This window comes from Trachemys scripta, chromosome 4 (assembly GCF_013100865.1).
Source record: "Trachemys scripta elegans isolate TJP31775 chromosome 4, CAS_Tse_1.0, whole genome shotgun sequence".
Lineage (NCBI taxonomy): Eukaryota > Metazoa > Chordata > Testudines > Emydidae > Trachemys > Trachemys scripta.
Genome location: NC_048301.1, coordinates 133,896,934 through 133,967,016, shown reverse-complemented (window position 1 = coordinate 133,967,016; position 70,083 = coordinate 133,896,934). Strand labels below are relative to the sequence as shown.

The 70,083-nt window shown below is 50.7% G+C and overlaps 2 protein-coding genes across 2 annotated transcripts; both read left to right on the top strand.

Moving 5' to 3' along the window:
• The first annotated feature begins 18,844 nt into the window (after nt 1–18,844).
• Nucleotides 18,845–46,662, top strand: LOC117876551 (zona pellucida sperm-binding protein 1-like). Its single transcript, XM_034768810.1, has 23 exons — nt 18,845–19,112; nt 22,196–22,317; nt 22,607–22,931; nt 25,464–25,607; nt 26,271–26,455; nt 26,543–26,640; nt 27,579–27,706; nt 27,799–27,988; nt 28,076–28,226; nt 28,984–29,068; nt 29,596–29,706; nt 37,104–37,400; nt 38,089–38,210; nt 39,051–39,363; nt 40,691–40,834; nt 41,664–41,848; nt 41,931–42,028; nt 44,471–44,598; nt 44,690–44,879; nt 44,965–45,115; nt 45,318–45,402; nt 45,891–46,016; nt 46,646–46,662. The coding sequence occupies exons 1-23, from the start codon at nt 18,920–18,922 to the stop codon at nt 46,660–46,662; spliced, it is 3,588 nt and encodes a 1,195-aa protein (XP_034624701.1). The 5' UTR covers nt 18,845–18,919.
• A 9,035-nt stretch (nt 46,663–55,697) lies between these two features.
• ZP1 (zona pellucida glycoprotein 1) lies at nt 55,698–63,436 on the top strand. Its single transcript, XM_034767678.1, has 12 exons — nt 55,698–56,296; nt 57,006–57,127; nt 57,305–57,533; nt 57,977–58,120; nt 58,693–58,877; nt 58,965–59,062; nt 59,689–59,816; nt 59,912–60,101; nt 60,183–60,324; nt 61,430–61,514; nt 62,052–62,177; nt 63,273–63,436. The coding sequence occupies exons 1-12, from the start codon at nt 56,104–56,106 to the stop codon at nt 63,392–63,394; spliced, it is 1,764 nt and encodes a 587-aa protein (XP_034623569.1). The 5' UTR covers nt 55,698–56,103; the 3' UTR covers nt 63,395–63,436.
• The last annotated feature ends 6,647 nt before the right edge of the window (nt 63,437–70,083 follow it).

Below are 70,083 nucleotides of genomic sequence, written 5' to 3'. Positions count from 1 at the left end.
AGAGCTGCTCGAGGTAAATGGCGCTGGGCCGGAGCCCACACCCCAAACCCCTCCTGCACCCCGCACCCCCACCCCCCTCCCAGAGCCCCCTGCCACACCCCTCCTGCACCCCAACCTTCTGCCCTGAACCCCCTGTCACACTCCGTGCCCCTCCTGTACCCCAACCCCCTGCCCTGAGCCCCCAACCCCCTGACTTGAGCTTCCTGCCGCACCCCTCCTGCACCCCAACACCCTGCCCTGAGCCCCCTCCTGCAGCCCACACTCCTCCTGCACCCCAAACCCTTGTCCTGAGCCCCTTCCTGCACACTGCACCTCTTCTCACAGCCCGCACTCCCTCCCACACCCCAACCCCCTGCCCCAGCCCTGCATTCATGGCCCTGCATACAATTTCCCCACCCAAATGTGGCCCTTGGGCCAAAAAGTTTGCCCACCCCAACCTAGATCCATCCTCTTTGGAACCCCCCTTCAGATAGTTGAAGGCTGCTATCAAATCCCCCCACACACTCTTCTTTTCTGCAGACTAAATAAGCCCAGTTCCCTCAGCTTCTCCTCATAAGTCATGTGCCCCAGCACACTAATCATTTTTGTTGCCCTCCACTGGACTCTCTCCAATTTGTCCACATCCTTTCTGTAGTGGGGGCCCCAAAACTGGACTCAATACTCCGGATCTTACAAACAGAGGCGGATTTACAGTAAAACACAGGATGCCCTGGCACGGGGCCCTCCAACGACAGGGGGCCCCAGGGCAGGGGGCCCCAGGCAGCTGTGGGGGCAGAAGCTTGGTCCTGCCGGCTCCTGGAGCTCATGCTGCAGGCTCTGCACCCACCGACAGCCAAGCTCCCCGCTCCCCCGCCTCTTCCCCCGCGTGTGCCACGTTCCCGCCCCTCCCTCTCCCTCCCAGCACTTCCCCTGCCACCAAACAGCTGTTTGCCAATGCTCAGGTCGCTCCGGGAGGGAGGGGTAGGCCCAGTGCCGCAGCATGTTCAGGGTAGGAGGCAGGGACTTGGGGAAGGGGGTGGAATCAGGGCAGGGCGAAGCAAAGGCGGGGCCCCCACTCTCCTTGCCATGAGCTGCTCAGGGCAGGGGGCTGGGGGCACCCCCATGACCCCAGCCCACACCCCCAACCCCCTGCCCTGACTCCTGCACCTCCTCACATTCCCACCTGCACTACTCGCACCAAATGGGAGCTGCCCAGGTAAGCGCTCTACACCCCAGCCCCCTTCTCCAGCCCTGAGCCCCCTCCCACACCCTAACTCCTGGCCAGACCCCGCACCCCAATGCTTTTTCACATTTTTTTTTATAAAGCAAAAACAATTACTTCCTATTACTTATAGGAGGAGGAGGAAGAAAAAAAGAATGAAAAACAGGGTCAGGGGGAGATAAGAGAGAATGTTCTTTTTCTTGGCTGGGTCCCAAGGAGGGCCCCCAAAAATGAAGGTGAGCACAGGGCCCCATTAACTCTAAATCCGTCACTGCTTACAAATCAACCCATTTACGGGAAGCCCAGAGCTTTTTATAATGAGCAGACGTGCCTGGCAGTTATTGATGGCTTTTAGTAATCGCTTGCAATCTCTGGGCTGCCAATCTGCCTAGTAACAGGTGACGGATGCCTGCACGTCGCTTCCTGAGCCCTTGGCCATGCACCAAACCTGGCTTGCAGAGACAGGGTTGAATGAAGCAAGCCAAATTAACACAGCAAAGGACTGAGTTGGCTTTGAGCCTCCGAGCTCCATTATCCTAAGTTTCCCATCATCTAGATGTGCATTAACCCATATTACAGGCAGTGCTTCCATGGCACCAAAGGCACCCCTGGAGAAACTCCACTGCTGTCAGGGTGAATTGGGCCCTGTGTCTTCACAGCACTTTAAACCATGAATGAATAAGCAGTGGCTTCGTCTTCCCAGCTTTGCAGCTCATTGCCCTGGCTGGGATGATTTAGCTTGGGATTGGTCCTGCTTTGAGCAGGGGGTTGGACTAGATGACCTCCTGAGGTCCCTTCCAACCCTGATAGTCTATGATTCACAGAGACTAAAGGACTGGAGGCAGGGTATAGGGCTATGTTCAGAAACAAGCTCAACCCTCAGCACACTGATCCAGATTTACATGCAGATTTCAAGCTTCCCAGAGGTTGTGGGGTGGGGATCTAAGGCCCCAGTTCTCATACATGGGAAGTGATTTCCCTTTGACTCCAGTGGGAGTTACACACATCTTCCAGCATGGAAATGGGGCCTCCTTGGGTTGCTCTGGCCCATTATGAAGATGGGGCCATTGGTGACATGGAGCTGGGTTTGGCTTTCCAACAGCCTCAACGGGCTGTTTGGATCTGGGGGTTGTTGACTTATTTTTTCAGTTGGGAACTTTCCCAGGGGAGTTTCAAAGGCTGGATGAGGTACACTCTGACCAAGTCTCTTGTAAATAGCGATGGTACCTGCTCTTGCTTTCAGTTTCTAGAGGGACTTTCCAGCAGCCCCTCTCTATAAACATCTGTAAGAACCGCCCTGGGCTGAGAGTCCCGAGACAGATCGACCAAGTGCTGCCAGGATCCGAGGAGGCACAAGGAGAAATCATGACTACGACTGTGCAGCCACTGCCAAAGGTAAGCAAGTGTGAGTGAGTCAGCTAAAGAAAGAAAGAACAATGTATCTTTGCTTTTATTTCAGTTTTACAAGCCTGCCACCATCACAACTTTTCTTTCTTTCACTGAGATGATCTCTGCGTTTATAACTGGTTCTGATCTGCCATATCCAAACACAAGGTTCTAAATAGGGCCTGGAATTCTCACTTTAGCCATTTTTCTTTGAAATAAATACTCATAGATTGCTCTTGACGCATAGAATGCTGTCTTTCCTCATGACAATCTTAGGTTATAAATCTAAAAACCTCTTGCTGGTCCATGATCAGCTGTTCACTCATAAATTCCTTCATTCTAACCCTTCTTCCCCTTAGTTGTTGTTTTAAACACAGACGATCGTAATTCTAATTTACACCAAAGCCCTTTTACACCATTCTTGCAATGTAACAGAGCCTTCAGCTATGTCTTCCCTGCAAGAAGGGATGTTTTTACACTGCGATAGCCGCCTTGATGTAAAAACACACCAGTTTTTGGCAGCGAAGACATAGCCTTAAAGTGGGAGCACTTTATATTTACAACTACTTTGTCACCTTTATAATGACTGGAGCAATGTAAACTGGCCTTAGTATAAATAAGAATCAAGCTCAGATGTTTCTTTACATTCCAGTGATTCAACTATTGAAATTATAGAGTCTGTGTAAGGGGCTAATTGGCATTCCCTTGAGCTAGTTTTTTTTAGTTGAAAAATGGGTTTTTGTAAAAATGAAATTGTTCATTTTTCTACTACTAATTGGAATGACAAATTTTTGGGAGGGGGGGGGAGTTGAAGTTTTACAAATTCCATCTCTATTTTTTTTAAATATTCCCCTCCTTTTTCACCATTGGAAAAAGGGGGGAATGTGTAACTATGTTAAGAGAAAATGAAAAAAAACCACACTCTTTTCTCTCACTTAATAGAGTAGGAAAAATTAAGTTAGAGGAAGTGGAGAAAAAACATTTCTCACATCTGACCTTTTCCCACTGGAAACGTGTGAAGAGAGAGAGAGCTGTTTCCCTCACTTTTTTTCACACTTTTAAAAGAATTCACACTTTTCCAGTGGAAGAAAATAAACATTGGCAGAGAAAGGCAAGGAAAAAAACAAATATTCTACATGAAATTTTTCAAAACAAAATAAAAATTAAAATAGTTTAGGATGTAAATTTTTTGCAAAAAATTGCCAACCAAATCTCAACCAGCTGTAATAAAAGCTTGCCTCCCCTTCTCCTCCCTGACGTGGTATGGATCTTGATACAGAAATAATTGCCCTTTGGTGAACTGGGAGGAACAAGTCTCTGAGACTGTATGTACAGTGGCATCATGTTGCAGGGTTGGATGTGTTATCTCTCTGGCCTAGAGCCTACACTGCAATAAAAAACCTGTGCCACCAAGTCTCAGAGCTGGGGTCAGTTGACTCAGGCTTGCAGGTCTTGGGCTGTGGGGCTAAAAATTGCTGAATAGGCATTCAGGCTTGGTCTGGAGCCTGGGCTCTGAGACCCTCCCCATTCACAGCCACCAGACCCAGGTCTGCGGGACCCAGGTTTGTGGACTCATAGAATATCAGGGTTGGAAGGGACCTCAGGAGGTCATCTAGTCCAACCCCCTGGTCAAAGCAGGACCAATCCCCAGACAGATTTTTGCCCCAAACCCCTAAATGGTCCCCTAAAGGATTGAACTCACAACCCTAGGTTTAGCAGGCCAATGCTCAAACCACTGAGCTATCCCTCCATGTTTCCAAGCCCACACTGCATTGTAAACCTGGGCTTACAACGGCTAGACCGGGTCTCACAGCCATGCTAATGTCTCCATGCTGCACGACGCAGACCTCCTGACTCAGATCTCTGGCTTGAGCTATATCCACACGGCACAATGACAGGGTTTGGACCTAAGTCATAGGGCTTAGGTCCTGAGTGCTTCCCAGGTCAGACTGATTTGTGTGTGGATGGAAGGGAAGCTCAGGCTCAAACCTGAGTCAGTGCCCAGGTTTAGTGTCCAGAGTAGACAGACCCTAAGGGGTTTAGGTCTTTCTTTCCAAGGCAGCACTGGTGGACTGTGCGTTGAATACTGAGCTCAGTTCTGGCAGGGGTTGACAAGCTGGAGAGGATTCAGGGAGAACTAAACAAACCAATGGAGGGGCTGGAGGGACAGAGCAAGAGATCTCAATGGGCCTTGGGGAGGAAGGAACAGGGCCAGTTCTAACATCATGCAGTTCCTGTCCATAGGGACCAGAATCAGGCCAAGGAGAAACTCTGAGGCACAACCTTGATGGCTCTGTTAAATCTCCCCCTCTCTTTCCACCATCAAGGCTAGGTTTGGGGCTTTGAGGGGCGATTAGAACTAGCAGAACTAGAGGTGTCTTGGTGCCTGGGGATGCCTGTCAGAGGAGGAGAGGAATGGGGCACCGAGGCTGATACAACAGCGGGGATGGGGGAGATGAGAGAGAACACCAAGCCCAAGGCATAGGCAAGAGCTGTGCGATGCATGCCCTCAGAGGCAGGGCCTGGGAGATTGAACTCAGTGGGCGGCACAACTGAGAGCCAGTGACGTGACCCAGCTGGCGCAGGGGTGATATTTTAAAGCATTGAACAAGAGAGCTGATCTTGGCGGTGGTGGCGGTGTCAGCAGCAGGGCTGGGCTGGAGTTAGGGGTGGTGTGAGGGTGAAGTCCAAAGGAAAACAGAGTAGTGAAAGACACCAAGGGTTGGAATAGGGGCAAATCCCCAGTATAGACAAAGGAGTTTTATGAGGCAGGGTCTGTGTCTTGTTTCATGGAAGTCCACAGCACACTTTTGGGGGCTAAATGAAATGAGACTGGCTGGTTTAGGTAGAGATGGTGGGTGCAGGAGTTGGAATGTGTGGACATGAAGGGTATGGTAGATGGGCACAATAACCTAATAGGCCTCTTTTGTCTGTAATGTCTCTGCTTCTTCTGTTCCTCACCTGTCATGTTAGGTAATTCAGAAGCCTGGCTGCTCAGCAGTGCTGCAGAATTCTCCCACCAGTGTCTGGAAGGCTCTCTTGGAGAAAGCCACCCACCTACAAACCCTCGTCATCGGCCCAGAAACTGACACCAACGTAACCCTGAACATCATCAGTGGCCAGAAATCACTTTGCCTGGAAGCCGATCTCCACAACACGGTTGATCAGATCAAGAAGTGGATCATGCTGGAGGGGAAGTTTGGTGACTCAGGGTCTATCCGCCTGCTGTATGGGAACCAGGAACTGCAGGGCCCAAAGACCTTGGGTCAGCACAGAGTGACGAGCCCAGCCACCCTGTTCATCGTCCACAAATGCACAGGGGGATAAGCCACCACAGCATGTTAAAGGCAACATGGGAGAGCACAGTTGATTAAATTAATGCAAATTGCTTGTTTCCTTAAATTAATCTCTGTTTTCTGATCTTTATGCCAATGATTGTGCTTAGTTTTAGAAGTTGAGCAGCTGTGTTAGTCCTGCGCATTAAAAGACAAAGAATAAAAGGTTTTTCAAGGGGCTGGATTTCTTTTTTTCCATTCACACTCTGGCTTTCAGTTCCTTGTCCCTACCCCTCGGAGTGGCTTTTCAGCTGCTGGTTGAAAGACTGGCAGTGTGACCTGAGCGCAGCACAAGGAGTCACAATTCCCGGCGTTCTAATCTCAGGTCTGACGCTAACCTTTTCTGGGCTTGTCCAGTCCTGGGCCCCACATGGTTCTGTTGATTGACCTCTACCCACCCCTGCTGCTATTACAGTCTTACGCCCCTACATAACTCTGCCATTGGACCTCAGTCCTGACCTGCCACCCCCCTCACTGTTATCACCCTGGGCCCACTGTACCACTGCATTTCTATTTTAAATTATACACAAGCACTTATATTTATAAAAGAAACAAAGTGGAGCAAAAGCCTGGTCTGTGATGATGCAGAATTCTCGCCATTTCTTGCCAACAATGCTGGTGAGAGGGTGATATTTATTGTATACCAAATAGAACTGCATTAAAGGAACAGTAAGGGTGTCAGATCAGGCACTCCAAAATTGGGAAGTGCCAGAATTTAATTCTGCCCCCCTCCCATATGATACAGTCTTTGATTACATGATCACATATTTTTTCCTCTGGGACCCCTGCCTCATTCAATGCAGCAAATGGACAACACTCACTGAATGAAGCAGCTGATCGAGATTTCTGTTCATCTTGCCCTGTTTAGCATGTGGCCTCATGTCTACCAGCCAAACCCTGCGCTAAATTTCCTCCAAGCCTAGCGCCTGAGTGCTCCATCAGCATTAATGGGTTTCTCTTCACAACACCTATGCGAGGCAGGGAAGTATTCTTTAGAGCTGGTCGGAACTCATCAAGAAAACACTTTTCCACTGATAAATGCTGATTGGTCGAAATGGAAACTTTTTTGTGGGAAAGCATTTTGTGCTTTTGAAAAAAACATTGGACTTTTTTTTTTTTAAAGCCTTGAAATAGTGGAAATGTCCTGTTGTGACATTTTTGCAACAGATTGTTCCAATTTTGCGGGTTGAAATTACTTTCATTTCAAAATTTGTTTTTTTTTTTTTATTTTAAAGCATTGAAATGGAAAAAAATGGTTTTGAAATTATCAAAACAAAACGCTTTAATTGACCCAAACCACTTTTTTGGATTTTCAGTTCACAAACATTCTCAAGACTTCGACTTTTCATCCCAGTTTGGGATGGGACCATTTTTTCGAAATCTTGAAAATGTTCCCAGGATAGGCAAACCATTCCCCACCCCGGTGTAATACTGCTACCCCCACAGGTTTTCTAGGTCTTAGTGCAGTGCCTTAACCATAAAACTATCCTTTCTCTTTGGGTACACCTCCACCTTATTCACCATACACCTTCCACCTTCAGCTGGAAATGAGGCAAGGGGCCTACGGAGAATGCCCTCATCACTACACAGCCCTGCTTCTTTCACTTTCCATCCTGTGCACCGAATGAGACGGGGGCCTGTTGAAAAAATAGCACGTGATCACGTAACAAAAGACTGGATCACGATGCACATGCACAAGGGGGCAGAGTTCAGTGCTGTGGCTTACTACTCCCCCAAATCTGGGTTGATTTTTTTCAGAGGGACAGCAAAAGGTACCTGCTTGACCCCAGGGCTAACCTGCTGCCAAATGTCTAGTTCCTGATCAAAACCCCAAAGGTGCTTGTAAAAAACAATTGGAAAACTGGATTACAAGTGGCAAAGCCACTTTTTGTCTCAGCTCATGTTCTCCAAAATGGCAGGTAAATGTTTCCAAACCAGTTTAGCCTGAGGCAGCAGAGATGACCAATCCCTGCAGATAGTGGGGGGGGGAGGGGGCAGAGGGCAGCCAGCTTCAGCAGGGTTAAAGCCCAGGCCCAGGACAAGCCAAGCGCAAAGGGGGGGGGGGGGGATGTGACCCTGTATGCTCCCCTTCCCCCCACCATGCAGCCCATATGCGAGGCCAGGAACAAGCATGGAATATTTTATCCCAAAGAGTTAAAATTTGGCAAAGTTATAAACCACTGAAAACAAATGAAGTGCTAGGCAACCGATAGGGCCGCACGCTAGATTCGACTTTCAGCCCATTTATGGGAAACCCGCAGCTTAGAGTAATGCTGTTGGCAAGTGATCAAAGGTGACAATGTGAATCATCTGAAATCCCCAAAGCTCCAATGTCCGTGGTGATGCCTGCAGTTGGCCACAGAGCAGGTGAGAGGGAAACAATACAAACAGTGAAGGCAGTGATAAGTTAGCTTTGGCTTTCAAATGAGAGCTCGGGTCTCTGGGGTTCTTTCTTTTGATCAGTCCCACAGTCTGCCCGGCAGCACTTGTGTGTCAAATGTAGGGTTACTATTCGTCCGGATTCCCCCGGACATGTCCGGCTTTTTTGAGTTAAAAATAGCGTCCGGGGGGAATTTGTAAATGTCCGGATTTCCCCCCCATGCAGAGCGTGCACAGCTTACAGGGCAGCCGGCCCGATCGTGCCACTCGCACGGGCCTCCGGCAGCCTGAGCCCTTCCTCCACTTCCCCCTCCTCTCCCCTGCAACTTGAGACCACTCCCCTCCTCTCTCTCCCTCCCTCCCCCCCCCCGCCCTGCATTCGCAGATCGCCGGCCAGCCGTTCGCCTCGGGCTTCCGGCAGTCTGGAGCTCCGACCCTGCTCCCCTCCTCCGCTGCCGAGCGAGCCGCTCTGCAGCACAGTAAGGGGGTCAGGGGGTCAGAGAAGCGGCAGGGAGGTTCTGGAGGGGGGTAGTCAAGAGACAGGGAGCAGGGGGAGGGTTGGATGGGTCAGGAGTTCGGGGGGGGCTGTCTGGGGGTTGGGGGTGTAAGGTTTTGGGCAGTCAGAGTACAGGTGGGGGGGTCTCAGGAGGGGGCAGTTAGGGGACAAGGCACAGGGAGGCTTAGGTAGGGGGTGGGGTTCTGGAGGGCAGTTAGGAGCAAGGGTCCCAGGAGGGGGCAGTCAGGGGACAGGGAGCAGAGGGGTTTAGATGGGTCAGGAGTTCTGGGGGGGGGGAGGGGCTGTCAGGGGATGTGGGTGTGGATAAGGGTTTGGGCAGTCAGGGGACAGGTAGGGGGTAGGATCCTAGGGGGCCAGTTAGGATGTGGGGAAGGTCTCAGGAGGAGGCAGTCAGGGGACAAGAGGCAGGGAGGCTTAGGGAAGGGGTGGAGTCCTGGGAGGCAGTCAGGGGACAAGGAGTGGGGGGGAGGGTTGGGGATTCTGAGGGGGCAGGAAGTGGGAGGGAGTGGAAGGGGCAGGGGCGGGGCTAGGACAGGACGGGGGCGGGGCTAGGATAGGGGCGGGGCTCCTCCCGTCCTCTTTTTTGATTGTTGAAATATGGTAACCCTAAGCAAGTGTGAAAAATCGGGACGGGGGTGGGGGGTAATAGGAGATTATATAAGAAAAAGACCCCAAAATCGGGACTGTCCCTATAAAATCGGGACATCTGGTCACCCTAACACATCAGGGATAGATTTGGCTGTATGTCTCTAGAGCGCTTTACAAGCACTAGCTAATAAGATGTAGCCTCATCTTCCTGGCTCTGCAGAGCATTGCAAGGGAGTGTCATGGACACTGAATAGCTCCAGGCAGGATCCCGCGCGATGTTCAGAAACGGGCTCAAGCTGCAAAGCCCCAGTCCAACACCACATCCAGATTTCTGACCTCTCAGAGGCGGGGGTGCGGCAATCCAAGGACCCAATGCTTTACAGAGAAGCAGTGATGCCTTTTGACTTCATTGGGAGTTATTTGTACAGTGCAGGGGGGAAACTGGGCCTCCTGGGTTGGTCCAGGCTATTATGGAGCCAGGGGCCACTGGTGAAATGCAGATCCAGAAATGGGTTCCGATTTCAGACACCCTCGAAGTTTGAATCTGGGTGTCTGGGGCAGGCCTGTCTCTAGTGCTGTTTGATCCTGGGCAGCAGAAAGCACTCCAGTCACCTCCCCCATCTCCCCTTCCTGTCCTCTTCCCCCGGGTTTGATCTCAGGGCTTTCCCAGGCCTGGCTGCAGGGCAAACAGTTTCCTTTTTGGTCTTGCAGGGGTTTTTGACTGCTAGGGTGAGCAGACAGGCAGGTCAGAGCAGCGCTGGGTGGGACACTGACAGCTACAGAGAGAAACCGCGTGCAAATGGATAGAAAAAGAGGAAGATAGAGAGAGGAACTCTCTCATCACCCTCCTCCATTTCTCTCTTGATCTCCCTCTCTCACTGTTCCTCTCCCTTTGTTCTAGCGCTTGATTTCTATGCTGGCAGCAAGGAGCACCCTTGAAGGAGGCACAAAGTCTGCGTGGGAAGGAAAGGAGGGAGGTTGGAGGTTGGCCTCCCTGTCAGGGGAGAGGTGACCCTGCAGAACATGCTGGTGGACACTGTGTGACACAGGGCCTCAAAGGCAAGGACCAGACGCTTGGCTTGGCCGCGCAGCACGACTGGAAGCCAGAGACTCCAGTGAGGTGAACGTGAGATTTCTGAAGCAACAAGCCAGGTCACTGATTTTAACAGCAGCATTTTGGATGGATTGGGGCGGGAGAGTGGGGGCAAGTATCACCCCAAAAATATGTTAGTGAAACAATGTGCTAAAAGCAGCACTAAAGGAGCTAATGAGACAACTCAGCAGACAAACAATCCACACACACACAATACAATACATAATGCAAGCACATGCAGGTGTACTCCCAGCCCTGTCCATTACACTAGGAAGAGAGGATACAAGAGAATCACCCCACTTGGGGTTCAACCAATGATATGTGTGCAGCTAGCAGAGGGCAGAGTCTGGCAAAATGCATCATGGCCATATAAAGGTAGGGGGTGGTCAATGGAACTGCCACCAATGGAGGGAAAAACACAGCCCAGAGGAGAAACATAGGAAAATATCCCGGCTACCCAGCCCAGAAAGGGCTGAAAGGCCTCAGGCCAGGGAATGGGAAGAAGGAACGACAGCAGCAAAGCAGCAATGGGCGGGACAGGACTCTCAGAAGCACGGCCTGGGATCAGTGGGGATAGTGGAAATCTCAGTGGTGGGATCCAATGAAGCCAGGGGTCTGAGCAGACATCTCCATGCAGTATGGAAATCTGTCTAGACCTGCCTGATCTCAGGGTCTTTGTTAACTACCAGTGGTTTCCTTGAGCTCAGAGTAAGGAGGGAAGTAGCATAACAAACCCATGGCCCCTTAGGACTCCTGAATGTCTGATCTCCTCGGGATCTCACACTGACAGCGAGGACAGAATAGGGGGTCCTCCTGCTCCAGAAGATCAGTCCAGTGGGTGTGGACAGGATGTGATCATGATAACTTAAGAAGTCCCATCTGGCTGTAATGTCTCAGATTCTTTTGCTTCTCTACCTGGCACATTAGGTTAATCTGAAGGGTGGCTGCTCACCTAGGCAGCTGACTTGTCCCACCCGTGGATATGATGCTCCATAGCAAGAGGCCACCTAGTTGCATCCCCTGGTCATCAGGCTGGACCCTCCGACTTGGACCAGATTGCCCGTGATCATATCCCACAGCCAAGGAGTCCTGTGCCTGCAAGTCAGCTTTCATGACACTGTCAGATCAGAGCAAGGAGCAGATCATGCAGCAGAGGAGTTTGGTGGCTCAGACTCCTGCTCTATGGGAGTCAGGCACTGATTCTTTTTCCTTCACGGCATAACTACCATGCTTGCTTTAGTTATTGCACAAGTTATTGAGCTTGATACAGGGGTAACAGGGTGACATTCTCTGGTACGCAGGAAATCAGACACAATGATCAAATGGTCCCTTTTCTGGCCTTAAAATCTACATATCAGAGCAGCTCTATGGTGGTTGGATACCTTCCCATCATTAATTGGTGGGTGCAGAAGTAACTGGTAGATGAGAGGTAGGGCCCGTGTTGTACGAAGTCTATGGAATTAGGTGTTCCATGTTTTGTGGGGGGTAGAACATACTGCTTTGGCCAGGGAAGGATGAGGGGGTGGGGGAAAGATTTAAATTGGATTAGTGAGAAATTGCCTCTTCCATCCCCCGCCCCTTTAATTGCTCCCACCTAAATTCCACTCTCCCATCAAATCCATTCCCTAGCCAGACTCGCCACATTTTTTACCCAGCCTGTTTTCTCTCCTCCATTTTACAGTAGGAAGGGGGAGAAAATCACAAGGACAAGGGGGAACGGAGGGACAGAGCACCCCCAACCAGAGCACTGAGCTACTCCCACCCTCACCCCGGAGGGGCTGAGCTAGAACGAGGGCAACCCTTCCATCATCCCAATGGGCAAGGAGCTACCAGGCACTCTCCACCCCACTGGGGCCACGTAACCCTGTTACTAATAAATACACACATGCCCAGGCTGAACAAACACAGTGAGTGTTACAAGAGGGTATTGCCCAATTCCTATACTCTGCACAGGGAGGGGAGCTGGAAATCCCCAGGCCAGCAGCAAATGTTTTCAATTTCAAACACACACTGGACATGAGGATTTGGTTAGGACCCATCTCAGTGATGTTTTTTTTTAAGCATAGTAAATGGATCAAGTCCCCTCTCCCTGCATTCCTGTTTGTCACTTGCAGACGTTATGAAGTCCTGGCTGCTGTACCCTGAGACAACATCTTTTGCTTTCAGTTTCTGCAGGCGGGGGCATTTTTGTCTGAATTCCAGGGGTTTTCCATGGTGATAACCCAAACATCCCCGAGGGAATGCCCTAGGACCAACAGAGCTGCACAGCAGAACTGCCAGGCTAGTAGGGTGACCAGATGTCCCGATTTTATAGGGACAGTCCCAATTTTGGGGGCTTTTTCTTATATAGGCACCTATTACCCACCCCCACCCCCATCCCGATTTTTTACGTTTGCTGTCTGGTCACCCTACAGGCTAGAGCCATCGAAATAATAAACTGTGGATATGGGTCAGCTGCTACCTAAGAGAAGTGGGTGAGGTGGTTCTGCTGGTTAACAAGGACAGCCTAAAAGAAAGGGGTGAAAGAGGAACAAGGACAACAGTGCAAAAGAAAGGATAAAATAAAGTTGAGTTTATTTAATTTTGCAAACTTGCCACCCAAACAATCCAGCTTTTCTCTTTCTTTATCAGTCTTTGTTTTTCCTCTCCTTTCTCCCTTTTCACATTCTCACCATTTCACCCTCTTTTTCTCTTATCCCTGACCCTGTTTTTTATCAGTCATTGGGATGATCTGTGTGCCTCTGTGCCTTTGGGTTGCCAAAAATAAGGTAAAAGGAGCCACTTGATTTTCAATCAGGTCTAAAATCCTCACCTTGCAAATGTTTAGGATTCTTCCCCCCACCCCAGTAAGATTTGTTTGAATTGCTAACATACTCCTTTTCTATATAGAAGGGGGCATCTTTTACATCTAAAAGGACTTATGAACCTGTGTCGTTCTCCTGTGATTGTTCTCTCAAAACTCATCACACTTTTGATTCCATACTTTTATCCCTGCAGCCCTTTAATCCTTCCCAGCATTGCCAGATGAAAACTTTCAAAAATTGTGTGTGTGTGTGTGTGCGCGTGCACACACGCACCTTATCACCAAAAGACACTGACCAACAGGAGGGAATTTAGAAAAGAACAAAATAAAACGCAGTATTGAAAACCCTCATGACTTTATTATAAGTCTCATGATATTGGGTGTTTTTCTGCCCCAATTCCTGGAAGCACATGATTAAGAGAATCTCAGGTTTTAGTAAGGAAAAAAATTTTTTTCTAGCTTTCAGGGGTACAGAGAAAAACCTGAAAATATAGACCTTAAAGGCTCCAAATCAAGAAGGCAATTAAAAACAACCCCAAATGTATTATTTTTTTAAATCTCATGACTTCAAACATCCCCCCCCCCCCCCAGCAACGCACAGATCATATTGGCTTGTTCTCTCCCATAGGCAGTTGTTTCTGTAATGTTATTTCTGGATTCAAATCCTCAAGGTCAGTATTGTCTCAGTGATAGGACAAGTGAGGTGAGACTTTGGGTATGTCTTACTTGGGTTTGAGTCCAAGCCCCACTCCTGTCCACACACAAATCAGTCTGACTCAGGTCAGCAAGCACTTAGGACCCGGGTCCTAGGACCCTGCTAGCAGGGCCGGATTAACTTTTTGTGGGCCCGGCTCCAAACATATTTGTGGGCCCCCCAGGAATGATTGTAAAAGGGGCCGGGGGCAAAAGCACAGTGGGGCAGGAGCTAAGGTTGGTCCCTGGAGCAAGGGAGGGGCCAGGGGTAAACTGCAAGCACAGCAGGGCTGGAGAGGGGGTAAACAGGATCCCCCCCGCCCCTACCCACATAGAGCGGGTACCTACCTTCTCCCTGGTTCTAGACCATTCTCTTCGTCTCTCTCTGCACTGAGCTGCCCCTCCTCCAGTGTGACAAAGTGGGAATGTTCTTAATGTTTTCTCTGAATACTGTGTGGGTGCCGCAGTTTCCCCTATGCATTTCTTAAGTATCTAGGTGGTGGGATAAGGCTGTGTGATTGTTGCAGAGCCCTAGAGGGCAGGTGTGATCTGTCTGCACAGAGAACCGCTGACACACTGTCTTGTGGCAACTGATGGCCTGGGCCCCTCCCCTGCAAGTTGCCAACTGAAGGTATTGGAGAACAAAGAGATCAGGTGGCCTCCTGGCCCAGGGAAAGAGACAAAGGACAGAGGAGGGGCTGGAGGGGGTTGCAGTTTGGAGCTGGCTGGGGAAATGGAGGGAGGCCCAGCACTGGTCTCTGGGCTCCCTACCCCACAAGACGAACCTGACTGTGGGGTCCTGTTTTCCATACCTACAAGCTCTGCTTTGACTATGTTCCTGTCGTCTAATAAACCTTCTGTTTTACTGGCTGGCTGAGAGTCACGGTGAATCGCAGGAAGTGGGGTGTGCAGGACCCTGACTCCCCCACAGTCCGTGACATCCAGCAGCAGCTGCACAGGTTCTCTTCCAGCCCTCTGGGGTGGGTGTTGGGAGTGGGAGGAGTGGAGAGTAATGTGGTTACTCCTATAACCGGACTTTTAGTTTCCAGTCAGCACTGCTAACCGGACACCCAGGTCCCATTTTCTACTGGAGTTTCCAGTCTAAAACTGGATACCTGGCAACAGGGGTGCCAGAAAAGCCTGGGGGAGAGGAGGGGGGGAAAGGGGCAAGCAATCATTTTTAAAAGTGAAAGGGCTAAGCCTTAAGCAGTGGGAAGCAAGGGATGGGTGGGCTAGGGAGTGGAGAGGAGCTAGTGGGCAGGGCCATGTCTGCTGTACTGACCAGGTAGGTTGGAGACTGTGGGGATCAGCTGATACAGTATCCCCAGCCCAGGTGACGTGACAGCCAGTGGTGGATTTAGAGTTAGTGGGCCCCCCGGCCCTGTGCTCAGCTTCATTTTTGGGGCCCCTCCTTGGGACCCAGCCAAGAAAAAGAACATTCTCTCTTATCTCCCCCTGCCCCCGTTTTTTCATTCTTTTTTTCTTCATCCTCCTCCTATAACTAATAGCAAGTAAATGAAAATAAAGTGAGGTACCTTGATTGTTCTTGTAGCCTAACTTATTTTTCCACAGACCCCTTGAAAATTGCGGAGGGTCTCAATGGACCACTTAATGATCTTTCCAAATATTGTAAAAAAACACTGGGGTGTGAGGTCTGGCCAGGAGCTAGGGTGAGGGAGGGGGCTCAGGGTTGGGGCAGGAGGTTGGGGTGTGGTGCGCTTACCTGGGGCAGCTCCTGTTTGGTCCAAGGGGTGCAGGTGGGAATGCAGGGGGGGTGCAGGAGCTCACGTTTGATGCTCAGGATGGGGGTGGGGATGTGGGGGGGTTCAGGAGTCAGGGCATGGGATGTGGGGGGCTGGGGATGTGTGAGGGGTGCAGGAGTCAGGGCAGGGGGCTGGGGATGTGTGAGGGGAGTGCAGGGGTCAGGACAGGGGGCTGGGTGTGTGTGAGGGGGTGCAGGGGTCAGAGCAGGGGGTTGGGAGTGTGTGAGGGGAGTGCAGGGATCAGGGTGGGCAGAGGGCTGTAGGTGTGGGCTGGGGTCATGGGGGTGCTCACAGCAGGGGGCTGGAGGGGGTATGCCCCGATTCCAGCCCCTTCCCCAAAGCCCCACCCCTGCCTCTTCTCCGCCTCCTTCCCGGAGCAGCGAGAGTGCTGAGGCTCCGCTCCTCCTCCTCCCTCCTGCCGGCAAGCAGCTGATCAGCAGCAGGGAACCTAGCACCCTGGGGAAAGAGGCGGGGGAGGAGCTTGGCTGCAGGCAGAGCCTGCCCTGCTACAGCAGGAGTCGGCAGCACTAAGCTTCTGCCCCCACTGGGGTAGGGCAGAGAAGAGCGGGCTGGGCCGGGGCCCCTTTGGACCATGGGCCCAGTGCCATGGTAAATCCGGTACTGCCTGCTAGGGAGGTGGGTCAGAGCCCAAGTCCTACTGCAACTCAGGTCCAAGTCCTGTCATTTTGCAGTGTAGACACAGCTCAAGCCGCAGGCCCAAGTAAGAAGGTCTGTGTAGTGTGGTATGGATGTGTTAGCGTGGCTGAGAAACCCGGGTCCAGCAATTATAAACCCAGGTTTACAGTGCAGTATGGATGCTCAAGTGCAGGTTTGGAAACACTGGATCCCACAGACCCAGGCTTAGTGTGCAGTGGAGACATACCCTACACGGATCCATGCTGAGAAATGCTTCAAGTCTGTCAAAAGGAAAACATGGTAGTGAAAGACACAAATGGTTGGAACCAAGAGAAATCCCTAGTGTAGACAAGGGCTAGGATCAGTAGCTGCTTGGGGCAAGGTCTGTGTTTGTACTTGTTTCAGGGAAGTGCAAAACACACTTTTGGGCGCTACAAAATAGTAAGTAATGATAATGGCTGGGTTAGGGACACACAATGGGTTCAGTAGATGGAATGTGTGGGGGTAGCAGGTGAACATGATGGGTGCAGTAGTTGGGCACAACACCCTAATAGGCATTTTCTGGTGATAATAGACCTGCGGGTGGCTATCTTACAAAAGAAAAGCTTCAAAAACAGACTCCAATGAGAGACTGCTGAGCTGGAATTGATATGCAAACTAGGTACAATCAATTTAGGATTGAATAAGGACTGGGAATGGCTGAGCCATTACAAACATTGAATCTATCTCCCCTTGTAAGTATTCTCATACTTCTTATCAAACTGTCTGTACTGGGCTATCTTGATTATCACTTCAAAAGTTTTTTTTCACTTACTTAATTGGCCTCTCAGAGTTGGTAAGACAACTCCCACCTGTTCATGCTCTCTGTATGTGTGTATATATATCTCCTCAATATATGTTCCATTCTATGCATCCGAAGAAGTTGGCTGTAGCCCACGAAAGCTTATGCTCTAATAAATTTGTTAGTCTCTAAGGTGCCACAAGTACTCCTGTTCTTTTTCCAATTCTTCTGTTCCTCACCTGTCATGTTAGGTTAATCAGAAGGATGGCTGCTCAGCAGTGCTGCAGGACTGTCCCACCTGTGTTTGCAAGGCTCCCTTGGAAAAGGCTGCCCACCCACAATCCTTCACCATCAGCCCAGAACCATCAACCAACACCTGAGCGACCCTCGATGAACATCGTCTTCATCGACCAGAGAACACTGTGCCTGGAAGCTGATCTCTGTGACACAGTTAATCAGCTCAAGAAGCAGATCATGCAGAAGACGAAGTTTGGTGACTTGGGGTCCATTGCTCTGCTGTACGAAGGCTGGGAACTGAAGGGCCTAGACAAAATGGAGCAGCAGGAAGTGAAGAACCAGGCCAACCTGGTCATGTTGTTCAGATGTGCGGGAGGAGAAGGAAGCAGGAAAAGGATGGGGAGAGGTCCCTTATCATTAGAGCAGAAGATTGTTTGCATTTGAAGAAACTGCATGTATTTTTCCCAGGCACTTCTAGGGCACGAATCAACATCACATCTAGGCACTGGTTGCTGTGTCCAGCTTTTCATACTACGTAGGTTTGAAAAGTGTCATTTAAAAGACTGTGTCTCAATGTTTTTTTCAAAATACAATCCTTGGGTGGAAAATGGAAATAAACTAAGAAGAATATTAGCAAGCCAGCTGAGTTTCTTTTCTCCTGTGTCTTCTGTTCACCTTTTTGTTTTCAATTCTGGTCATGCTCCCCTCAGAGGAGGTTTTCAGACTTTCATGTTGAAAGAGGGGCAGCATGAACTCCTGGTCTGTGCACAGCATATGCAGTCAGGACCCCTGAGTTCTAATCTCAAGCCTGACACTAATCCCCTGCTGTGACCTTGGGCATGTCGCTGTGCTGCCCTGTGCCTCAGTTTTCCCATCTGTATAATGGGGATAATGATACTTATTTCTCTCACCAGAGGTGTAGTGAAGCTCAATGAATGTGTACTAAGAACTCTGAGCAGCTTGGAGGGATGAGGATGTGGAGGAGGGAAAGAGAATAAATGTAGACAAGGGAGGGAAATACATGACTGGAAAGGAAACTGTGGGACATCAAGTGCAGCCCCTTGCTATCGCAGGCAACCCCATCAAACATGCTGCCTCCTCACCAGGCGATCAACCCCCAGTTTCTTGCATGGCAGGCAGAGATCTGCACCACTACATGAAAGAGGAACACAGAGAAATAGAGGGGAAAAGAAGATCATGTGGAGAGGGAAGCTTCAATTGCCATCACAATATCAAAACAAGAACTGGGAGGAGGGCAGGAAGCTGGGGTTGCATTTGAAGATGGGGGTAGGAGCTTTGCTGACATTTCCCTTTCACCCTGAGCTTTGCGCTTGTGACCCGGCCCCTCAGCAGCAGCAGGGAGCTCCCCAGATGCAACCTCTCTGCTCTCATGGTTCACACCCTGCCCCTTCCCACACTGATCCTATAAAGCCCCAGTCCCATAGCTTCCTCTTTCTTGTATGAGAAGTGGCTGCTGGGCAGGGTTTTGCTAGCAGCTCCTGAAACCATGGGGCTGGGCTGTAGGTATTTTGTGAGCTTAGTGCTGCTCTGGTCCCTGGGGACAGCCCTTGGGCAGGGGGACTTCCTTGGGATCAGTTTCTCTGTCTTGCAGCGTGGGTATGAGTATGACTGTGGAGACTATGGGATGCAGCTGTTGGTCTTTCCCAGCCCAGGCCGCACTGTCCGCTTCAAAGTTGTGGGTAAGTGGCTGCCTGTTGGGGTCCTATGCCTTTCCATCTGCTAATAGTGTTAACTGGGAACTTCTGACTTAATTACTTCTGTTGGGCAGGCTGGAGAAGGGATGTGATCTCTTAACCTTCAGTTGTGAGGTGACCTCCTTCCTTTTGCCATGATCTCAGCTGGCCTGCCTGTTAACCTTTGGATCGTGAACTCCTGGGCTAGTCTGACTGAAGGGGTAATTTCCTGCATGTCCTTGGGAGCCCTTGTTGTTGAATTAAATATAAGTATCCATTGTCCTAATGACTGATCTAGAGCTAACTTGTGCTCCCCTCTATGGGGGAGTGATGACTGCAGCTCCTCCAGGAACTAAAAACAGTGAATGGCCATTAGGCAATCTGGCTGTTTTGCCTTAACTCCTGGAGAGGTACCACCTCCTGGAGGGTTCCCATACACTAGTCCAAACTGGGCTCTCTGAGAACCAACAGACCAAGAAAGGACTCCTGGAAAATGAGCCTGAGCTTAAACTGATGCAGCAAAGGGACAGACCTGTCTCACCAAGGGTTGGGGGGGCAATGCTTGGGGGAAAGGTTGGAAGGAGTAACACCTACCAGAGTTTGAGTTGGCCATTGTGGTGCCCTCTGGTCAGCTTCTTAGCATGCATGTAGAATCTTCTTTTTTTAACATCTCCTCTGTTTTAAGAATAAATGTGCTTGCTTAGAAGATGCTGAGTGGTAACTTACAGCAGCTGGCAATACACTGGTCATACCTAGGTTCCTACCAAATTCATAGTCACAGGATTTAAAGTGTAAATTTCATGATTTCAGCTATTTAACTCTGAAATTGTAGGGGTCCTGACCCAAAAACGAGGCAGGGGGGAATTGCAGTACTGCTACTCTTACTTCTGTGCTGCTGGTGGGGTGCTGGGCACCTCAAAGAGGTTGGATCTAGACTGTTCTCAGTGGTACCAGATGACAGAACAAGGAGTAATGGTCTCAAGTTGCAGTGGGGGAGGTTTAGGTTGGATATTAGGAAAAACTTTCACTAGGAGGGTGGTAAAGCACTGGAATGGGTTCCCTAGGGAGGTGGTGGAATCTCCTTCCTTTAAGGCCAGGCTTGACAAAGCACTGGCTGGGATGATTTAGTTAGGGATTGGTCCTGCTTGAGGGCCCTCCCAACCCTGATATTCTATTATAACAGCTGCTGCTTTCTGGCTGCCCAGCTCTAAAGGCAGTGCAGAACTAAGGGTGGCAATACCATGACCCCCCCTAAAATAACCTTGTGACCCCCTGCAACTTCCTTTTGGGTCAGGACCTCCAATTTGAGACATGCTAGTATCCCCCATGAAATCTACATAGTATAGGGTAAAAGCACACAAGACCAGATTTCATAGTTGGTGACTCATTTTTCATGGCTGTGGATTTGGTAGGGCCCTACCTATTGGAGAGAAAGCAAAGTGCAGGTGCTGGCCATTTAGGCAGTCTGGCTTGCTGGGGATACTGCAGTGTAGGCAGGGAACACACTGGTCAGGAGGTAAAGAGGTGCAGGCATCTGCCCAAGAGAGGTGATGGCCAAGGAACTGAGGGCCTAGAGTAGATGTCCTCAAGGGACCACAAGGAGGGAATACAGGTCCAGTTACTCTGAACTGACACTATCCTTTATGCCTCACAGCACATCCTGTGAGTCACTGCTCCTAGCAGGGCCGGCCTTAGCAAGAGCGGGGCTCAATTCCTGGGGGCGGGGCTTGCTGGCGGCAAGCCCCGCCCCCAGGAATCGGGCCCCGCTTGGGCTGGGGTCGCGGGGTTTGGGTCCGGGCCGGAGCCGCTGGGGCCGGGGCCAGGCCGGAGTCGCTCGGCCTGGGGCCGAGCCGGCACGCCGGGGCCCGAGCCAGAGCCGCTGGGGCCCGAGGGGCTCAGGCCAGCGCCCCGGGGCCCGAGTCGGGCCGGGGGTGCTCGGCCGGGGCCACTTGGCTGGGGCCAGGGCCTGAGCCAGAGCCGCCGGGGCCTGAGCCAGAGGTGTTCGGGGCCGGGCCGGCACCCCGGGGCCCGAGCCGGGGCCGGGGGTGCTTGGCTGGAGCCGTGGGGCCGTGCTGGGGGTGCTCGGCCGAAACTGGGGCTGCTGTCCCGGGGCTCGTGCCGGGCTGGAGCCAGAGCCACCAGGGCCGGACTGGGCCGCGCCGCGCCTCCCAGGAGCCCTCCTCGCGCCCCCCCCCCTTACCTGTTGCTGCTGCCGCCGCCTGCCCCTTTTCAGACTTCCTGCGAACATCTGATTCGCGGGAAGCAGGGGATGGGGAGGAACAGGGGGCGGAGCATTCAGGGGAGGGGAGGAGGGGGAAGTGAGCTGGGGGCGGAGTGGACAGCTGCGGGGCCCTCTTAGGCGCGGGGCCCAATTCAGCTGAATCGGCTTAAAGCCGGCCCTGGCTCCTAGGATGTATCTGGATGGCCTAAACAGGCTGGTGCCAAACCTAACTCTCTTCCTTCTAGCTTATGTTATTGCACATGTTCCTGCTCCAAAATAAGCCTGTCAGTTGCAAGTCCTGGACAGAAGGCAGAGGACACGAGCCTTCTTAGCTCAGTGGTTTGAGCATTGGCCTGCTAAACCCAGGGTTGTAAATTCTAATCCTTGAGGGGGCCACTTAGGGATTTGGGGCAAAAAAAAATCAGTAGTTGGTCCTGCTAGTGAAGGCAGGGGGCTGGACTTGATGACTTTACAAGGTCCCTTCCAGTTCTAGGAGATAGGATATCTCCATTAAGTTAAAATTCTTGTAACCTCCCAAAGGATTGGCTTTGAGTTCTCAGCTGCTTATGCGGCATAGGCTTGTCTTATGGGATAACTTTACGTTGGAGTCACTGCAGTGTTGTAATAGGGCTATGTCCCAAAACCTCACTTTGGAATCAGCTGATCCCTTATAAATGGGGAATCTTCCTATTTTAGGATCAGGCCTATCTGAGCTGCACTGAAACTTCACAGTGTAGTGGACATCTGTCCCTGCTCCAAATAGGAGTACTTAAGAGACATGGGTCTTCTGCACTACTGGGGTGGGGGGAGGGTGCTGAAGGAACTCTCATGTCAAATTTCTCCTGCCACCTCCATGCTATCTCCACAGATGAGTTTGGGACAGCCTTTGAGGTTACTAACTGCTCCATCTGCCTCCACTGGGTCACATCTCCCCAGGAAGGGGCGGTGATCTTCTCAGCAGGCTACAATGGCTGTCATGTGCTGAAGAAGGTGAGTTTCTGCACCTCTGACCTCCATGGCATCCTCTGTGCTCCTGTTACGAAGACCTGTGCCTGCATCCCAGCAAAGCACAGTCCTTGACTGTGGTGCAGAAAGTGTCACTGAGCATCACAACAATGAAGTTTACTGTGGGCTGTCCAACTAACCTTATTGACCTCTCCCATAACCCCCAGCAGAGAGGTAAAGTTGTTGGCTCCCTACTAGTTTCCCTGCACCTATTTCTATTAATGCCTCAGGGTTGATTGACACACCTAACACTTGCACTTTCTTTTTTGTACAGGATGGCCGTAATCACCTGCGGGTCCGTGTAGAAGAACTGCTGAGCACCAGGGCTGTTGCTGCCACCCGTGATGTGAACATGACCTGCCCCAAGCCCACTGAACATGACTTAACTCCAGAGGAGACCATGCGCTACGTGCCTCAGCCGCAGCCGGGCCTGGTGCGCCCGGTGCCTCAGCCGCAGCCGGGCCTGGTGCGCCCGGTGCCTCAGCCGCAGCCGGGCCTGGTGCGCCTGGTGCCTCAGCCGCAGCCGGGCCTGGTGCGCCCGGTGCCTCAGCCGCAGCCGGGCCTGGTGCCGTACATCTATCCTCCACTAAGTAATATAGGTACATTCTCCTGTGTCTCCACTGCTGGGATTCTGGGAAGCTGTCTTTGCACTTCACTAGGGTTACCATGTCTGAACTTTCAAAAAAGAGGATATTCCATTGGGGGGAAGGGGGGAGTGCTACCCCCTCCCCCTAGCCACTCCTTCCCACACCCTGACTGCCCCCCACAGAACCCCCAACCCATCCAACCCCACCAGATCCCCGGGACTCCCACACCTATCCAACCGCTGCCTGACCTCTGACCCATCTAACCCCCTTTGCTCCCTGTCCCTGACTGTCCCAATCCCTCTCCACATCCCTGCCCCCTGACCAGGGCTGGCTCTGGCTTTTTTGCTGCCCTAGGCAGAAAAGCCCCCTCCCCCGCCTGAGCACCGGGGGGAGGGCGGCGAGCCCGGCCGGGGCTCTCCCCGGCCAGCCGGAGCGCCGCCCGCCTCCAGGCGCCGCCCAAGCACATGCTTGGTGGGCTGGTGCCTGGAACCGGCCCTGCCCCTGACAGCCCCCCTGAATTCCCAACCCCCTTGCTCCTTGTCCCCTGACTGCCCCCCTTCTCCAACTCCCCAGCCCCCTACTGTGCTGCTCGCCTTAGAGCTGGTGTCTGGCTTAGGGTTACCATTCACCCAGATTCTGCCGGACATGTCCGGCTTTTTTGAATTAAAAATAGCGTCGGGGGGAATTTGTAAATGTCCGGATTTTCCCCCCCTGCAGAGCGCGCATGGCTGACAGGGCATCCGGTCGGATCGTGCCACTCGCACGGGGCTCCTGCAGCCTGAGCCCTTCCTCCACTTCCCCCTCCTCTCCCCTGCAACTTGAGATCACTCCCCTCCTCTCCCTCCCTCCCTTCCCCTCCCTGCATTCGCAGATCGCCGGCCAGCCGTTCGCCTCGGGCCTCCGGCAGTCTGGAGCTCCTCCCCTGCTGCCCAGCCAGCTGCTCTGCAGCACTCTGTTCTGAGCGGCACGGTAAGGGAACCGGGGGTCAGAGAAGCGGCAGGGAGGTTCTGGGGGAGGGGGGGTAGTAAAGAGACAGGGAGCAGGGGGGAGGGTTGGATGGGTCAGGAGTTTGGGGGGGGGGCTGTCTGGGGGTGGGGAGTGGTTGGATGGGGCGTGGGAGTCCCTGGTGTCTGTCTGGGGGTGGGGGTGTGGATAAGGGTTGGGGCAGTCAGGGGACAGGTAGGGGGTAGGGTCCTAGGGGGGCAGTTAGGATGGGGGGGGAAGGTCTCAGGAGGGGGCAGTCAGGGGACAAGGAGTGGGGGGGATGGTTGGGAGTTCTGAGGGGGCGGGAAGTGGGAGGGAGTGGAAGGGGCAGGGCTAGGGCAGGACTGGGTGGGGCTAGGGCGGGGCTCCTCCTGTCCTTTTTTTTTTTTTTTTTTTTTATTGTTGAAATATGGTAACCCTAGTCTGGCTGAGCACCCTGCCCGAGTGGTGTGCTGAGCCTGTGGATGAGGGGGGAAGCAGGGGAGGGGCTCTGGCCGCCGCGTTCCCTCACAGGCGCACAGCCCCACCCCCAGCGCTGCTGGGCGGCATGCTAAGGCTGCAGGGGATGGGGGGAGCCGAGAAGGGGCTTTGGCTGCCGAGGCCCCAGTGCGAGCGGCGCTCGGCCGCCCTGTCAGCCACTTCTCGGGCAATAAATAGCCGACGGGGGGGAAATCCTGGACATTTTTAGAAATCCCCCCCCCCCCCCCGCCCAGATGGCTATTTAAAGAGCGAAAAGCTGGACATGTCCGGGGAAGCCCGGACGTATGGTAGCCCTACTCTTCACCCTTGCCCAGGACACTGCAGAACACCTTCAAATTCAGAACTTAGCCCATCCTGACTCTGAGGCCTCTACCAAGAACTATCATGGCTTGTGTCAGCAACTGGGGCTTGATGATAAAAACAGAACTATGACCTTTCTTGTACTAATGTGCTTTGGGAGTGTGGATCTGAGCATGTGGTGTCTGGTCCATGGGTATTGTGTAACACCTGTGTAGGTGGGATCTGTTGTGGTGATTGGGTCTGCACATTTACTCTAATTGTGAGATTCACTGTAAAATGTGGAAGTTCATAAAAATGTCACGAAATGGTGATGGTGGGCAGGGATGCAGGGGAGGTATAAAGGAGACAGACTGAATTAGTCTAAATGAAAAGGCCTACTGATATAACTCAAGGACCAAGTTGAAACCATAATCAGTAAAAACAGATGTGGAACCAGAAACAAGTGAACACTTGTTTACCAATGAGGCCTAATAATAAGGGGGTGGGCTAGTCTATCCATCGTTTTCTTGTGGGTCCTTAAAGACTGTAGTTGTGGGGGAAGACCGAACAAATGAAGGCTACTAGAGCAAGCTTCACCATTATCGCTACCACCCCACTGTCTCCTGGGGCCCTGGACTTTCTTTGCCCTAATCCTGAGGCATATCCTAACCAGGCCAGAGGGATCCAGATGACCTCTCCACACCATCAGTGGTACCCAAAAGTGTATTGGAGTAGCAAAGTGGCCATGTACTGTGCTCCAATCATCTTCTGTGCTCAGTGGTCTGTAACCTAATCTTCCAGGTGCCCGCCTGACACCAGAGCAGTGCCAAGTGGTGGCTGGGAAGATCCCCTGTGCAAATGCCCTTGACCAAGCTGCCTGCTTCCAGGCTGGCTGCTGCTATGATGGGACTGACCCAACTACTCCTTGCTACTATGGAAACACAGGTAAAGGACCAGCTGAAGGAGTTCTGTCCCATAGAGCTCAGGGCATGTTCACATGTTAACACTCAGTTGGAGGAGGAGCTAAGCCCTGAGCCAGCAACTGCTGCTGTCTTGTTCCATCTCCACTGGGCAGGGAGAAGAAGCAGGGGATGGAAACTGTCCCCAGATCACATATTCAGGGCCCAGAGTTGATGTAAACTGAGTACATCCATAGATGTTCACACCCAGGTTTGTGGTCCTTCCCACTTAAAGCATGGGAGCTCTCCACAATGATTCCCATTGCACCAACCATAAAGGTGGAGAGGAAATGGCTCAAGAATGCAAGCCTGAACTCTCAACACCTGAGAAACCTCAATCAGTCTATGAAGGGCCTATGCAGAGTGTGCAAGGTAAGTAGAAAGAATCCATCTGATCTCTAGGGGGTTTCATTGAGGGAATACCATGGCCCAAGCCCTCCTTTCCATAGCCTTCTCCCTTTCTGAAGGAGAAATGGGCGGGGGCATACTAGCCTGTGTTCTGAGACACAGTGAATATTGGCCTCTTCCCTCAGCATGTCTGTGCCCAAACCTAACTCTGGCTTGTAATAAAGGGTTGGGGTTCCTGCCCCACATGTTCAGCATCATTAGGCTGCAATTGCCGTGCTTACCCTACTCCTTTGTGTTGCAGTCACTCTTCAGTGCCTCATGGATGGTCACTTTATTCTGGTGGTCTCCAGGGACATGTCTGACCACCCCATCATCCTGGACAATGTACGGCTAGCCTATGCCCAGGCAGGGTGCAATCCCATCAGCATGACAGAAGCTTTTGTGCTCTTCCGCTTCCCCGTCACACAATGTGGCACCACAGTACAGGTGACAATACATCCCCTGACATGTAGCACAGATTCTTCTGCTTCTCAAGAAGGGACTAAACACCTCCTGTTTCCCATTCCCTTCCAGGTGATTGGGGACAAACTGATCTATGAGAATCAGCTGATCTCTGGCATTGACATACAGACTGGGCCACAGGGCTCCATCACTCGGGACAGCACCTTCATGTAAGTTGGTCAACTTCTGTTCTGCATAGACAAGAGTCTTTCAGTGTGAGACCAATCCTCTCTGAGGAATCTAACAGATAACCTGTCAACTCCCTTAGTTGCTAGTTTTTTCAGGACAGAAGAATCTCAAAATGCTACGAGTCAGTCTTAATTCTGCCCTCTCTATGGTAGATAGCTGACTTTCCAGTACCACCAAGCAAGACTACCTTGCAGTTCAGGACTGCTAACAAATACTAGATCTTGACAACTCTACACTTCAGTAGGAGGGAGAGCTGACTTTCTGGGGAAAACAGAAATCAAAATTTTGGATTCTAGTCTGTTGGAATTTGTCATAAAAGATTAACTTTGATTAAAATCTTCTAAAATATCCTGTGGAAAACTGACACTTTTTGATGCATGTCCCAGTCCAATGACGAGGAAGAATAAAACAAGACTGAAATGTGGCTGGGATGCTAGGGGGATGGCTTCTACTGTAGCAAACCACCATGCAATTAATGGCAAGTTACTAGAGCCTCTTTCTGAATCTCTTAAGTAATGACTGCCCACCTCTCCCTATACTAGGGCACTAACTTGGTGCTGACTCAAAAGAACAAGTGTCAATGACTGAATTGTCAACTGTCCATTGGAGACTTCCCTTGGATCTCTTCCATTCAAGTACTGACTTAAATCTGCCAACATGGTTCAGTCTGACTAGATCACAGCTTGAGGCAGTAGGCCAAAAACCTGAGATTAGCTTGGGAATGAGCAATTGTGTAGGATCTTATACACTCAGCGAGTGGCACTTGGATCTTGCCACGTTGAGCAGTGGTGGGCATTTAAACTAATGGGTACAAATAGCCACAGGGGAGCATGAAGATGCACAAAATGTGACTCTAAAACACCTTAGCTTGGCTAACAAACCTCAGCCCAATCTCCACCCTCTACTCTCTCCTGTGCAGCCTCCATGCTCGTTGCATCTACAATGCTAGTGACTTCCTGCCAGTCCAGGTCAAGGTCTTCTTGCCCCCTATACCTGCACCAGTCACCCAGGCAGGACCCCTCCGGTTTGAGCTGCGCATCGCCACAGGTAGGTGACGCCTCAGTCCAGGGCAGCAAACTCATTCCCTGAAGGACCACAGGCATCTCAGATCTGCTCTCCTCCTGCCCTCTCCCCCACAGACCTGAGCTACACATCCTATCTCACAGAGAGAGACTATCCTGTGGTGAAGGTGCTCAGGGACCCAGTCTATGTGGAGGTTCGCATCCTGCAGAGAACAGACCCATCCCTGGTTCTGGTTCTGCACCAGTGCTGGGCCACCCCAAGTGCTAACCCCCTGCAGCAGCCACAGTGGCCCATCCTGGTGGACGGGTGAGTGGCTGGGGGCAAAGGGATTACTGTGTCTCAAGCAATGGTAATCCTGGGAACCTGCTTAAATCTACCCCTCCTTGTTCCTAGGTGCCCATTCCTAGGAGACAACTACAGAACCCAGCTTGTGCCCATGGGCCCTGCCTCATCTGAGCTGCCCTTCCCAACCCATTACCAGCGCTTTGTCCTCTCCACCTTTGCCTTTGTGGACTCTACTTCCCAGATGGTGCTCGAGGGACTGGTAAGGGTTGGGGGGGAGGGGGCTGAATGCCTGTCCTTGGTAGCCATTCCTACTACAGCCAGGGAGTGACCCCTGAGCAGCCTCTTCCTCTTAAAGAGGAACTTTGCCCATCCAACTGGAGGGTGTTGCAAGCTGCAGTCCCTGTGAGGAGTTATTCTGAATCCTGGTAGCTTGGTCACATTGAGCCAACTGGACCCACTCACCTACCACAATGTTCTGCAGCCCCACTTCTCTTCAGGAGCAGTGCTCCTCTATCATAAGAACCTGGTCTTGTGCCTTATGACCACTGAACTGCATGGTTCTGATCACTACTGACCTGGGTACAAGCCTGACCTTGGGTGGAAGCAGCTCTAGCATATAACCTGCATCTTTGCCTTCCACCAATTAGAAAATAGCATGAAGCTTTGGCTGCTGGAGTAGGGCCTCCTTGGGGTGGACAAATCCCACCCCAGTTCTCAATCCAAGAATAGCAAACTCATAGGTTTTGCCTGCTCAAGAAATTAGCTGAGGAAATCCTCCAGTGACTTGTACACACTGGCACCTCCTTGGCTGGTGATGTACCAGGGTGTATTGCCCTCTGCTGAACACCATAACTAAACTTCCCCAATGAAGATGCAAGCCTAGTATTACTAATCTGACCTCAAAGGTTAAAAGGGCCAGTCCTTTTTGGAGAAGCATGTTTGAGGCTGTGCACTTGCTGAGTTGCATGACTGGCCAGTGCATTATGTAACTTGGGTTCCTGCCATGTCTGGTTTAGGTGTACATCTTCTGTAGTGCTGCTGCCTGTTCACCATCCCAGCTGGAGTCCTGCAAGACCATATGCCCATCAGGGGTAACTGCAAGTAAGTCTGGCCTCTCTGTTCTAGGCATGGGTGTGGCATGCTGCTGCTGGTTCCAGACCCACACTGGCTGCAGCCCAGCCAGAGCTCTCAACTGTCCAATTAGCTATGTTCTGCAGCATAGAAACAGTTGGTAAGGAGTGTGAACTCCCACTCAGATCAGTGGATCAACTGCATGAGTAAGGTACTCCTCAACCTCTAAGAGCATCACGTAGCTGTACTGAGTTACTTCATGCCAATGCATCTGACGCAGACCACTAGGTCAGATCCCCTGCCCATCCTTGTGGCAGCCATGATGTAACAATGGCTTGACTGTCTCCTGTAGCTGTGTAGGAACCAATAAACACTCCTTGTCCTCCAGGACAGTCCTGATTCTGGAGGTGTGAGCAGAGATCACCCCCTTGTCAGGCCAGCAGCTGGTTCTGAGTGAACTCTGCTTCAGCTTGTTGACTGCATCCTACTGGCAGCCCCGAAGAGCCTCCAGATTCTCTAATTCTCCCTCTTTCTCTCTTTTCTCCCCCGCCTCCCAGGAGGCCGTCGGTTCCTGACTATCCAAAATGAGACAGAGCCTGTCAATGTGGTGAGCTCTCGTGGGCCTGTGACTTTCCAGAACAGCCCAGAGGCATTCAAAGAGCCAGTCTAGGGAATGAAGGTAACTATCCTCTCAGATCTCACACACCCCACTCAGTGGTGTCAGACACCACAGCCAGGCACATGGCAACTTCAGCCCTGTCTCATTAGGAGGCACTGTCTCCTGCCAATGTGTAAAGAGGTGAGGTAGGGACTGAATCAATGACCTGCCTTGTAGGAGGGAGCTGGTAACAGAAGCTTGCTAGTAGCAGAGGATGCATGGACTCCCATCTGGCCTGGCTCTTACTCATGCCTCTGTTTGGGGAGTGGGGAACACAGGACTGAGACAAAAGTAAGTGAGGATGTCCTATTCAAAAGCACGTAGCTGGGATTTAAGTTGCTGGATAGCAGTATCCCCTAAGGGGCAGGGAGTAATGCAAAGAACCAGGTGCCTGCTTCCAGTTTAGAATTAGTGAGTAGGGATGGAGTCAGTCTTATCCCATCCCTGGTGGGGTAGATGAATCTAGGTATCCTTCATCTCCTCTGGCCACCTATCTAAGCCATAATCTCCTTTTCCCACAGACCCTGTCTCTAGACTGGACTTGTCCCCTGTGCTCCTGGCTGGGCTCTTGCTGGTGGTTGTGGGCTCCATCCTCATTGCTGTGATCATGCTTTGGAAGAGAAAAGGCTGGATGACCAGGTTCCAAAACCCTCATGAAGGAACATTGTAACAAAAAACAATAAAACTGGTTGTATTCTACTGGTGACCCCTATTCTCTTGGGGTGGGCCAGGACATGCAGTACTCAAACAGCAGTTAAATTGTATTACTTTCTGTAAACCAAAGGTGGTATCCTTCCCCCACTGTCCCAGGTGTAGCCTTCTAAGGTACTAGGGCCCCACAAGTTCTCATAGACTTCATGAATGCACCAGTCCCTCCAAGCAAATATTAACTGTATCAAGGCTGCCTCAACCAGCACAAGTTTCCATAGCTCAATTTGCTAAGGAGAGCAAGAAGCAAGCCTTACATATCTGCAACTATGGTAAGTGTATGCTCAGCACAGAGTTCAGCACAGGTTTTTCCTGCATCTCAACACCCTGTTGCAAGTGTCTCCTTCAAGCATCCATGAGAAGAGGTACTCCCCTCTACACCACCAAAGTAGAGGAGTTCTCTAGGAGAATTCCATTACTACTCCTCTCCTCCTCCCCCCCCCACCCCCCACAGGGCCTCTACATAATATTCCAAGAGTGGGGCACCATGCAGGGCCGGCTCTGGCTTTTTTGCCACCCTAGGCAGAAAAGCCACCTGCCACCCCCTCCTCCCCCCCGAGCGCCGGGAGGAGGGCGGAGAGCCCAGCCGGGGCTCTCCGCTCTCCCTGGCGGCCAGAGCGCCGGGAGCAGGGCAGAGAGCCCGTCGCGGCTCTCTGCTCTCCCCGACCGGCCGGAGCGCCGGAGGGGAGGGTGGTGCCGCACCGCGCCCCTCCAGGCGCCGCCCCAAGCATATGCTTGGTGGGCTGGTGCCTGGAGCCGGCCCTGGCACCATGTACTAGATCTACCCACAAGACTTGTCCTCTGAGAATGGAGGGTGAAAGTAACTTATGTATCCAGATGGCACAAGCATTCAGATCCTCCAAAGCAGAGGTCAAAAATGCAGGGCAGTAGATTCTAGGTGTGCAACAGCCTAGAGCTGACACTCTAAAGTCTTGTCTAGAACTGAGAGCCCGGGTGTTTCACATACACTGCTGGATTGGGAGAGCCTGTAGCAACAATATGCTATACCAGTGCCTACACCACCAATGTATCTCCAGTGGTTAAGTACCACTATAAGGGGAGATTTTGACAGCCCAGCAAAATGCCTAGGCTACTGCTAGTATTGGAATGTATTATGTTTATTGACAAAAGCAGCTGATGGCCTTTGTAGCAGCCTTAGCATAACTAGTCAGGAAGGGGTTGACCATGAGATGTGAGCATGACCCTGCTGCCTTCCTTGGTCAGCAATTTCAAAACAGCTTAAGTCTGCCTCTGGTTGTTTGTGGGTTGTTTTTTTTTGTTTTTTGTTTTTTGTTTTTTAAAACAGGAAGTCAAACTAATCTTTAGACTGTGGTGCAGGAATAGTCCTGCAGCTGTAACAGATTAAAAATGCTTGCTTTAATGTGTTGATGTAATTGCAGCAGTTACTAATATAAAGGTGCTAGAAAGGTCTGAGGAATTTTGGATTTAACCTTCTGGACATCTCTTGGAATCCCTAGTGATGGGTGGATAGCTGGCCACTTGAGGGCCTCCCTCCAGACCATGGGTAACTCTTGTTTGGGGTGCTCTAACCCTTTAGCATATCTGTAAGTCCTTGACCTCAAAGTTTTGTTTTTTATTAAAGCAATTTGGGTTTGTGCCAATCTTTAATCTGACAGATGTTATGTTCCCCCTTTGACTTCTTCCTTTCAAAGAGTACAATTACCCCAAGCTTTGGGTTGAGAGATTCCCTGGGTAAAATGACTGGACCAACTGAAGCAAGTTCAGACCACTGAACAACTAACCTATTGGCAGGCACAGCCAATTCTGCTGTGCAATCCTCCTACCAAAAGGTTGGTGTACTCTCCAGGGCACAGGGAAGTGGCCTTATTACTAAAGTCCTACCAACTTCACAGCCATGAAAAATGCATCCTGGACCATGAAATCTGGTCTTTTGTTTTTACATTATACTATACAATTTCATGGGGAAGAATAACATTTCTCAAATTGGGGGTCCTGACCTAAGTTCCCTGTAAGCTGTGCAGCAGCCTATTTACTGTCAGGCCAGCACTCAGGGAACCAGTCCAGATGGGACCTGCTTGGGGGGCCCTTCCCCAGGGCCGGCTTTAGGAAGTGCGGGGCCCAATTCAAACATTTTCGGCGGGGCCCCGGCAGGGATGACTAACAAAAACAAACAAAAAAACATGTAAAAAAAAAAAAGCCTTTCATTTCTTCCATGTATTATTTAATTTCCATAATTATATAAATAATAAAATTATATATTATGTACATTGTGTCATATATGCTGTTGATCGGTTATTAATGAGCTCTGTTTCACATGTGTGGGCCCCTGCCACTCCCTGGGGGTGTGTGCACATGTGTGGGTCCCAGCTGCTCCCTGGCCCCCTCATTGAAGCAGGTGTGCAGGGTTATTGCCCTGGGAACTGCAGGGCACCAGTGGACATGGGGCTGGCTGGAGGCAGGGCAGGGACTGACTGGAGGTAGGGTCTGGCTGCAGGCAGGCAAGGGATGCGGGGCTGGCTGGAGACAGGGGTGTGTGGGGTGGGCTGGCTGGCTTCAGGCAGGGTCGCAGGGGTGTGTGGCAGGGGTTGGCAGGGCTGGAGACAGAGGAGTGTGGGATTGGCTGGCTTCAGGCAGGGGGGTGCGGCAGGGTTTGGCTGGAGACAGGGCAGGGGGTGCAGGGCTGGCTGCAGGCAGGGCAGGGGGGCAGGACTGGTGCGGGCAGGGCAGGGGGTGTGGGGCTGGCTGGTTTCGGGCAGGGCTGCAGGGGGTGCAGCAAGGGTTGGCTGGAGACAGGGCAGAGGTTGCGGCAAGGGTTGGCTGCGGGTAGGGGGTGCGGCAGGGGCTGGCTGCAGGCAGGGCTGGTGCGGGCAGAACAGGGGATGCAGGGCTGGTGCGGGCAGGATGGGGGGCAGGGCAGGGGGTGCAGCAGCATCTGACTGCGGGCAGGGGGTGCAGCAGAGGCAGCTGGAGCCCCGGCCCTTTAAATAGCCCCCAAGCCCCCCCATCCCAGGCTCTGGGGGCTATTTAAAGGGCCCAAGGCTCCCCTGCTTCTACTGCCCCGGCCCTTTAAATAGCCGCGGGAGCCCTGGGGAAGCGGCAGGGCTCCAGCAGCTATTTAAAGGGCCGGGGTGGTAGAAGCAGCGGGAGCCCTGGACTTTTTAAATAGCCCCCAGAGCCCTACCCCAGGGCACTGGGTGGCAATTTAAAGGGCCTGGGCTCCAGACCCTGCTGGGAGCCCCAGGCCCTTTAAATTGCCTCCTGGGGAAGCCGGGCCACACTGGTATGCCGTACCGGGGCTTGGGCGCGGGGCCCTGTTAGGCGCGGGGCCCGATTCAGGGGAATTGGTTGAATTGGCCTAAAGCCGGCCCTGCCCTTCCCCAGCCCCAACCTGCCAGGGGAGAGGGGCCCATAGCTAGGGGGTGCTCAATCCCCCTTCCCCTAAGAAAATGAGCTCTATCTACTGCAAAGAGAGGTGGATAGAATGGGGGAACTTGAGGGCTGCATGTAATGTGGGAAGCCAGCTCTGTATTTACATAAAGACCTTAATCGTCAGCTGAGGTACTGAAGTGGTCCCATGCCTATCAGAGGCTGTCAAGGATGTCCATGGTCTCTGACCTGTGATTTCACCATCATCAGACTAAATGACTCATCCAAGATCACACTGGAAATTGGTTGCAGTGCCAGAAATTGGATGCAGAACCCAGGCCAACCTTCCTCTGCAGGCAGTAGAGAGGAAATAACACTTAAGTTGTCAATCTAATAGTCATTTTGCCATGTGTGACCAGACACATAGTAAAATGACTATTTGAGTGACAACTTAAGTGACACTTAACTAATGCACTAGATCTCTGCTGGAGAGTTTTCTTTATTTTTCTTTATTTTCTTCTTGCTGTTTGCTTACTACAAATAAAAATAAAAAGCCCCCAGCCTTTCTGGGCACTTCCCATTCTCCAGCCAGACTACAGCTTGTGATGCTATGCTATTGTGATGCTTGCTGGGGTACCCAGGGTTGTGAGAGACCTTGCTACCACCTGCCCTTAGCATGAGCCAGCCATGTCTGTGCCTGCAGTAGGTTAGCTCCCCAATGTCAACAGCTTCTGGCAAAATGAGCACTGCCTTTCAGGCCTCTGCAGGTCCCCTTCTCTCTGTACAGATTAACAGGCACACTCCAACCTCTGCGCATCCAGCCCCAGCTCCATTGGATGCTCACAGAATTCAGAGCCGGTACTCCCAAAGAAGTACACCCTAGCCTACTAGTTCCACCTCTGCTCACTGCTCTGCTTAACACACAGCACTTGGATACGTTTATAGTAAAAACAAGAAGAAATTTATTTAACAAAGATCAGAAATTCATGATGAAACAAGTAGAATTAATGGAAACCACTGGTTACAAACAGTGGTTTGCTGTTCCCCCACCGGTCTGATCCTCTCACCCTACCCCCATGCTGCTTTAATCCTACCCCCTCATTTCAGGGGGAGGGGCCATAGTGGTTTAGTGGTACTGGAGCCAGAATCGTGTGCCTGACCCACCACACCTTTCATATAAAACAAAATCATAGCATGCTGGCTAGAGCCTAAACTTAACTGACAAGACATTCCTCTGTCTTATAAAGATTAGCACAGCCAAAGTTTGTCTCCCAGCATCAGCCAGCTGTGATCTTCTGTTCATAACAAGCCAGCTGGCAGCTTGTCCCCTTGTGAAAGATAACTGGGTGTATCGCTGCACCCCCAGATAAAGTACCAATGAGCCATTGTCTTCACTTGCAGACAGGATAGCCTCCTGCTTGTTTATTTCTTCCAGTAAACTCCCTTTCTTGAAGACATCATACTTCCTTCACTAGTATTAGGCTTAGACTGTAGCTGGGCATCCATTGTGATTTTAATGTACATGTGGTCAAACTGATAGATAAGCATCTCTTGTCTGAAAGAAACTTTTTATCACCTTCTGGTGACCAGCCCCAAGTCACAGACCTGAAGAACATAATTTTCAGTATATATTCATATTTCCTTACACATTATCCATACATATATTTTGCAATGAATATGAGGACACAGGCTTTCAGGAAAGACCTTCCATAACACCCTTTGGTGAACTAGTATGTTGACACCAGAGCCAGCGATCTCTGTAACCCTTTACACCCCTTTGCCCTCTGCCAGTTGGCTCCAATAGGTCCCCGGGTCCCAATCTCCCATGGTGCAATGTGGTACCTCAGCAGAGAGAAGACTGTGGTGTATCATGGGAAATGTAGTCCTTCTGGACAGCACAGCCCATAGAGGAGAATGGGAGCACGAGGCACCTGAACTACACCTTCCACGAGACACCATGACAGCATTTCCCGATCAAAATGTTTTCAGTTGAAAATTAGGGGCCAGAAATGTTTGTTTTTCACCAACATTTTTTCAGTTTTAGTCTGAAAATTTGGGGTTTTTTGATTTTTCACCAAATAGTCAAAAGTTTCTACAAGGGAAAAAAACATTTGCAGAGCAGCTCTAACCCTTACTTACGCTGAGCAGTAACTTGCTCTGGGAACAGTCCCATTTAAATCAACATGAGGATGGGATGCAGACTCTGGCCCTTCGACCATAATGTCTTTGGGGCAGGAACTGCTTCTTACTAGGCGTATGTTCAGGACCCAGTACAATGGGGCCTTGATCTCGATTGGAGCGTCTGGGTGCCACTGTAATACAAATAATAATGGCAAAGAGTCCTGTGGCACCTTATAGACTGACAGACATATAGGAGCATGAGCTTTCGTGGGTGAATGCCCACTTCTTCGGATGCATGTAGTGGAAATTTCCAGGGGGAGGTATCTGCATCCGAAGAAGTGGGCATTCACCCACGAAAGCTCATGCTCCTATACGTCTGTTAGTCTATAAGGTGCCACAGGACTCTTTGCTGCTTTTACAGATCCAGACTAACACGGCTACCCCTTTGATACAAATAATAATAACAGTCAAGTGACTTGCCCAAGGGCATGGAAAATCTGTGGCAGAGCCACATTCAAAGTCAGACCATAACAGCAAAGCCCTGGCTGGGATGATTTAGTTGGGGATTGGTCCTGCTTTGTACAGGGGGTTGGACTAGATGATCTCCTGAAGTCCCTTCCAACCCTGATATTCTATGATTCTGTGATTCTATGACCCACAGCCTTGGGTCCACCCAGATCAACCTGCCCCCAGAAGTCACTGTACTAAGCTGGGGCTAGTGTGCTGCACCATTCCTATATATACTGCAGAATTGGTCACAGGCCAGGAATGGCTGTTATGGTGATACAAGGGAGGTTACAGGTCAGGATAGATGAGGACTGGAAGTGGTGGACACAAGGCCAAGCTTGGGGCAGGACTCCAATTATTCCCTACGAATAGCTGTTTCTTCTAGCTCCTCCTCACCCACTGGGAAAAGAGTGAATCTTGGAAGGAGATCCCCTTCCCTCCCACTGACACCCCACAGTGTGAGAGAGAGAAAAGGGGGAGAGTGAAAGTCACAGGCAAGGAAAGGGAGAGAAAGACAGGGCAAGAGAGGGGGACAGAGAGGGGACATCCCAAAAGCCAGAGTAATAGTAGTATTCACTGTGAGGGGGGGTTGTTTATTTGTTTTTGGTTGGGGGATTCAATGGTTACGTTTCCTTTCATCCTGAGCTTTGCACTTTTTACCCAGCCCCTCAACAGCAGCAGACAGCTCCCCAGGTGCTGCCTCTCTGCTCACCTGGTTCACAGACCAGTCCCACCCCTCCGCTCACCTTACAAAGCCCCAGTCCCACAGATTCCCTAACTATGAGAAGTGGCTGTGGGGCAGGGCTTCTTCCTTAACACCTTCAACCATGGGGCTGGGCTGTAGGTATTTTGTGGGCTTAGTACTCCTCTGGTCCCTGGGGACAGCCCTTGGGCAGGGGGACTTCCGCAGGGTCAGTTTTTCTGTCTTGCAGCGTGGATATGAGTATGATTGCGGAGACTATGGGATGCAACTGCTGGTCCTTCCCAGCCAGGACCGCACTGTCCGCTTCAAAGTTGTGGGTAAGTAGCTGTGGAGTATGCTTAATAAGCAGCTAAGGACACCCCCATCTATGCTTGGGTTCCCTTTTAAATGAACATGCTAGAGGGTTTCTTAAAGGCTATTGATATTTTCCCTGTCTCCCATGGGTAACTCTGTCCTTTCATGTAGACTACCTTCCTCTGTTAATTGTACACCTTTCAGTGTCTACTATAACTCTTTCTAGCTTAATTGCTGTCCTTAGCCCTAGGAGGTGTTTCTGACTGAGGAAGCCAGTAGGTGTTATCTGGCTGATTTCAACAGTGCCTCTTCTGACTGTAAGACAAGGGCCTGACTAAGATAATGCTCTGAAGGGATGCCTCCCAATGCAGAAAGGCCTCCCAAACTCTGGCTTGGCCCCTGAAACTTCTCCACTCTAGGACTCACACCTGATTGTGCAATAGATGCTAATATTGCTGTTGCCATGTGTTGCTGCAAGACAGCCCTTCTACTATCAGGATTTGGGGCCTTTCTGCTCTCCTTGGTGGATCTAAGAGAAACTTGCCAAATAATGGCTGGTAACCCAAATCCAGCTAAACAAAGATACTACTGATGGAATAAGACATGGTCCCTGCTTCATATGTTGCAGCCTTCCTATGTCTCTGAACTAGAGTGCCTTAACTTAACCTTACCCATGGGTGAAGGTTTGTCTGAGTGTGACACTCTCAACAGATGAGTTTGGGACTCCCTTTGAAGTTACAAACTGCTCCATCTGCCTTCACTGGATCGCATCTGGCGAGAAAGGGGAGGTGATCTTCTCAGCTGGCTACAATGGCTGCCATGTGCTCAAGCAGGTGAGTAAGTTGGCACAAGAGGCTCCAGTGTCCCCATCCCTGCCGCTACATTGAACACCTGCCTCTAAATCCCTACGCACAGAGCCGGCTTTAGGAAGTGCGGGGCCCGATTTGAACAGTTTTGACGGGGCCCCGGCAGAGATGACTGAAGGGGGTGGGGAGGGGGGGGAACACATAAAAAAACATGTGGGGCTTGTTCTCACCGGGCGGCACTCGTAGTCTTCGGCGGTTTGCCCTTCACTCGCTCCGGGTCTTCGGCAGCAGGTCCTTCAGTGCCACCAAAGTGCTGCCAAAGACCCAGAGCGAGTGAAGGACCCGCCGCTGAAGTGCCGCCGAAGACCCGGAGCGCTGCCGGGTGAGTAAAAATTAAAAAGGAGCCTCTAGTCAGGGAAGGGATTCTCGGCCGCTTGCCCCCACCCCGGCGGCCCTGCCACTGGGCGCGGGGCCCTCTTAGGCACGGGGCCCGATTCGGGGGAATTGGTGGAATTGGCCTAAAGCCGGCCCTGCCTACGCATAATCATGGCCTACTATGTAGGACGCTTGACTGTCCCATTATTGACGAGATCCAGCTAGTGTACTCAGGCTGCTGCAGTACTGTAGATTCTTCCCTACCTACTGGCACACTGCCTGTGCTAAGATTGCCAACCCTCCTGGATTGTCCTAGAGTCTACAGGAATTGACTATTAATCTTTTTAATTAAAGATAGTCATGCGACACAACCTCCAGGGATATGTCCAACCAAAATTGGCAACCCTAGCCTGTGCAGGGGGGGTCTAGGCTGAGCAGCCACAGACACTCCATTGCACCACAATCTTGGTAATCATTCTGCATTCATTGCAGGATGGCCGTAACCACCTGAGGGTCCGAGTGGAGGAACTACTGAGCACCGGGGCCATCGCTGCCACCCGTGACGTGACCATGACCTGCCCCAAGCCCACTGAACATGACTTATCCCCAGAGGAGACCATGCGCTACGTGCCCCAGCCGCAGCCGGGCCTGGTGCGCCCGGTGCCCCAGCCGCAGCCGCAGCCGGGCCTGGTGCGCCCGGTGCCCCAGCCGCAGCCGCAGCCGGGCCTGGTGCGCCCGGTGCCCCAGCCGCAGCCGGGCCTGGTGCGCCCGGTGCCCCACATCTATCCTCCACCAAGCAGCATAGGTGTGTGACCTCTAACTGGTTTGAGTGCATGTGGGTCCCCTCTAATGGAAGGTTTCATGCTCCACTTCTGACTCCTGTGTTAGTCTTCAGGGGAGCTACACCTTGTCTTTTGCTTGTGGCTGCCATCTTAGAGCTGGGGTTGACAGTGTTGTAATCCATCTCAAAAATGAGATTAGTTTAGAAATCCAGTTCCTTCAAATAAACTCGGGGGAGGAGGGGTGGCTATTTGCCTTTTGGTTTTTCAAAGCTGCTTCCAAAGTGAGTTTCTTTGGGGAAAAATCCAATCACATGCACCAATGTGTCCTTGTGATTGGCTGCTCAGAGGGGTCTCCCCTGTTCCTCCAGTATCCCAGGGTTTGGGATCTGATGTTGTTGTATTGGTTCAGACCATAACAGCAAAGCCCTGGCTGGGATGATTTAGTTGGGGATTGGTCCTGCTTTGAGCAGGGGGTTGGACTAGATCTCCTGAGGTCCCTTCCAACCCTGATAGTCTGTGATTCTATGACCCACAGCCTTGGGTCCACCCAGATCAACCTGCCCCCAGAAGTCACTTGCAATTGGTCTCCTGCTCCCCTCATTCTCCCCAGGCATCTCGCACAGGCTCTCCACAGCTCATAGTCCCTCTGCACTAATAGTGTCCTGTCTAGCCCTCCCCCCTAAACCAGAGTGGCAGCCACTTTACCTGTAGGTACAGCTTTGGTCTCATTGAAGAAAGTGAAAATTAGCAGCCACGTTTGAGGGGCACTTCCTCTGATAGCCACCATTTCCCCAGAGCCTATCCTGCTAGCTTGTACCCCATTAGCAGTAATGGGAGATGGTGACTTTATGAATTTTTCCTTTAATAGAGTAGGAGTCTGCTCACCATTTCATGAGGGATAGAAAAACCCATTCCTGAACTGCTAACTGATAAGTTGAAGTTGACAACACTGGCTGTGTTGAGGGGGATGTGGGGTGGGAGTGGGGGCTCTCCTCTGACACAGCAGTTCAGGAGCCTGGATTTCCATGTGACATTTTAAGGCTGGTATCTGGCTTAATGCTAAGAAGGGCAACATGCTACATCTGGAGGCCTGGGGTGGGGCTCTGAGCACAATGCTGTCTGAGATGGTATGTGGTTTGAGGCTATGGAGGAGGGGGGTGTAGGGTGAGCTGGGATGGAGGACCACTGTGGGAGCTCTTGCAGCCCTTTGGGGAGGAGGGTTGGACTGGTGTTGAGGTCAGCCAGTTGTCCAGAGGTTGCTACAGATTTTCAAAAGTCTCTGGGGAAGGGTCTCTTGTGATCCCTTCAGAAGATCTCCAGCTCTCCTTAATCCACACCCTGCTGTTCTAGGTGCCCATCTCACACAGGAGCAGTGCCATGTGGTGGCTGGGAAGATCCCCTGTGCAGATGCCCCAGGCCGAGCTGCTTGCTTCCAGGCTGGTTGTTGTTATGATGAGACTGACCCAACTACCCTCTGCTACTATGGCAACACAGGTAGGAGACCTGCCCTCATGTCAGCTTATGGAGCCTTTTGCCATCTCTATCCTGGGAAGCTTGGTGAGACACCATCCTTCTCAGATGAGTTTGGTCACCACCTACTAGCATGCTGAACTAGACTTGAATACAACTTCTTTGTATCTCTTACTCTGGGCTGCAGTTGGCACTAGTTGTGTGCAAAGGGATTCCTTCCTACATGACAGTCTTTCTCCTCAGTTGCCCAATGCCTGGCAGATCTTGAGAGCAAACACCAAATGGCAGAGGAAGAACCATCAGACAGTACAGGCTGGTGCTCCACCATCAGATCAATGGATAACTGTCAGCTTGTCTCATTCCTGCACAACATGAGCTGCAACCATGCTGTGTCAGACAAACCCACTTACCCCCATGAGGTTTCATTTGATAGATTCCAAAGCCAGAAGGGACCACTGATGATTAGTCTGACTTCCTGTATAACACAAGCTATAGAACTTCCCTGAAAATTCCTAGAGCAGATCTGTTAGCAAACATCCTGTTTTGGATTCTCCATCACTGACCCTGAGCAAACCATTGTAATGGTTAACTACCCTCACTGTCAAAACTACACCTTAATTAAATATTTGTTCCCTGTGTAGATACTTGGACTGTAATCAAGTCACCCCTTAACCTTCTTTCAGTCTAAAGCGACAGAATTTGGTCACTACAAGGCATGTTCTCTCTCTCTCATGGCTCTTCTCCAAACCCTCTCCAACCTATCATTTTTATTATAGGTTAGTGTGGCATGGACCTCTTGCCTAACTCCTATACCAGGAGCATCTATACTTAATCCTGCTCCTTTGTGTTGCAGTCACTGTTCAGTGCCTCGTGGATGGTCACTTCGTTCTGGTGGTCTCCAGGGACATGTCTGATCACCCCATCATCCTGGACAGTGTCCGGCTAGCTTATGCCCAAACAGGGTGTGACCCCATCAGGAAGACAGAGGCTTTTGTGATCTTCCGCTTCCCCCTCCTGCAGTGCGGCACCACAATCCAGGTGAGAACACATCCTTCCAGTGGGTGAGTGCTCTGCTCAGGGTCTTGGGGGACTAACCCACCCCATGTCTCAACTCTTCCAGGTGATCCATGACAAACTGATCTATGAGAACCAGCTGATCTCTGGCATCGACATCCAGACTGGGCCAGATGGCTCCATCACCCGGGACAGCACCTTCATGTAAGTTGGCCTGCTCTATTGACTAGCAAGGAAGTGATGGTCAGCCCTTCCACAGTGGAAGTGGGAGGCCAGATCTGATCCATCAATTTTCTACAGCCTCTCCTGAACATCTCCCAAGTCCTTTGGTGGACTACAGGTATGATTACCTGCAGTCACTGACCTCCCCTTTCCTGAGTGTGGTGCAATGCACCTGATCCCTAATAGGGCATGGGGCAAAATCTTGCATTGTGATGTGAAGGACCCCCTATACAGCTGACCGATCAGACACAATGTAAAACCCTCACTCTTGGAAAAATGCTAACATTGGTGAGCCTCACCTCAGTCCCTGGGAAAAATCATGGAGCAGGTCCTCGAGGAATCCATTTTGAAGCACTTGGAGAAGAGGAAGGTGATCAGGAACAGCAAACATGGATTCACCAAGTGCAAGTCATGCCTGGCCAACTTGATTGTCTTCTTTGAGAACTGGCTCTGTGGATATGGGGAAAGTAGTGGACATGATACACCTTGACTTTAGCAAAGCTTTTGATACAGTCTCCCACAGTATTCTTCACAGCAAGTCCAAGTATTTATTGGATGAATGGACTGGACTATATAAGGTGGATAGAAAGCTGGCTAAATTGTCAAGCTCAGCACGTGGTGATCAATGTCTAGTTGGCAGCTGGTATCCAGCAGTATGCCCCAGGGCATAGGCATGGACTTCCCCTTTCCCATGGGTGCTCAGCCCCCTCCCTGCCCCTATTCAACCTCCTTTCCCCAAATCCCAGCCCCTTCCCTGTCTCCTCCCCTGAGCATGCCACGTTTCTGCTCCTCCCCCTCCCTTCCAAAGCATGCTAATGCTGCCAAACAGCTGTTTGGTGGCAGCCAGGCGGGAAGCACTGGGAGGTAGGCAGAGAAGCAGTCATGCAGCGTGCTCAGGGGAGGAGGAGGTGGGACAGGGGTTGAGAGGTGCTTGGGTGCAGAGCACCCACTTATTTTTCCCAATGGGTGCTCCAACCCTGGAGCACCCACGGAGTTGGCACCTATGCCCCATTGGTCGGTCCTGGGGCTGGTTTTGTTCAGTATCTTCATTAATTATCTGGATGATGGGATGGCTTGCACCCTCAGCAAGTTCATGGATGACACTAAGTGGAGGGGGGGGGAGAGAGAAGAGGGAGGTAGGCTGGAGGGTAGTGATCTAGAAAAATTGAAGGATTGGGCTAAAAGGACAAGTGCAGAGTCCTGCACTTAGGATGGAAGAATCCCATGTACTGCTACAGGCTGGGGACTGACTGGCTAAGTGGCAGTTCCTACAGAAAAGGACCTGGGGGTTACATTGGATGAGAAGCTGGATATGAATTAACAGTGTGCATTTCTTGCCAAGAAGGCTAACAGCCTATTGGGCTGCATTAGTAGGAGCATTGCCAGCAGATAGAGGGAAGTGATTATTCCTCTCTATTCAACACTGGTGAGGCCACATCTGGAGTATTGCTTCCAGGTTTTTTTTTGGCGGGGGGGGAGAAGGGGCCACTACAGAAAGGATGTGAACAAATGGGAGTCCAGTGGAGGGCAATGAAAATGATTAGGGGGCACATGACTAATGAGGTGAGGCTGAGGGAACTAGGCTTATTTAGTCTGCAGAAGAGAAGAGTGGGGGGGGGGGATTTGATAGCAGCCTTTCCCCCTACCTGAAAGGGGGGTTCCAAAGAGGATGGCACTAGGCTATTCTCAGTGGTGGCAGACGACCAAAGAGAAACAATGGTCTCAAGTTGCAGTGTGGGAGGTCTAGGTTGGGTATTAGGAAACCCTAATTCACTAGGAGGGTGGTGAAGCACTGGAATAGGTTACCTAAGGAGGTGGTGGAATCTCCATCCTTAAAGGTTTTAAAGGGCTAGCTTGACAAAGCCCTGGCTGGGATGATTTAATTGGAGATGGTCCTGCTATGAGCAGGGAGTTGAACTAGATGACCACCTAAGGCCTCTTCCAATCCTACTCTTATTATTCTAAATGCCACTTGCTATGTGATCTCCAATGACAAGTAGGCACAGTCAGTCTGACCCGAGAAGGCCACACTGAGGGACTGATAACTCACTACAGGGTTGGTAGGAAGAAAGCTTGGATAACAGTTGGTGGCAAAATTGAGTGCTGACAGGAGAGTGACTACAAATGAGCAGGTGCTTCTAGCCTGTCTGAGAAGGCCTCTTCTCTTCTCTCTCCACCCTTCCCCCCCACCCCCCATGTGGTCATGCTCAGGCACTCCTGCAGAGTCCAAGTTGTAGGGAAGAACATCTGAGTTGCTAGAAGGGTTGATGGGAGACATCCAAGGATGCCAGTGCGTCCAAGTACTGATAGGGCCTGACCCTGCTTGTCCCAAATGCTAATAACATCACTGCCAGAAGCAGTATGGCCTCAATCTGAATTCAGAGCATCAGCCCTTGTCTCCTCCCTCTGCTCTCTCCTGTGCAGCCTCCATGCTCGCTGCATCTACAATGCCAGTGACTTCCTGCCAGTCCAGGTGGAAGTCTTCTTGCCCCCCACACCTGCTCCAGTCACCCAGGCAGGACCCCTCCGGCTTGAGCTGCGCATCGCCACAGGTAGGTGACCCCTCACTCCAGCACAGAGATCCCATCCTCTGAAGGGCCACAGGCATCTCAGCTCTGCTCTCCTCCTGCCCTCTCCCCACAGATGTGAGCTACACATCCTATCTCACGGAGAGAGACTACCCTGTGGTGAAGGTGCTCAGGGACCCTGTCTTCGTGGAGGTTCGCATCCTGCAGAGAACAGACCCATCCCTGGTTCTGGTTCTGCACCAATGTTGGGCCACCCCAAGTGCTAGCCCCCTGCAACAGCCACAGTGGCCCATCCTGGTGGACGGGTGAGTGGTTGGGATGGAGGGGGAGCATGGCTTGGGGAAGAAGGGAGTTTTCTTGGTCCATCATTCTCTCGTGTCTTGTTCCCAGGTGCCCATTCCTGGGAGACAACTACAGAACCCAGCTTGTGCCCATGGTCCCTGCCTCATCTGAGCTGCCCTTCCCAACCCATCACCAGCGCTTTGTCCTCTCCACCTTTGCCTTTGTGGACTCTGCCTCCCAGGTGGTGCTTGATGGACAGGTGAGAAGGGGCCTGCATATAAAGGGGGTGAGGAGGGGGAAGTCGGAGGGCAGGAGCTCCTATTTTAGTTGGTACTGACCTGCAAATTGTCTCTGAGGTGCTGCATATATGCAACCAAACTGATAGCTCTGGATTTATTTCCTGGCTCCTAGCAGCACTAGCAATCACTCACTAACTCAATTCTCACTTGTGTGGATTTTAGGTGTACATTTACTGTAGCGCCTCCACTTGCTACCCCTCCCAGCTGGAGCCCTGCAGGACCATGTGCCCATCAGGTGCTGCTACAAGTAAGTCTGAGTGGCTTCATCTGTGTACCAGTGGTCTGAGATCCATGTCGGTTTCTACAAGCTCCCATCCCAAATACCAGAGGACTCATGGTGAACAGACCTCTGCCTGTCCTGCTATATACTTACTGCAATGAGTTCAGCCCAGCTTCCTATGTACCTCTACCATGTACTGTAGTGCTAGCTAGGGTATGATGGGCTAACACGAAGAGGTTAAAGGGCAGTTGTAGGAGATTAGGCCATGCTCCACTGAGCTCTCCAGAGGCAATTTCTAATGTCTCATACTCCTGAGGAAATGGCCTTTCTTCCCATCTTCTCCCACACTTCAAATAAGCAATTCATGATCTAATACCTGGTACCACAACCTGTCAGGAGGCCTGTAAGGGCTCATGGTTGAGTCCATGGTGACACTGCATTGTCTCACATGATGCACTCTTACAACCAGAGGGCCCTGGACAGATAGCTCCCTAACTCTCCATTCAATCTCCCAGGAGGCCGCCGGTTCCTGAATATCAACAATGGGACAGGAGAGCCCCAGGACCTGGTGCGTTCTCATGGCCCCATGATCTTTCAGGAGAGCCCTGAGCCATGGAGAGAACAAGTCTATGAGAACATGGGTGAGTTCTGTCCTACTAGGGTTTTACAGAACTGACATCTTGCACAGCAAGTCAGAATACAGCAAGTCAATGCTATCTAGGGGGTGCTAATCTAAATGTTAAATGTTCATGGGGCTACATACAGAAGTTGCTCCTTGACTATCCATAATGTAAGCTAATGTTGTCTGAAACCATACCTGAGTGCTTCTCATGAGGTGAGCAAATGTCCAAAGAATAAGGAAATAACCAACATTTAGAATGTTTTAAAAACAAGAGCACTTAAGGAGCACTAGCACCTTGATGGTGACTTGTATGCCCCAAGCCTCCTTGGCACTCAATGCACTGGGGCTAGCACTGCCTCTGCCCTCTATTGGATGGCTATCAATGGGATGGTGATTTATAATCTGTAAAAAGTGAGTTGACAAATCAGGTCAGCCTTCATCAGAAAGATACTTAACACATAGGGGGAGAACTACTGGGACAGGGAAGTCTAGGTGTCATCGCCACACTTCAGACCCTACAAAAATCTGGATTGTTTTAACCTCTTCTCCTACAGACCCTGTCTCCAGACTGGACCTGACCCTGGTGCTTCTGGCCATGCTCTCACTGGTGGTTGTAGTTTCCCTCATTACTGTGACACTCTTCCGTAGGAGAAGCAGCTGGATGACAAGGTCCCAAATATTCCATGGCAGATCATTGTAAAATAAGGAGAAAAAATAAAATCTCTGGATTGCACTAATGTCTTGATAGCATGTGCCCCTCTGGGGGAGGGAACAGCAGTTGCTGAGGCCAGGGGTCTATTACTGGCCTTGTAGCTTCCCCATTCAGCAGCAGAACAGACCTCCTGCAGGGATAGAATCCAGAATAGGATGTGGCATAGAGGGCAGGAAGAAGACTGCAAGCTAGCACTAGACAAGGTAAATCAAATGGTTTTCTCTTGTTTCCTGGGGGGGGGGGGGAGCCACTCAGCCCACCTGGAGAATTTTTTTGGTTAATTTTACTGTGAATAGCTGGATTCTAACTCAGCTGGGCACACAGTAAGAACTACTGGTGCTTGCCAACCTAACCTGAAGCCAATGTGAGCCAGAGGACTAACCTAAGTCTGGTAACTAGAAACTCTAGTGTCTTGTTTCTTGGGGGGACTGTGGCCAGTCACTAGCTTACAGGAGGTGGTGAAAACTTCCCCATTGTGAATGACTGGGAAACCTGATGCTTCAAGACCTTAAGCATCCTGCCTTACAGCTGGGATCTCCCCATAACTTGTATCTTCTGCTTCTAGACACTTAAGCTATATCTATGGGGCAATCCAAAGTGTGGCTGTAGTGCTCATTTATGTCTGTGTGCTAGCTTTCATCTTGCTAGTTGAAACAGTAGTGGAATTATGGACTGTACAAGACTACCAGGGACTTCAGCTAGTACTCCAGTGGGTAGCCTGTGCTGCTGTTGTACTATAGCTTGATCTGGCAAGGCCAAAACTGCCTCAGATACATCTACACATTCACCTCTGACTGAGATTGTCTACACTGCAATCTACCCTTCTCCATTTTCACTAGTATCCTTCTATCTCTCACTTAAAGAAACTACAGCCCTCCAGCTCCTCTCCAAATCCCCTTCCAACAGCTTAAAATCTTCTCTCCCCCTGCTCCTACCATGTCAACACCCTCCACCTACTGTAGAACCCCCCAGGGCCTGTCACTATAACATGGTGTAACTGTTCTAACTCCTCTACTACCATCTTGTCAGGTAGCCTATTGTGGGAACCAATCCTGCAGACACTTAATGTGTATGTGTTAATGACTTCATGGGGACTTCACACATGCATGGAGTTAAGCACATGCTGAGGGCTGGCCAACCAACAAAAACTGTTCATTAAATGTCAAGGTTTTGGATTTTTTGTGTGTTCATTTTGCAATAGGCAAAACCAATGCCTCAAAACACTTAATGGAAAAGCAGAAAGGCATGCGTACCCTAGAAATGCATGAGCACTCGCCCGAGATGTAGGAGACACAGGTTTGAATCCCTGCTCTGCCTGACTAGGTGCACCTGTGCACTCCTGCATCCCAAAATGGAGTGGTGCAAGGTCAGGGTCTTGAACTGTAAGAGGGTTGCAGCAGGGATCATGCTTTTATGCTCTAGTTAAAAAAACCCATCACATGGTTTGTCACAATAACAAATTGGAGCCTGGTGGTTTATAGGCACAAGGCAATGAATTTGTCATTTGCTAAAATCTCAAAGTATATAAAGATCATGTTGTAGTTGTAAGGACCTCTTGCTTGAGTGCTTAGGTCATATACTTAGGGACTAACAAGGAGAATTTTTGCTAAAACCTGGCCACTTGTTAGCTAAAAGCAACAGGAGGAGAAAGACTTGGGTGTATTGGTTGATCACAGGATGACTGAGGTTTTACTGTGATGCAGCTGGGAACAAGGCTAACCCAGTCATGGGATGCTCAGGTGAGGTTTTCCACTAGAGACAGGGAAGTACTAGTGCCTTGTATAATAGTACTAACAAGACCTCATCTGGAATACTGTGTGCAGTTCTAGTCTCCCATGTGTAAGATGAATTCAAACTGGACCAGATACAGAGAAGGGCTACTAGGATATCCAGAGGAAGGATAACCTCACTTATGAGAGGAGACTGTGAGACTTTTGTTTAACCTAACTAAAAGAAAGCTGAGAGGAGATATGATTGCTCTCTCCAAATGCATCAGAGGGATAAATATGAGGTAGGAATTAAGTTGAGCACTACTGTGGACAAATGGATATAAACTTGCCATAAACAAGTTTAGGCTTCAGATTGATGGTTAGAAACCTTTGTCTAGAGGAGTGAGGTTCTGAAGCAGCCTTTCAAAGGGAAGTGTGGGGGACAAAAAACCTCACTGACTTCAAGACTGAGCTTGATCTGACTATGGAGGGGATGGTATGATGAGACTGCCTACAATGGCATGCAGCTGATCTGTGACTGCTAACAGTGAATATCTCCAATGCCTAGTGATAGGACACTAGATGGGGAGGGCTCTGAGTTACTACAGAGAATTCTTTCCCTAAGTATCTAGCTGGTGGGCCTTTCCCACATGTTCAGGGTCTAACTGATCATCATATGTGGGGTTGGGAAGGAATTTCCCCCAGATCAGATTGTCAGAGACCCTGGGGAGAGTGGTGGTGCGGGGGGGGGGGGGGGGGGGGGGGGAAGGAAGGGTTTGCCTTCCTCTCCAGCATAGCGCATGGGTCACTTGCAGGCTTAAACTAATGTAAATGGTGGATTCTCTGTAACTTTGTCTTTAAATCATGATTTGAGGACTTCAGTAACTCAGCCAGAGCTTATGGGTCTATTGCAGGAGTGGCTGGGTGAAGTTTTGTAGCCTGTGATGTGCAGGAGGTCAGACTAGATGACCATCCCTTCTGGCCTTAAAGTCTATGACAGAAGAGAGAGGGGGTTCCCTGAAAGCTCAACCATGGCAGCAGACAGCCACCTATGAGGAATAACGCAACGGTGGAGAGATACAAGTTGCATGCAACTGGATGGGTGCCTGTGCCTTTCTTCCTACCAGCTAAATGACTGTCTACATTGATTGCATTGTCACATCTTGCCCATGAAAGACTTGGTATCATCTTGGCACAGAAGTAAGATGAAGGACTGCCTTAGGGTACTAGAGACAAGCCAAAGGGAGTGGTGTAAGCTACAATTTTTGCATCAGGCTTGCCAGCACTGATCTGTGCCAGGATAGAACAATAGCAATAAGCTGTTTCCTCAACAACCCCATGGCTTATTTAAATGATGCAAAGCTGGGGGCCAATACTGTGTGACTTACAATAAGGCAGTGACTTTTGAGGGCAGTGTGCTTTCCAGGACTGCAGTGATGGAGGGGGAAGTCTTAGCTAACCGAACTAGCCTGGAGCCAAAATGATAGGGTGGCAGCAGAAGAACAAGTTTCAGACACAAGGGTGCAAGTTCTGTATTTTTTGCTATTGCTGCCTATTAAAACCCTGGCCATCCCCAATTCTAAAGGCAGGGTGAAGAAGAAGGGAGGCCTCAGTAGCATACTGAAAGGCCAATTCTGAATATGTATAAAATGTCATTGCCTGGGGTTTCTTCCAGACACTGAGGGTAAGGGATGATTATCCCCTGACAGAAAAGGTCTGCTTCAAAGTCCATGGGAATCCTTCCATTGACTTCAGGGGGCTTTGAATCAGGGGCAGAGACACTAGACAGGAGAGAGTTGGAGGAGAGGATGAAACTGCTGTAGGGGAAAAGTGCTGAATGTGATAGAAAAATGGCCAAATAAAATGTTTCTCCTGCTGAAGTAGGGAGACTTGGGCTGACGGTTAGCAGTGCCATGAGAAAAAGACAGAGGGAGCCTAAGAAAAACACCAGCCCAGAGAAGCTCAAGAGGCCTAAGCCTATGGAGGTGTCCTTGCTTCCCATCCTCAGGTTTCACATAGCTCAGGCTGAGGCCTGTCTCGTTCTGTGGAGCTCTATACTTGGCCAGGTTAGGTTTCTTCAAGGCCTGATATGAGGCCTCTCTGCTTTTTGACTAGTTTCACTCCTAATGTGAACTCTGCCAAGGCCACCAGGATTAACCCCCTTAATGATTTTATAGCTCTTTTAAAATAAGATTAATAATCATGGGCCTCAGTTCCACACCTCATCAGAACAATGGCACCTCCGTAAGCCCCTTGCACCATGCCATAGCCCTGTTTCAACACTGACTCAGAGAGAACAGAGTGACTCCTAGTGAATTAACACCACTGTTTTCTGTACCTCCTGGGTTTTGCCCACAGATCCCCCTACTCAGCATTGAGCAGGCCCGATCCTTTCAAAATTATGACATGTAAAGTTAGGTCTCAGCTCATATCCCTTATGGGACTGGTGATGGGACAAAGCACCAGAGTGACTAGGGGCCAGGACTATACCTGTACAGAGATGATGATGTCACCTGCATGAGGGGAGAGTGGGGATCTGTTGCTCTCTAGTGGCTGATTCACATGGATGTTAATGAGTGTGCCACAGCCACTCCCTAGAAATGGTTAGTCCTTTAGCTCAGAAACTCCTGGTTTTTGCTCTGAAGATCATGGAGTTTAAATCTCAGTGTGGGCCCGAGCAGGGGCAGTTAAAATTGCAAGCCAGAGATTGACATACAGGGCAAGGGGGTGCAAAGCAATGGGACCAGAAGACCAGACTAGCAGCATGTGTTGTAGGTCAGAGTTAAGGGTACTAGCAGAGCTGTAGGGGAGGCTTGTTTGGCAGCTGCTTGCTGCAGCAGGCTCAGGGCCCCGTTCTCAATTCCCCAATCACTGGAGCAGTTTCTCTACACACCTTGCCTGCTGCAAAGATAAAGCATCTTTGAATGAGTTTTCCATCCCTCCACCGATACTCCACCCCCCACCTGGGTTCACAACACAACAGGGAAGTAGGGAAGAAGCAGACAGTTACCAACTCCAGCTCCTGGAGTTATGTGAACATACCAGAACATCAGCTTTCCTTTAAAAAAAAGGGGGGGGGTTCTAGCCCTCATCTTTTTGTTTTATGTTTGTATGGTGCCTAGCACAATGGGGTCCTGTTCCATGACTGGAGCTCTTAAGCATTTCAGTAATACAAATAAATAATAATAATAATAATGGTTGTAGAGAGAGAGAGAACCTTGAAAGCATGACCTCTGCAGATTCAAAAGCCAGAAAAGCATTTTAAAATAGCCACAAATTTGTTATTTTTAAAATCTCATGATTTTTAAGGGAAGCTCATGAGTTTGGGGGGGCCTCATGATTTTTGAATGCTCAGGGCTGGCGATACTCTAGGCAGTGAGAAGAGTAGAAAGAGCAAGGGAGATAAGACGGAGAGCCCCAACCACAAATAGGCAAAAATCATGAGCTTGCTGCAAAAATCATGAGATTTTTCAAAAAATACACTTTAGGGTTTTTTCATAGGTTCATGGATTTTAAGGCAAGAAGGGACCCTTAGATCAACCAGTATGACCTCCAGCATAGCACAGACCAGAGAATGCCACCTTGTTACCTCTGCATTGAGCCCAATAACTTGTGTCTGAGTAAAGCATCTTCCAGACAGGCCACCTGCAGGCTTCAACACTAGAAAGTAGGTTGACCTAGGTGTATCCCTCAGGGCTGTGAAAAATTCACCCTCCTGAGAGACGTAGTTAATCCAACCTATCTCCCAGTGTAGATGCCATGAGCTCACTGGAAGAACTCTTCCATCATCCTAGCTACCACATCTCGGAGTAGAGGATTTACCACAGCAACAGAAGTACCCCTTCCGTTGCTGTAGTAAGTGTCAGCACTACAGGGCAGCACTGCAGCTGTAGTGTTTCTAGTGTAGACATAGCCTGACCGAGAATCCACCACTTCCACTGGTAGTCTGTTCCAAGGGTTAATCACCCAACCTGTTAAAAATGTGTGCCTTATGGCTACCTTGCCATGGATGGTGGGTGAACCACGGGCTTGGGGAGGCTAGACCCTGGTCTGGCCTACCCCTTCAGCCTGAGGCCCCCTCAGCCAGCCAGGCCCCCCCCCCCCCAATCCTGGGTTGCCCAAGCAACACCAGCCCTAAAGCATCAGGGCGTGCGCACACACATGGAGCACCAGGCAGGCTGCCCCCAGAGCACTGGGTGTGTGGGCTGTCCCCCTCCCCCCCCAAGCACCAGACCACTGGGCAGGCATCGGGCAGTCCTCCCTCCCTCCCCCCCCAGCCTTGGAGCGCTGGGTGGCACGGCCCCAGCCACCCAAAGTCCTAGCCGCCCCAGCTAGGGTGACCAGACAGCAAATGTGAAAAACTGGGACAGGGGGTGGGGGGTAATAGGAGCCTGTATTAAAAAAAAAAAAAAAAAAAATCAGAACTGTCCCTATAAAATCGGGACATCTGGCCACCCTAGCCCCAGCCCGAGCCTAGCAGGCTTCCTGGAAGAGGAGCAGCCGGCTTGCCTGGGCTGGGGCCAACTAGCAGCAACAGGAGGGGGTCTTGGGGCGGAGCGTGGGCAGGACCATGCGGGGCTGTTTGCGGAGGTATAGCCTTCCCAGGTTATTATATGTGCCACCCATGGATTTGGCTGGCTCCAACTTCCAACCACTGGATCTTGTTCCACCTTTCTCCACTCGATTAAAGAGCCCTTTAATAGCCAATCTTTTCTCCCGATTAATGTACTTGTGCAATGTAATTGAGCCACTTCTTGATCTCCTTTTTGATAAGCTAAACTAACCAAACTCTGTAAGTCTCTTGCTATCCAGCACTTTTTCCAGCTGGCAAATTGCATTTGTGACTAGTGTTCTCTAAACCCACTCCAATTTTTCAATAACCCAATCACACAGAACAAGAAAGAAAAAGGCCTCATTCAATACCATGGCCACCCACACACTGACTAGACCTTGTACCCACCCACTTCCTGGACCCCCATAGGATACACTGACTAAACCCCTCAGATTACAAGGCTGATTCTCTCCCAGGTGAGCTATTTGGGTGCCTGGGACAGCCATGCCCTCAAGGGGGGTGTCTCAGACCTATACCCCTGAGAACAAGTGTCTCCATTCACCAGCTGTTATGCAGGCAACTTGCCCTTCTGATTTGGGGGGCACTTGAGCCCTGTTTTCAAACTTTTCTCTGCAACTGTGAGGGCAAGAAACTTACTTTTATTTAGGGTTACCATATTTCAACACTGAAAAAAGAGGACACTCCACGGGGGCTCTGGCCCCGCCCCAACTCCACCTCTTCCCCATCCCTGCCTCCGCCCCCTCCCCACCCCCATTCCAACCCCTTCCCCAAAGTCCCCACCCCAACTCTGCCCCCTCCTCTGAGCACCCCACATTCCCCCTTCTCCCTCCCGCTCTGTTCTTGGATGGGGGTTGCTAAGTGCTTCATAAACTGTAAAACGTTTGTAAAACCTACAAAGTGAGGGTGAAACAGAGAAAAATCTGTGAGCAAAACAAGCTGCTAGTGAGGGAGACATGGTTATCTATATGAGATGTTTTTATTAAAGAATCCATGGTAATACAAATAGTAATGATGATGATGGTGGTAATGCTACCAATAAGCAGTTAATATTGGGACCTTATTCTAAACAAGAAAATAAATCTAAACCATGGAGAATGCAGTGAAAATTAATATTGATTATTAAGAATAATGGTGAGGTAGAAATAGCATCATGATGGTCAAGGAGAAGGGATTCTGCTAAGGCCAGGTAGTAACCATGGTTCTATTTAGTATTTGTGTCAAAGCACATTCACCGCTTAAATACAGTTCTCTGGTTTAGTTATTTGGTACAGTAACTTGCAAACCGTGAAGCCGGTAGCGCTCCAGCAAAAGACGCTCGGGGGACCCCGAGTGCGAGTGGCTGCAGCAAAACTAACAACTCATACCGAGATGATGTCACAGCGGGCGATCCCCCCCCACACACACAAATTCGGAGAGCCTTAATATAGTTGAAATACACTGAATTACAGATTTTTGGATGGACAGAATGGAAAAAATAGTAGCTATTTTGCTAAAAATTAAGGACAGCTGTTAGTGTACAGGATTTCTGGCACTGCATTTCTGACTATACCACTGCCTCATTCAGTGACCCTGGGCAAGTCACTAAGGCCTGCTCTACACACAGATTTTGTGCCAGGGTAACTATTTTGGTTAGGGATATAGTTTTTTTTAAAACCAATTTAGTTATCCCAGTACAACCCCAAGTGTGGATGTAATTCTATACTGGTACAAGCACTTTGATACCAAGTCCATGCCAAGAAGTTGTCCCACTTTCATTATATTGGTACTGTTAAAATGAGAGAATTTTCCTGCGCCACCAAGGCCTTACACTCGATCTGTTTCCACCTATTTATGATTTTCCACTTGCCGCTTTGTGATGCTCACACTGCAGGAGCTTTACAAGCATAAAGTATTTTTATGGCTGTGTATCACGAGTGGGGTGCATGGCTAGGAGCCTGACCTTTGCCTCGCCTCACAAGATATGGAGGTGCAAGACCTGAGTAACGTTTCCCCGGGGTCATGGTTTACGGACAGGACTCACAGGGCACACAGCAGCCCAATTTATTTTCACCAGTTCCATTCAGGAAAGTAAATGGAGACACGGGGGGGGAAGGGCGGGATCCTGCCCCGCAGACACACCCCAACAACATCCTCCAGACAGCTCAACCCGACTAGCGGCTCCTCTCATGCCCCAGGCTCGCCAGCCACCCCGGCCCCTCCAGCTTGCCCCGTGACTGGTGCCCGGGGCCGGGGGCGCAGCTCCAGCCCCAGGGGGACGCAAATCCGGACAGTGCCAGCTTCCCGCAACGCGCTGGCGACCACAACCCCCCCTCTCCTCCCCCGAGGCACCCCGCAGCCCTGCGATGGCTGCCGAGCGGCGCCCAGAGACACCCCCCACCCAAAGGACAGGGGCCTGCGCCCCCCCTCCCCCGACGGCTTGCTGCCTCACAGGGGCAGGTTGGTCGCGTCGCAGGGGCCGCTGGGAGTTGTAGTTTTCGGCCGCTCCCCTCTCCTGGCTCTCCCTGGAGTGTGAGGCCCGGCCGGACTACAGCCCCCAGCATGCCCTGGGCAGGAGCCGAGTGTCGCACCGAGATGATGTCACAGCGGGCGACCCACACACACACATTCAGAGAGCCAAGCCTCCCTATTTCCCTGGACATGTCCGGCTTTTTGGCAATTCCCCCCGGACGGGGATTTGGGGACCAAAAAGCCGGATATGTCCGGGGAAATCCGGACGTATGGTAACCCTATTTTATTTTGAATGCACACTGAGGTTCTCAGGTAGTCCCTTGTTTCTAGGAGATGGGGCTTGAAATAAAACATCAGTTACCACAGGACTTGCAATAAAATCCTGAGAGCTCACAACACTGAAAAGGGAGCATAACAGGAGGATTCAATGGACGGGGGGGTCTTAGGGCTGAAGGGTTCGATGGTTTTGTTTCCCTTTCTCCCTGAGCTTTGCAATTTTCACCTGGCCCCTCCCCAGCAGCAGGCAGCTCCCCAGGTGCTGCCTCTCTGCTCATCTGATTCACACCCCACCCCCTCCCCTCACCCTAGAAAGCCCCAGTCCCACGGCCTTTCTACTTATGAGAAGTGACTGCTGGGCAGGGCTTCTTCCTTAGCACCTTCAGCTATGGGGCTGGGCTATAGGTATTTTGTAGGCTTAGTACTGCTCTGGTCTGTGGGGGCAGTCCTTGGGCAGGGGGACTTCCGTAGGGTCAGTTTCTCTGTCTTGCAACAGGGGTATGAGTATGAGTGTGGAGACTATGGGATGCAGCTGCTGGTTTTTCCCAGACAGGGTCACACTGTCCGCTTCAAAGTTGTGGGTAAGTGGCTGCTTCTTCAGAAAGCTAAGAAACCTCCTGGTTGTCTGTCCTCTTAGACATGCAGGAGGGTTTTATGGGTCTCCTGTGGAAACCTCTTACTTATACAATATGTAATGAGACCACCTTTTTCTTTTCCTGAAGTTCCTACTCTAGTGCTTCTTAGTGGCCTGGCTGTTACCCTCAAATCTTGAGTACCCTGATCTCCCTGAAGTAAGAGTCTGTGGCTTCTGTCCCCTGGAGAAAAGACTGGAGTTACCTAGCTGGATTCAACTGTTAGGGCTACATCTTTCCTCATAACAGCTTGCTGACTTTACCCTCTGCTATTTTTTGAGTCACAGAGGGAACCATGCTGGGGGGAAAATGTAGAGGGACATAACAAAATGTGGCTAGGTATCCCAAGCTCTGGTGTAACTCAGCCCTCTGAGTTGCAGACACCTGAATCCTGTGCCCTCTGTGGGCTATCACCTCACTGTTGTCATGCAAAAGTGTGGGATGGCCTGGCCACTATCAGCACTCCTGGCTGTAGGTCAGGCTTGATAAATGTGGGCTATCCTGTACCTTTTGAGCTGCTTACCACCATGCTAAAGCTCCACTAAACTGAAGGATGGGACCAAAAAAACAGTCTCTGGTCCAAACTTGGCTACTTGACAAAGCTTCATTATGGGCTTTAACTCTTCCTTACCCATGACATGTATGACTCTCTCCACAGATGAGTTTGGGACACCCTTCGAAGTTACCAACTGCTCCATTTGTCTCCATTGGGTCACATCTGGCGAGCAAGGAGTAGTGATCTTCTCGGCTGGCTACAATGGCTGCCACGTTCAGAAGAAGGTGGGGGGGTTCGCACATGTACCTGAGCAACTACAGAAGCTGTAGCTGGGTCCATACCTGCTGCCCCAGCAGCCTGCAGATTGGGGGGAGGGGGGGGGGAGGCGGGAGGCTGTGCTTGGCACCTACAGACAGTCAGTATTGTGGCATAACAGACTAACTGGCATCTCTTCATTGCAGGATGGCCTTAACCACCTACAGGTCCGAGTGGAGGAACTATTGAGCACTGGGGCCATCGCTGCCACCCGTGATGTGATCATGACCTGCCCCAAGCCTCCTGAACATGACATAACCCCAGAGGAAACCATGCACTATGTGCCACAGCCAGGCCTAGTGCACCCGGTGCCCGTGCCGCAGCTGGGCCTGGTGCGCCTGGTGCCCCACATCTATCCTCCACCAAGAAACATAGGTATGTCATCTTGTGTGGTGGCCTTAACTGGAACTGTTCCTTGTCTCCTCCTCACAGCTGCTATCTTAGAATTGAGAGTGGTCATATCTCAGGGGAAAGGAGGTTGAGTGATGTGGCTCACTTCTCCCACAACAGTAGAAAAGGAACTTGAGATCACACAGGAAATTCTGTCACTGGTGCCTGCTTGATGACAGGCCACATCTTGAACCTGTGAGACCTGGCATGGGGCTCTGTACACAGTGGTTTGAGGCAACCTGTGGTGTGAGGATACTGGAATGTCTGGGGATCTGGAATAAAAGCCTATTTGAAGGGGTGGGGGGAGTATCTGGTGACTTAGCAGCTGGAGTAATGGAGCACACAAATGGCTACATTTTTAGGGAGGGCTGACTGCGATCCCTTCAGAGGATCCCCAGCTTTCCTTAATCCACACCCTGCTGTTCTAGGTGCCCATCTCACACAGGAGCAGTGCCGAGTGGTGACTGGGAAGATCCCCTGCCGAGATGCCCCAGGCCGAGCTGCTTGCTCCCAGGCTGGCTGCTGTTATGATGAGACTGACCCTACTACCCCCTGCTACTATGGCAACACAGGTAGGAGACCTGGCTTTGTGTTGGCGTATGGAGCCCTTTGCTATCTCTGTCCTGGGAAGCCTGGCCATATGCTCTCAGTTGAGATTGGTCACCACCTATTAATGTGGTGAACTAGGCTGGGATTCAGCTGCTGCTCTAGGACTCCTGTCTCAAGTAGAAACTACTGCCATGTACCCCTTACTCAGGGCAGCAGTGAGCGCCAGTCACATGCAGACTGAGTTACTTCCCAGAGCATGATTTTGCTGATCTGTCTTGAGTAAAGCAAGACTAACACCACCAAATGTGTGGCAAAAGAGCAGCAAGGGAGCACAGTCTGGCATCCACAGAGGGAGGGAGGTGTGTGTGAGTGAATCTTCTAGCTCCATGGGGTTGCGTTGTGGGTTAGTATGGCTGGAACCTGTTTCCAGAGTGCTGCTGTATCTTGACAGATACAAGCTGCTGCCCTACAAGGAATATGAAATACTGATGTCTCAACAACAATCACTATATAAACCAGGGTGGGATCCAGGACTCCTGACCCATCGTGTTCCAAATCTATTACTCTGTCCTCAATCTGCTCCCTTGTATTGCAGTCACTGTTCAGTGCCTCGTGGATGGTCACTTTGTTCTGGTGGTCTCCAGGGACATGTTTGATCACCCCATCATCTTGGACAGTGTCCAGCTAGCCTATGCCCAAACAGGGTGTGATCCCATCAGAATGACAGAGGCTTTTGTGATCTTCCGCTTCCCTGTCATGCAGTGCGGCACCACAGTCCAGGTGAGGATACTCCCTGTGGAAGCCAGGGAGAGTGCTCTGCTCAGGATCTTGGGGGACTAACCCACCCTATGTCTCAACTCCTGCCAGGTGATTGGGGACAAACTGATCTATGAGAACCAGCTGATCTCTGGCATTGATGTCCAGACTGGGCCAGATGGCTCCATCACCCGGGACAGCACCTTCATGTAAGTTGGCCTGCTCCATGCTTGAAGGGCTGGTGTTGGAGAAGTAATTCCAACCTTCCCGTATCCCAAGGGGATGGGAATAGGCTGCTTCACTGACTAGTAAGATACTGTGATTTCCTCCATTTCCCCACTTCAACAGCCTCTCCTGTCCAGAAGGTTTCCCAACTATCTTGCAGACTAAGCTCACTTCAGAAGGTGGCTGACCCTTTTCTGAAGTGCAATGCACCATCTACCTAACAGCATATAGAAACAACTGCTGTAATGGGCTCATCTAGGGAGGCAGACCAAAATTACCCTCTGTTCATGGCACTTCAAATGCCATGAATGAGATTTGACTACAAGTGAGCAGGTGCTTCTCTCCCATCTGAGACTGCCCCCATGTGGCCATGCTCGGGCACTCCTGCTTAGTCCCTGAGTTGTAGGGAAGGACATCTGAGTTGCTGGAAGGGTTGATGCACTGACATCCTTGGATGCCTCCCATCCAAGTACTGATAGGGCCTGACCCTGCTTGTCTGAAGTTCTAATAAAGTGACTGCCAGAAGCCGTATTAGCTCAATCTGAATTCATTGAGCATCAGCCTGAACCCCTCCCCCCCCCATCTCCTCCCTCTGCTTTCTCCTGTGCAGCTTCCATGCTCGCTGCATCTACAATGCCAGTGACTTCCTGCCAGTCCAAGTGGAGGTCTTCTTGCCCCCCACACCTGCTCCAGTCACCCAGGCAGGACCCCTTCGGCTTGAGCTGCGCATTGCCACAGGTAGGCAGCCCCTTTGACTCCAGCATAGAAATCCCATCTCCTGAAGGGATATAGGCATCTCAGCTCTGCTCTCCTCCTGCCTTCTCCCCACACAGACCTGAACTACAGATCCTATCTCACGGAGAGAGACTACCCTGTGGTGAAGGTACTCAAGGACCCTATCTACATGGAGGTTCGCATCCTGCAGAGAACAGACCCTAACCTGGTTCTGTCTCTCCACCACTGCTGGGCTACCCCAAGCGCAACGCCCCTGGAGCAGCCACAGTGGCCCATCCTAGTGGACGGGTGAGTGAGGTGCAGGCATCCATATTAGTGGAGGAAAGAATAATGCTTGGTCAAAATTGAACAGTGTCCCTTTGCTCTCAGGTGCCCATTCTTGGGAGACAACTACAGAACCCAGCTTGTGCCCATAGGCTCTGAGTTGCCCTTCCCAACTCACCACCAGCGCTTTGTTCTCTCCACCTTTGCCTTTGTGGACTCAGACTCCCAGATAGCACTTGATGGAGAGGTAAGGATGACCTGAATCTACTCAGGGGTGGGAAGGGTCCTTTCCTGGTCAGGCAGGGACCTGCATCCTCTACGCTCATCTTGTAAAGAGCAATGTCCCCACCTTTTGTGAAGCTTGCCTCCTAGATGAGGCCATGGCCAAGTGGGAGGGTGTAGCTTTAAAAACCTCTTCTTCCTCCTCTCTTCCCCCCCCCCCCCCCCCCAGCATCAAGCTGGAGCAATTGGTTCCCTTGATCTCACTGGCCTATGATGCTCCTAATTTAACACCTTGCTTGAGTCTGGCACTTACAGCCATTACTCCCAAAATGGGCACAGCGTCATGATAGCTGCTTTAGGAACACAGTCCCTTGAACTACATGTGATCCAGGTTCTATATGAAAAGTGACCAGCTGGGAGTCTCTGCATCTCAGATGTTTAATGTCCTAGCTCCAGCTGGCTAGTGGATAATGCTCCCCAGGATTTCTCTCACGTTACCAGCATCAGGTGTCAAAAGCCTCCATGGCATTGCTATACCTCCAAGATGCCTGTCTAGGTGCCACTTAGGGAACTGGGGCAAAATCAGTACTTGGTCCTGCTAGTGAAGGGAGGGGGCTGTACTCCATGACCTTTCGGGGGGGAGAAGGGTGTACATGCACACATATTGGCCTGCTAAACCCAGGGTTGTGAGTTCAATCCTTGAGGGGGCCATTTAGGGAACTGGGGTAAAAATCTGTCTGACAATTGGTCCTGCTTGAAGCAGGGGGTTGGACTACTGAGGTCCCTTCCAACCCTGAAATTCTATGATTCTATAACCTGGGTTCTCATGGGGCTTAGTCCAACAGCACCTCCTTGTCAAGTAATGTACTGGGGCTGGTACTGCCCTCTGCTGGATGGAATCTGTTCTGGTAAGCATCTTTCCAATGACCAGAGTCCAGCAAAGATAAGCCCTACTGCAGCTAAATGTGTCCTCTATTTAGGCCACATGATAGCAGCTAGTTGTTCTGAAGCTGAAGGGCCTAAATTCCCTCCCTTGGTGCTGCCTATGTGCAGGGAAGCTTGTCACAATAGAGTTGCTACCTGCTGGGTCGGAGCTACTCTAACTCAATTTCCATTTGTGTGGATTTCAGGTGTACCTCTTCTGTAGTGCCTCTGCCTGCCGTCCCTCCCGGCTGGAGCTCTGCAGGACCATGTGCCCATCAGGGGCTGCTATAAGTAAGTCTCTGAGGTCTTGCCACTGGCACACAGTGGAAGCTAAACATCCATGTGGGTTTGAGAGCACCCAGCCCCACTGCTTCAAACAAATATTTGAGGATATCCTGGGGCATAACAGCTAGAACTCTAACTGCAGTGACTATATAATGGAACAATGTGAACTCAGCTGGATCCCCTACATGTGACCTGCCAAACTAGCTAGGTGCATTGTGAATTTGGAGGCAAGTACCTGGGCTAGATGGTACTATAGTCTACTCTGTAACTGCACCCTTGCTATGTAGGAACTGAAATGGGCCACTGGGATCCCCAGAACAGATTTCTAATATGGGCTACTCCTGCTAAAATTGCCTCTTCCTACCTAATCCAAACCCCCAATGACCAACTCAGGAGGACATACTGAGCAGAAGCCACTTATCTGGGCAGATGGGTCTACATTGGCCTCTTCCTCATCAAATACTGCACTCTCCACCTAACCTTAGACAGCACTGGTGAGCTCTCTGAAGACCACTCCTTAACTCTCCCCTTTCCATCTTCCAGGAGGCCGCCGGTTTCTGCATATTGGAAATGGGACAAGAGAGCCCCAGGACTTAGTGAGTTCTCATGGACCTGTGATCTTCCAGGCGAGTCCTGGGCCACGCAGAGAGCAAGTCTATGAGAACACAGGTGAGTTGTCCTGCCATTATGGTTAACTGGTCTCTTGTGTAGTAGCCTGAGACCTGCAAGTCAATGTTGCCTCTAATGTGGGTATTACTCCATGTGTGCTAAATGTTCCTGGGACCCCACATGGATGAGCAAGAAGTGATCATCTTTATATATAAGCTTATGTTGATTTGCCATAGTATGACTCCCAAGAGTAGAACAACACTTCCTCCTGCTGTGGTGAGGGACAACCAACCTAGCATTCAAAGCAAGGCAGACCCCAGTGGGGCATAGAATCATAGAATATCAGGGTTGGAAGGGACCTGAGGAGGTCATCTAGTCCAACCCCCTGCTCAAAGTAGGACCAATCCCCAACTAAATCATCCCAGCCAGGGCTTTGTCAAGCCTGACCTTAAACTCCTAAGGAAGGAGATTCCACCACCTCCCTAGGTAACCCATTCCAGTGCTTCACCACCCTCCTAGTGAAAGTTTTTTTTTTTTTTTTTTTTTTTTTTTTCCTTTAATATCCAACCTAAACCTCCCCCACTGAAACTTGAGACCATTACTCCTTGAATAACCCCTTGATGGTGACTTGCAAGCAAGGGAGACTGTGCCTACAATCAGGGCTGGCGCAACCCATTAGGTGACCTAGGCAGTCGCTTAGGGCACTACAATTTGGGGGGGCACGGCAACCACGGTGGTATTTCGGCAGCAGGACCTTCCGCTGCCTCTGTGGGGGGCAGCATTTCGGGGCGGGACCTTCTGCAGCCTAGGGCGGCAGAAAAGCTGGTGGCGCTCCTGCCTACAGTGCACTGGGCTGGTATCAGCACTGACCTCCGCTGGATGGAATTTATCCCCAGGAACTTTCTTTATTGACTGACTGGAGCCTGCAAAGAATAGACATCTCCCCTGCTAGGAAGAGAGGGGTGGTGACTTAATGCAGATGCTTGCCTGGTACACTGAGTTAATCAGGTGTAACCTCAAATGGATGTAGTGAAGGCCAACCCACTATTAATGGGTAGTAACGGCATCACTGGGGAAAGGGTGCCTAGTCTTATCTGCATTTGCACATGCACACACCCAGTATTGCCTTAACACCCTCTTTTCCTCCTCCCACAGACCCTGTCTCCAGACTGGACCTGACTCCTGTGCTTCTAGCTGTACTCTCTCTGGTGGCTCTGGCCTCCCTCATTGTTGTGACCCTGCTCTGCAGGAGAAAGGACTGGATGACAAGATCCTAAAGACTCCATAGTGGCTCGCTGTCAAACAAGGGTGGAAAATAAAAACAGCTGAACTGCACTAGTGGCTTGTGGTGCACTTTGTCTGGAGGGAGGCTGGAGCCAGCAGCTGCTTTGTGGACTCTGCCTCCCAGGTGGTGCTTGATGGACTGGTAAGGAAATCTAACTAGGCAAGTAATTCCTACCATGCTGCAGACTGGGATTGATTCCTCCTGAGCAGCCCTGGCTCTAGGCATTATCTACTCTGCTGGAACTTGTTTGTGGGGTGGCAGAGGGTAGGTGTTGGGATGGAACAACTTCCTCTTCTATCAGGGGGAGTCCTGGGGTCTCCCTGCAGGTGGGAAGGTAAACTAGCTACCTGAGTCTTTCTTCCCTCACACACCCCTGCTGCATGCTCTAGTGTGGCACCTGGCTGTTGGATGCCCAGCAGATGGCTAACCTGAGTAAGAGTCTCCTTGTGCCCTCTCAGTGCAGCATGGCTTCTCTTTTGTCACCACTCAGGCTGGTTCCTCTAAATAGAAACATTCTGGGTAACACTCTGGCCTCTATTGGAGTAGATCTGGTATCCACTAGCGTACTTGTTCCATCCTATAGTGTCTGGAGGTCCATGGGAAGGATCTCCTAAACCCTGATAACCACAGTAATGGAAACTCCTCAAGCTCAGTGCTAGGGGTCTGTCTAACCTAGGACTGTTATCTGCAGGGTAAACTCTCCTTATCTCCTTCCCCAACCATGCTACACAGGAGGCTTCCCCTAGAAAGCCCCTCACAGCAGCTGGCTCAGTGCATTGGGCAGCCCTGGCCAGATCTAACTAGCTCCTAACATGTGGGTTTCAGGTGTACATTTTCTGTAGTGCATCTGCCTGTCACCCCTCTCAGTTGGAAATCTGCAGGACCATTTGTCCACCAGGGGCTGCCACAAGTAAGTCTGATCTCATTTTATCTGTAGAGCAGGCAGGATGTGAGGCACTATTTTACTAGCACCAGATCACTCAATCTCTGTGGACCTAAATACTAGAAGAGGGCACATTCTACATACCATATGAAGATCTCCTAACACAAGCATAGCCTTACTTCTCCTCAGCGGAAGACCTGCATGTCAGCCATTTCTGTATAACCTTCAAAATACAGTGCACCTGGTTACATGCATTGTGGGCTACCTTGCCTGTGTCAAAGGCATCTGGTAAAAGTCACCACTGGAGCCAGGCTGCCATGCAAATAAAATAGCCTTGCATGACAACTCTGCCAAGATAGCACAATGCCTGGATCTGAAAAGGGGTTGAGCATACTGGTGCTCTTCTCTCCTCCATACATCCAGGGTCACTCACATGAGGACCCATGGATTCTATTTCCACTCCTTATTGGGATAGCAGTTGGCGTTCTGTGACTGGGCCCTAAGTGGGGGGTTCTGCCCCATTTGCTGGATGCTCTTTTCTCGTTTCTCTGGAAGCCCTGGTGAACAATGCAAGACCCTTTCCAACACTCTCTCGAAGTCACTGGTTCCTCAGGATCCAAAGTGGAACAGAACCCTTGGACTTGGTGAGTGCTTGTGGGTGAAGTTCTCAGCAACCAGCCAGGCAAGATGGCAAAGACAAAGGTGAGTTAACACTAGTTAATGGTGTCCTGCTGGCATGGTAACCCTGAGTAACTGAGGGAGCCTGAAAGCTGGTGGCACTAGGCCAGACAGCTTCTTGGAGGGTGGCTAATCTCAGGTGCATTATAGCTTCTGAGCTCCAAGTTGCTGTACCCAGGAGTGGGTGGTTAGGATGAAGTTCATTATTCCAAGGGGTATCTAACTTGCTTTTTAACAGGGGTGGAGAGAATTAGGATGAAGGGACTCATACAGTGTCCCTGTAAAGCAGAGACACAATCCTAACTCTCCCAACTAGGATCTCAAATGACTTCCCATTATATGGCAGGGGGCACCAGGGATCCTTCTACCCCCTGCAAGTCTGTGTTTTTCTCTCCTCCCCCCCCCCCCCCCAGATCCTGGCTCCAGAGAGGACCTGAACCCTAAGCTTCTGCACGCTGTGTTCCTGGCACTTCTCACTTATCGTTGTGGCCTTAGTTACTGTTAGTGTGAGTTTGACCTGGAAGAGATGGAGTCAACTGAGAAGGCTCAAACTTTTTTGCAGTGGAGTTGTGAAATAAGACAAAACACATTGCATCTCGCTTGTGGGGGTATATTGTGGGTGGGAGTGCTCCCTACAGTGCTCTGACCTAGCAAAGGTCATGGTGGGTAGTCTGCAGCATTGCTCATTTTCCTGGGTGTCACAACTTCCTATGGTTGTGCTAAGGTAGCTAGCAATACTGTCCATGCCAAGGCTAGGTTGCAAATGTGGGGAGGAAACTGGAGATGGTAGGAAGAGCCACTTTCCATTCCCAGCTCCAATGAGGAACTTCAGAACAGCCTTTCTCCAGGACAAGAGGTGTTTTTTTTTTGGGGGGGGGGGGAGGGGGGAAGACTTTGGACCCCATCCCCCCAGTCACCTTATTCTCCATGGTCTGCCTCAAATGAACTCGAACTCTAACTCTGTTTTCCAACTCAAGGGGCTTAGAAGGAACTAATGGCTGATGCTACAGCATTCCTCTGTCTTCATCTCAAGCCTAGATGAACTTCTTTCTCAAGGTTAGACTTTAGTGAAGCAAGTTATTGGGCTCCATACAGACAAATACTTGCAGGCTATTTTTGTGGATTGGATGCAGATAAAAATTTTGTATGCACACAGGGGTTTACAGCTAGAGGTAACTAGGTGACATTTAATGGCTTCTGACACACAGGAGGTCAGACTAGCTGATCCAAGGGTCCCTTCTGGCCTTAAGTCTATGTATGCTAGAACTACTAGAGCTGTGCAATAATGGGTTTTATAGAGGATAGTGAGTGCAATCCCCAGAGCAGAAACCACTAGTCAAGGTTGTAGGGAAACAAACATTGAAGAAATGGAGAGGGCTCACTTTTCCACTCACTCTACCCACAACCGTGCTGCTAATTCAACTCTTCCACCAGGCTGCTATAGAGGCTGGTAAAACATTAGCACCAGGGAACCGTTCGTGGCTAACAGTTAGCTCTGATGTAGCAACACTACCCTCGACAGTTGGGGCACCATATCTGAGAACAGCCACCTCAGTGCAAGTATTACACAGATCTGTGGTTAATCAATGAACAGGTCAGATACCCTCATCTGTCCAAGAAAGAAGTCTGTGAGAAATGCTCTTAACATGGGGTCAGCCTTGTTCTACCAACGTTCCTGCAGACCTATTGTGAAAACTGAGCGGATGGTGTGCCTGTAAACAACTATGCCTTGCTTTGCACTTGAAGATAACTAGGTGTTCATGTGAGCAGGGCAGGGTTTATGATGTCCTCCTAAACAAAGGAACAGAGCACAGGGCAGGAGGCAGTTCCGGTGGATGTGTGAGGTAGGGTGTTTGTCACAGAACAACGGGGCTGGAAAAACAACCTACCAATTCTGGAGGCTTTTTTAAAAAAAAAAAAAAATGAAGAGCTTTCCTGGCAAAGTTAGAGAGATGGAGTCCTGTGGTTAAGTCAGGCCTGGTCTACACTATGAGTTTAGGTTGAATTTAGCAGTGTTAAATCGAATTAAGCCTGTACATGTCCACACAAAGCCTTTTTTTTTTTTTTTTTTTTTTTGACTTAAAGGCCCTTTAAACCGGTTTCTTTACTCCACCTCCGACGAGGGGATTAGCACTGAAATTGGCCTTTCCGGGTCGGATTTGGGGTAGTGTGGACAGAATTTGACGTTATTGGCCTCTGGGAATTATCCCAGAGTGCTTCATTGTGACCGCTCTGGACAGCACTCTCAATGCAGATGCACTGACCAGGTAGACAGGAAAAGCCCCACGAACTTTTGAATTTCATTTCCTGTTTCTCCAGCATGGAGAGCACAGGTGACCACGCAAAGCTCATTAGCACAGGTAACCATGATGGAGTCCCAGGATCGCAAAAGAGCTCCAGCATGGACCGAACGGGAGGTACGGGATCTGCTCGCCATATGGGGAGACGAATCAGTGCTAGCTGAACTCCGTAGCAGTAAACGAAATGGAAAAGTATTAGAAAAAGTCTCAAAGGCCATGAAGGACAGAGGCCATAACAGGGATGCACAGCAGTGCCGCGTGAAAATTAAGAAGCTAAGGCGAGCTTACCACAAAGCCAGAGAGGCAAACGGAAGGTCCGGGGCAGAGCCACAGACATGACGCTTCTACGTGGAGCTGTATGCCATGCTAGGGGGTGCAGCCACCGCTACCCCAACCATGTGCTTTGACTCCATCAATGGAGAATCACGCAACAGGGAAGCGGGGTCGGGGTACGAGGAAGATAGCTCACAGCAAGGAAGTGGAGAAACTGGTTTCCCCAACAGCCAGGATATGTTTATCACCCTGGAACTGGAACCAGTAACCCCCAAACTCACCCGAGGCGTGCTCCCAGACCCTGAGGGTGCACAAGGGACCTCTGGTGAGTGTACCTTTGTAAATATTACACACGATTTAAAAACAAGCATGATTAATGAATTATTTGCCCTGGCAATCGCAGCCAGTACAGCTACTGGAAAAGTCTGTTATGTATATGGGGATGGAGCAGAAATCCTCCAGGGACATCTCCAGAAAGCTCTCCTTGATGTACTCCCCAAGCCTTCCCAAAAGGTTTCTGGGGAGGGCTACCTTATCCCCTCTGCCATGGTAGTACACTTTACCGTGCCAGGCCAGTAGCATGTAGTCTGGAATCATTGCATAACAAAGCATGGCGACGTATGGTCCCAGTGTTTCCTGGCATGCAGACAATATCCATTCCTTATCTCTCTTTGTTATCCTCAGGAGAGTGATATCATTCACGGTCACCTGGTTGAAATGGGGTGATTTTATTAAGGGGACATTCAGAGGTGCCCGTTCCTGCTCAGCTGAACAGAAATATTCCCCGCTGTTAGCCACATGGTGAGGGAGAGGGGTGAAGTGATCATCCCAGAGAATGGGGGAGGGGGAGGTTAGTTAACCCGGAAACCGCAGCCCCTCCTTTTGTATTGCAAACCCATTTTAAATGGCCAACCCAACGGGTGCTTGGTATGGGAAATGAGGGCGCTGCTGGTTGAAACCATTCCCACATGTTATGAAGGTTAAAAAAGCCAAAACACCTTGAGTCACTACCCTTGATAGCAGCAGGTCTTTGATTGTGTTGGCTACTTGGATCACAGCAGCCCCCATAGTAGATTTGCCCACTCCAAATTGATTCCTGACTGACCGGTAGCTGTCTGGTGTTGCAAGCTTCCACAGGGCTATTGCCACTCGCTTCTCAACTGTGAGGGCTGCTCTTATCCTGGTATTCTGGTGTTTCAGGGCAGGGGAAAGTAAGTCACAAAGTTCCATGGAAGTGCCCTTACACATGCGAAAGTTTCGCAGCCACTGGGAATCATCCCACACCTACAACACAATGCGGTCCCACCAGTCTGTGCTTGTTTCCCAGGCCCAGAATCGGTGTTCCATGACATGAACCTGCCCCAGTAATACCAGGATTTGCACATTGCTGGGGCCTGTACTTTGGGAGAGGTCTATGTCCATGTCAATTTCTTCATCACTCTTGTCGCCGCGCTGCAATCGCCTCCTCACCTGTTTTTGCTGTGGCATGTTCTGGCTCTGCATATACTCCAGGACAATGCGTGTGGTGTTCATAGTGCTCATAATTGCCGCAGTGATCTGAGCGGGCTCCTTGATCCCAGTGCTATGGCGTCTGGGCTGAAAAAAGGCGCGAAACTATTGTCTGAGGGAGGGAGGGAGGGGAGAGTGGCGACATGGCTTACAGGGAATTAAAATCAAGAAAGGTGGCTGTGCATCAGGGAGAAACACAAACAACTGTCACACAGAATGTCCCCCCCCAAAGATTGAACTGAAAACCCTGGGTTTAGCAGGCCGTTGATTTCACCGAGGGAGGGGGAAGCAAATGAATACAGAACAAATCTGGTCCATCTATCTTTTACATCTTAGGCTGGCAGCAGACGGTGCAGCATGACTGATAGCCATTGGCATCTTCTGGGTGCTTGGCAGAAGATGCTGCATTACGATTGCTAGCCATCATCGTCAAGACGGTGCAATAGAACTGCCGGCAGGACTGAGTCTCCAGGAGACAAAACGTGTCTGCCCAGGTGCCTCTGACCGAACTCACTGAGGAGTACGACAACCATGGATACCAGTCGTAATACAGCATCTGCTGCCAAAAGGCAAGGAGCTGCTGCTGTATAGCAATGCAGTCCCACGTCTGCCAGCACCCAATTAGCAGATGACAGCTACCAGTCATACTGCACCATCTACTGCCAAAAGGCAATTAGCTGCTGCTGTACAGCAATGCAATATCACGTCTGCCGGCACCCAGATGACATATGGTGACGGTGAGCTGAGCTGAGCGGGCTCTATGCTTGCCATGGTATGTTGTCTGCACAGATAACCCAGGAAAAAAGGTGCGAAACGATTGTCTGCCGTTGCTCTCACGGGGGGGGGGGCCTGACGACATGTACCCAGAATCCCCCGCTACACTGTTTTTGCCTCATCAGGCATTGGGATCTTAACCCAGAATTCCAATGGGCAGCAGAGACTGCGGGAACTGTGGGATAGCTACCCACAATGCAACGCTCCGGAAGTCGACGCTAGCCTTGGTACTGTGGACGCGGTCCGCCGACTTAATGCACTTAG

Excerpts from the sequence above, each read along its gene's own strand:
- ZP1 (XM_034767678.1), top strand. The coding sequence starts at position 56,104 with ATGGGGCTGGGCTATAGGTATTTTGTAGGCTTAGTACTGCTCTGGTCT. Across the intron at positions 56,297-57,005 it reads TGTCCGCTTCAAAGTTGTGG|ATGAGTTTGGGACACCCTTC; the intron begins GTAAGTGGCTGC and ends CTCTCTCCACAG. Across the intron at positions 59,063-59,688 it reads ACCCGGGACAGCACCTTCAT|CTTCCATGCTCGCTGCATCT; the intron begins GTAAGTTGGCCT and ends TCTCCTGTGCAG.
- LOC117876551 (XM_034768810.1), top strand. The coding sequence starts at position 18,920 with ATGGGGCTGGGCTGTAGGTATTTTGTGAGCTTAGTGCTGCTCTGGTCC. Across the intron at positions 27,989-28,075 it reads TGGCCCATCCTGGTGGACGG|GTGCCCATTCCTAGGAGACA; the intron begins GTGAGTGGCTGG and ends CCTTGTTCCTAG. Across the intron at positions 41,849-41,930 it reads AGTGCGGCACCACAATCCAG|GTGATCCATGACAAACTGAT; the intron begins GTGAGAACACAT and ends CAACTCTTCCAG.